The 60948-nt window shown below is 43.9% G+C and overlaps 2 protein-coding genes across 4 annotated transcripts in view; one reads left to right on the forward strand and one right to left on the reverse strand.

Annotated features, from left to right (window-relative positions):
• LOC135508146 (protein phosphatase 1L) overlaps window positions 1-4406 on the forward strand; it is a 32005-nt gene extending 27599 nt beyond the window's left edge. The window contains exon 4 of the mRNA XM_064928142.1: window positions 2723-4406. Coding sequence (XP_064784214.1) covers window positions 2723-3075 — 353 coding nt within the window. The 3' untranslated portion in view covers window positions 3076-4406. The remainder of the gene's footprint in view (window positions 1-2722) is intronic.
• A 34375-nt stretch (window positions 4407-38781) lies between these two features.
• On the reverse strand, window positions 38782-59704 carry LOC135515844 (schwannomin-interacting protein 1-like). 3 transcript variants are annotated; one of them, XM_064939644.1, is made up of 7 exons: window positions 59603-59704; window positions 56656-56768; window positions 54310-54394; window positions 53855-54058; window positions 43878-44001; window positions 43543-43636; window positions 38782-40059 (listed from the first exon to the last, which is right to left on the reverse strand). In XM_064939644.1, exons 1-7 carry the CDS (start codon window positions 59630-59632, stop codon window positions 40008-40010), a joined length of 702 nt encoding a protein of 233 aa, XP_064795716.1. In that variant the 5' UTR covers window positions 59633-59704; the 3' UTR covers window positions 38782-40007. The 3 variants fall into 3 exon arrangements, with proteins under 3 accessions (XP_064795716.1, XP_064795710.1, XP_064795701.1); XM_064939638.1 differs by having other exon boundaries at window positions 54325-54442; window positions 59603-59701; XM_064939629.1 differs by having other exon boundaries at window positions 54310-54442; window positions 59603-59700.
• Between the last annotated feature and the right edge of the window lie 1244 nt (window positions 59705-60948).

Below are 60948 nucleotides of genomic sequence, written 5' to 3' on the forward strand. Positions count from 1 at the left end.
CCCAGATAGGATTTGATATTGATAATAAAAATCTGCTGCATTTGGCCTTCAAACTGTCCAGGAAACAAACTGTCACAGAAACAAAACACACATACATTTCCTTGGCTGTGGCACGCAGTGTATAATTATCCTCATAAAATGTTTCCCACATTTCAGCAGATCACAATGGCACGCTAGGATGAATCACTGGAATGAATCAGTGTCAAATGGAGAGACTAAGAATTGTAGCCTTGAGTCGCCACCTGTTGACCCTCTTTGGAAATGCAATCAGTGATGTCTTATCAAATCAAATCAAATTGTGTTGGTCACATACACATATTTAGATGTTATTGTGGGTGTAGCAAAATGCTTGTGTTCCTAGCTCCAACAGTGCAGCAGTATCTAACAATTCACAACAATACACACAAATCTAAAAGTAAAATAATGGAATTAAGAAATACAGATATTAGATTGAGCATTGTCGCAGTGGCTTTGACTAAAATGCAGTAGAATAGAAAACAGTATATACATATGAGAAAACTAAAGCAGTATGTAAACATTATTAAAGTGACCAGTGATTCCATTTCTATGTACATAGGGCAGCAGCCTCTAAGCTGCAGTGTTGCGTAACCAGGTAGAAGCCGGCAAGTGATGGTTATTTAACTGTCTGATGGCCTTGAGATAGAAGCAGTTTTTCAGTCTCTCGGTCCCAGCTTTGATGCACAGGTACTAACCTTACCTTCTGGATGATAGTGGGGTGAACAGGCCATAGCTCGGGTTGTTGATGACCTTGATGATGGCCTCCCCATGACATCAGGTGTTGTAGGTGTCCTGGAGAGGTAGTTTACCCTCTGTGATGCGTTTGGCAGACCGCACCAACCTCTGGCGAGCCCTGTGGTTGCGGGCAGTGCAGTTGCTGTACCAAGTGGTGATACAGCCCGACAGGATGCTCTCAATTTTGCATCCGTAAAAGTTTGTGGGGTTTTAGAGGCCAAGCCTAAAATTTCTTCAGCCTCCTGAGGTTGAAGAGGCACTGTTGCACCTTCTTCACCACACTGTCTGTGTGGGTGGACCATTTCTGATCGTCAGTGATGTGTACACCGAGGAGCTTGAAGCTTTCCACCTTCACTGCGGTCCCGTCAATCTGGATAGTGGGGGTGCTCCCTCAGCTGTTTCCTGGAGTCCACGATCAGCTCCTTCGTTTCGTTATTTTCCTGGCACCACTCTCCCAGGGCTCTCACCTCCTCCCTGTACGCTGTCTCGTCATTGTTGGTAATCAGGTATACTACTGTTGTGTCTTCTGCAAACTTGATGATTGAGTTGGAGGCATACGTGGCCATGCAGTCATGGGTGAACAGGGAGTACAGGAGGGGGCTGAGCACGCACCCTTGTGGGGCCCCTATGTTGAGGATCGGCGAAGTGGAGGTGTTGTTTCTACCTTCAACACCTGGGGGCGGCCCGTCAGGAAGTCCAGCTTAATGATGAGCTTGGAGGATACTATGGTGTTGAACACTGAGCTATAGTCAATGAACAGCATTCTTACATAGGTATTCCTCTTGTCCAGATGGGATAGGGCATTGTGCAGTGCGATGGTCATTGCATCGTCTGTGGGTCTATTGGGGCGGTAAGCAAATCGAAGTGGGTCTAGGGTGTCAGGTAAGGTGGAGGTGATATGATCCTTGACTAGCCTCTCAAAGCACTTCATGATGACAGAAGTGAGTGCTACAGGGAGATAGCGATTTAGTTCAGTTATCTTTGCCTTCGTGGGTACAGGAACAATGGTGGACATCTTGAAGCAAGTGGGGACAGCAGACTGGGATAGGGATAGATTGAATATGTCCGTAAACACATCAGCCAGCTCTTCTGCGCATGCTGAGGACATGGCTAGAGATGCCGTCTGGGCCGGCAGCCTTGCGAGGATTATTAGCTCTGACAAATGATAGAAAGCACTAATATATCCTGTGCTGGATTTGGTCAGTGGTGTAAAAAGTACCCAATTGTCATACTTGAGTAAAAGTGTAATAGAAAATGACTTAAGTAAAAGTGAAAGTTACTCAGTAAAATACTGCTTGAGTAAAAGTCTAAAAGTATTTGGTTTTAAATATACGTAAGTTTCACAAGTGGATTGAATTCCTAAAATATACCTAAGTATCAAAGTAAAAGTATAAATAATTTCAAATTCCTTATATTAACCAAAGCAGGTGGCAGCATTTTCTTGTTTTTAAAATGTATGGATAGCCAGGGGCACACTCCAACACTCAGACATCATTTACAAACTGCATTAGTTTTTAGTGATTCCGCCAGAACATAGGCAGTAGGGATGACCATGTGTTCTCTTGATAAGTGTGGGAATTTCACAATTTTCCTTTTCTGCTTAGCATTCAAAATGTAACGAGTACTTTGGGTTGTCAGGGAAAATGTATGGAGTAAAAAATACATCATTTTAGGAATGTAGTGAAGTAAAAGTTTAAAAAAATCTGTAAAGTAAAGTACAGATACCCAGAAAAACTACTTAAGTAGTACTTTCAAGTATTTTTACTTAAGTACTTTACGCCACTGGATATGGTAAATATAATATTTATAGATATATAGATATTGTGTACTTTGACTAGGATACAGACATCTCTATGCTCAGTCTGCACTTTCTTCTGTGTTGTTTTCTGTGTACACAATGAATGACCAATGTATAAAGTTACAGGTAGTTTAATTCAATTGCATTGCACTTCCATTCCTTCACCACCAGGGGGCTTCATAAGCTTCAACGGTTCATGGCGAGTCCAGGGCATCCTGGCCATGTCTCGATCGCTGGGCGACTACCCCCTGAAGAACCTCAACGTGGTCATCCCCGATCCTGATGTGTTGACCTTTGACCTGGACAAGCTGCAGCCCGAGTTCATGATCCTGGCGTCGGACGGCCTGTGGGACGCCTTCAGCAACGAGGAGGCGGTGCGCTTTGTGCGCGAGCGCCTGGACGAGCCGCACTACGGTGCCAAGAGCATTGTGCTGCAGTCCTTTTACCGCGGCTGCCCAGACAACATCACTGTCATGGTGGTCAAGTTCAAGAGTGGTCCTGTGGGGAGCAGGGCTGGGGAGTAGAGGTGGTGATGAGGTCACAATGTCATGATAGGGTCATCATTATTGTTATGTTCTAGATGGTCTCTTCTCCCTTGTTAATAGTGTAGCAAGCAATCAACCTGGGGAGGATTGGGAACTGTCGCAACCTGGATACCTGGCATTCTCTTTGACACGCACGTACCCCTACACCCAAAACTATTTGTTTTCATTTCTGACCATAACTTTTGGAAAGATACACATTTTTGTTTGATATATGGATTTTACTCTGAAGCTGGAATGCTAGATCGTCCTGACACACACACCTCCGTCTCACACGTTGGCATTCAGCATGAACACTAATCTCATCCATTCAACCTTTACTGACACACAACTGGAGATCACCCCTTCTGCATCAATGAGAAGATGACTCTCTGACTCAACCAGCACTGCATACTGTGATCTACTGTTCTCTACCAACAAACAACAGCAGTGTGTTCTACTGTCAAAGGACTGACACTGTCCTGAAGAAAGAAAAAAAAGAAAAAATGTACCTTTCGGGACTTTTATTGTTGTGGAATGATAAGCCCTTATATCAGCCCATAAAAAATGCTGTAAGTTCCTTGGTCGTATACAGGATCAAACCCTGACTTAGCTCCAGCCATTGCCTTTTTTTTGTTAACACAGTCTTAACCAGGCTGATGTATAGTTACTCTATTATGGTACTGGACCTGTATAGGATATTTGTTTAGCCTATCCATGTTTGGGAAAGATCTGTGAATGTTAGCACACAGGTGTTGGTGCGTCCGTCGGAATCGACTGATTCAAAGGCTACACAGCTGAGACAGGAAGGCTAATTGCCAGTAATATGCAATATGATTGGAGTGAATACTGATGTGTTAATAAGGCCAGGATCATGTTAGAGACCAAGGATGGCCAACTTTGCTCCGGAAGTAGCAGCAGTGTGTGCAGGGTTTCATTCCAGCCCAGCACACCTGATTCAAAGAGTTTTAAGTAATAAAGACTGCACACACGGGTTATCCAGGAACAGTTGGCCACCCTTGTGTTAGTTTTACTACTGTAATACTGTATTGAATACTAAAATTACTACTGTATTTCATAGGTACATTTTATGCTTGAAACTGTGGCAAGCCTTTTATAATTTAACAATGTACCTTATTTGCCTTATTTGTTGTTTCCGTTTTAATATTATTGCCAAAATAAAACATATACAGCTGTTTATTGTTGACCTTTACACACGCATAAGACGATGATGTAACAACAAGCGTCGCTTGTGGACAGCTCACCAACAAGTCACTCGTATACTCTGCCAAATACAGTCTGTCAGTATTAAAATTCAATGCTACCTTGTGAAATGTTTTTGTTGTCCTTACTTTTGCCAATTTGAAAGAGAACGTGCAGAGAGTTAGCTGCAACTGCCCTCTCAGATATAACATGGTCAATTACTTATAAAATATGTATATTGGGTCCAATCAAAATGGAGGCCTATTTTAATTGTATAATAGAGCAAAAATAATAAGTAATTGAAATCTTGAGTCACAGATCTGGCTGACCTGTTGCCTATTCATATATATCAATGTGTATGTGTAGGGTCGGACTTAGTGATTTGGAGGCCACAGGCAGAGTCCAGTCTGAGATCCACAAGCGAGTGCACCAACATTTTCAATGGGTTTTTTATGTACCATGAACACAACCAAAAAAATCACTTCAAAATTTGGTTACCATCGCACATTCATCCAAAATATTTCCAGCATCCGAACAGTGAACTCACCAACTTTTCTTCAATTTGCAAGTGGCTGAAACAATCCCGCCAGAAAAAGCATCTTCAGCGAACGAAACAGCGCCCCTCTGTCTTAGCGGAGATTTTTTAAATTGTTTTATTATTATTACTAGTATAATTTGTTTTAATTATACCCCGCTTTAGTTATGATGATGTGAGGCCTGAGGCAATTGCCTGTTCTGCCTAATGGTAAAGTCCGCCACTGTGTCTGTGACCTTTCTGTAGCCTAATAACCAAGTATGGCCACCAAGAAATAGTGCATTACAATCTGGGGCCAGAGAGAAACCACAATGATGTATGCAAATATTGAGCCAAACAATTACACCACTGTATTCCTGTTTCTTCACCAGTGTGCTGGATTGTCACACATGAATGAATACATCTCCCGTCAGTCACGTCATGACACTAAACAATTGATTCGGTTTCATTTGGGGATCCTAAATGATGACATTACATTTATATTTAGGTAATTTAGCAGACGCTCTTGCCCAGAGCGACTTACAGTTAGTGCATTCATCTTAAGATCGCTAGGTGGGACAACCACATCACAGGCATAGAAATTACATTTTTCCTCAATAACGTAGCTGTCAGTAGAGTCAGAGCTGGGGGGGGGGGGCTAGCATTGGGGTGCAGGGTTTGAGTATAGCCTGAAGGTAGGGAGGGGCAGTTCCTCTTCCTGTTCCGTAGGTAAGCACCATGGTCTTGTAGTGGATGCGAGCTTCAACTGGAAGCCAGAGGAGCGGGATGACATGAGAGAACTTGGGAAGGTTGAAAACCAAGCAGGCTGCTGCGTTCTGGATAAATTGGAGGGGTTTAATGGCACAAGCGGGGAGCCCAGCCAACAGCGAGTTGCAGTCGTCCAGATGAGAGAGGACAAGTGCCTGTATTAGGACCTGCACAGCTTCCCTTGTGAGGTAGGGTAGTACTCTACGGATGTTGTAGAGCAGTGGTTCCCAAAATTGTTATAGTTCCGTACCGCTTCAAACATTCAACCTCCAGCTGCGTACCCCCTCTAACACCAGGGTCAGCACACTCTCAAAATGTTTTCCATCATTGTAAGCCTGCCACACACACACTATACAATACATTTATTAAACATAAGAATGAGTATCAGTTTTTGTCACAACCCGGCTCATGGGAAATGACAAAGAGCTCTCTTATAGGAATAGGGCACAAATAATAATATAATAATAATCATTTTGCTCTTTATTTAACCATCTTACATATAAAACCTTATTTGTTAATCGAAAATTGTGAATAACTCACCACAGGTTTATGACAAGGGTGTGCTTGAAAGGATGCACATACCTCTGCAATGTTGGGTTGTAATTGAACAGAGTCTCAGTCTTACATCATTTTCCACACACAGTCTGCCTGTATTTAGATTTCATGCTAGTGAGGGCCGAGAATCCACTCTCACATAGGTGCGTGGCTGCAAAGGGCATCAGTGTCTTAATAGCACGATTTGCCAAGGCAGGATACTCTGAGCGCAGCCCAATCCAGAAATCTGGCATTGGCTTCTGATTAAATTCAATTTTCACAGAACCACTTATTGCAATTTCAATGAGGCTCTCATGATTCAGATATCGGTAAGTGGACAGGAGGCAGGGCATGAAAAGGATAACGAATCCAGTTGTTTGTGTCGTCCGTTTTGGGACAAACCTGTGTGCCACAACAGAAAGTGGGAAACAGGGCTGCCTAAATATGATCCCCAATCAGAGACAACGATAAACAGCTGTCTCTGATTGGGAACCATATCAGGCCAACATAGAAATACAAAACTCCTAGACCTACAACAACCCTAGACATACAAAACCCTAGACATACAAAACACTAGACATACAACACTAGAGTACTCACCCTAGTCACACCCTGACCTAACCAAAATATATAGAAAACAGAGATATCTAAGGCAGCCTGTTTTCCCACTATGGGATATGGGTAGTTGTTTTCTGTTTTTTTATTCTGTATTCTGTACCAGAGAGAACTGTTTCGGTTTCGTTCATTCTCTTTTGTTGTTTTTTCATACAGTGTTCATTCAATTCATAAATAAAGATGAACACGTACCACACTGCACCTTGGTCCTCACCTTATTCCACCAACGGCCGTTACAGAACTACCCACACCAAAAAAAGACCAAGCAGCGTGGTAACAAGGAGCAGAGGGTTCTGGACTCCTGGACTTGGGAGGAGATACTAGACGGTAAGGGACCCTGGAGTCAGGCTGGGGAATATCGCCGCCCCAAAGAAGAACTTGAGGCAGCGAAAGCTGAGCGGAGGCGATATGAGGTAAGGCAGCGCAACGGGCACGAGAGGCAGCCCCCCCCGCCCCAAAAAATGGGGGGGCACACGGGGAGATTGGCGGAGTCAGGCGATAGACCTGAACCAACTCCCCGGGCTTACCGGGAGGGACGTAGTACTGGTCAGGCACCGTGTTATGTGGTGAAGCGCACGGTGTCGCCAGTGCGCGCTCATAGCCCGGAGCGCTATAGGCCAGCCCCCGCAAGTGCCATGCGAGAGTGGGCATCCAGCCAGGGCGTATTGTGCCAGCTCAGCGTGTTTGGACTCCGGTACGCCATTTCAGCCCAGGGTATCTTGCGCCGGCGCTGCGTGCTGTGTCTCCGGGGCGCTGGGAGGGTGCAGTTCGCCCTATGCCTGCCGGGCGAATGTGGGCATTGAGCCTAAGGGAGAGCTGTGAGTGGTATGCACCAGATCTCCAGTGCTCCCCCACAGCCCGGTCCATCTGGTGCATCCTCCACACACCAGGCCTCCTGTAGGTCTGACCAGCCTGGTGGGTCCTGTGGCAGCCCCACGCACCAGGCTGTCTCTCCGTCTCCTCCCTCCAGGTTCTCCTGCCTGTCTCGCTTCCAGAGTCTCTCTCCTGTCCGGAGCCGCCAGAGTCCCCCTACTGTCCGGCGCCGCCAGAGTCTCCCTCCTGTCCGGAGCCGCCAGAGTCTCCCTCCTGTCCGGAGCCGCCAGAGCCGCCCGTCAGTCAGGAGATGCTAGAGCCGCCCGTCAGTCAGGAGATGCCAGAGCCGCCCGTCAGTCAGGAGCTGCCAGAGCCGCCCGTGAGTCAGGAGCTGCCAGAGCCGCCCGTGAGTCAGGAGCTGCCAGAGCCGCCGGTCAGTCAGGAGCTGCCAGAGCCGCCCGTCAGTCAGGAACTGCCAGAGCCGCACGTGATTCAGGAGCTGCCAGAGCCGCCCGTGAGTCAAGAGCTGCCAGAGCCGCCCGTCAGTCAGGAGCTGCCAGAGCCGCCCGTCAGTCAGGAGCTGCCAGAGCCGCCCGCCAGTCAGGAGCTGCCAGAGCCGCACTTCACTCCGGAGCTGCCAGAATTGCAGCCCCTCAGTCCAGAGGCGCCCCTCAGTCCAGAGGTGCCCCTCAGTCCAGTGGCGCCCTCTATGAGGGTCTTCAGTCCGGGGCCCGCTGCGAGGGTCCCCGCTCCAGAGGCGCCACCTAAGTGGGCCAAGAATGAGGTGGAGCGGGGTCCACGTCCTGCACCCGACCCGCCACCGTAAGAAGGAGCACCTGGATCCTCCCCTTTAGAGTCAGTTTTTGCGGCCGGAGTCCGCACCTTTGGGGGGGGGGGGATACTGTCACGCCCTGGCCATAGAGAGGCTTTTTATTCTCTATTTTGGTTAGGCCAGGGTGAGACTAGGGTGGGCGTTCTATGTGGTTTTTCTGATGACTGCCTTGCCTGGTTCACCAACTACTTTGCAGACAGAGTTCAGTGTGTCAAATCGGAGGGCATGTTGTCCGGTCCTCTGGCAGTCTCTATGGGGGTGCCACAGGGTTCAATTCTCTGGCCGACTATTTTCTCTGTATATATTAATGATGTTGCTCTTGCTGCGGGCATTCTGTATACTTCTGGCCCTTCCTTGGACACTGTGCTATCTAACCTCCAAACGAGCTTCAATGCCATACAACACTACTTCCGTGGCCTCCAACTGCTCTTAAACACTAGTAAAACCAAATGCATGCTTTTCAACCGTTCGCTGCCTGCACCCGCACGCCCGACTAGCATCACCACCCTGGATGGTTCCGACCAAGAATATGTGGACATCTATAAGTACCTAGGTGTCTGGCTAGACTGTAGACTCTTCTTCCAGACTCATATCAAACATCTCCAATCTAAAATCAAATCTAGAGTCGGCTTACTATTCCGCAACAAAGCCTCCTTCACTCACGCCGCCAAACTTACCCTAGTAAAACTGACTATCCTACCGATCCTCGACTTTGGCGACGTCTTCTACAAAATAGCTTCCAATACTCTACTCAGCAAACTGGATGCAGTTTATCACAGTGCCATCCGTTTTGTTACAAAAGCACCCACCCACCACTGCGACCTGTATGCTCTAGTCGGCTGGTCCACGCTACATATTCATCGCCAGACCCACTGGCTTCAGATCATCTACAAGTCCATGCTAGGTTAAGCTCCGCCTCATCTCAGTTCACTGGTCACGATGGCAACACCCACCCGTAGCATGCGCTCCAGCAGGTGTATCTCACAGATCATCCCTAAAGCCAACACCTCATTTGGCCGCCTTTCCTTCCAGTTCTCTGCTGCCTGTGACTGGAACGAATTGCAAAAATCCCTGAAGTTGGAGACTTTTATCTCCCTCACCAACTTTAAACATCTGCTATCTGAGCAGCTAACCGATCGCTGCAGCTGTACATAGTCCATCGGTAAATAGCCCACCCAATTTACCTACCTCATCCCCATACTGTTTTTATTTATTTACTTTTCTGCTGTTTTGCACACCAGTATCTCTACCTGCAGATGACCATCTGATAATTTATCACTCCAGTGTTAATCTGCTAAATTGCAATTATTTGCCTACCTCCTCATGCCTTTTGCACACAGTGTATATAGACTCTTTTTTTTCTACTGTGTTATTGACTTGTTTATTGTTCACTCCATGTGTAACTCTGTGTTGTTGTCTGTTCACACTGCTATGCTTTATCTTGGCCAGGTCGCAGTTGTAAATGAGAACTTGTTCTCAACTAGCCTACCTGGTTAAATAAAGGTGAAATAAAAAATTTAAATAATTAAATAGGAAGCACTTTATTGCAGTTATTTTGACCAAAGGCTGTGTAACCAAATATTAAGTCTAGGGTGTCAATAATTTTGTCAATTACATTTCTGTTTATGTTCTGATTTAAATTGATATATTAAGTTCTGAATCAAAATCAAAGGTTCTGTAATATTAACAGTGAAATAAAGAATTGTGGAGACCAAATACTTTGTTCAATTTTAAGTTATTTTTAGGGAAAATGTTGAGTTACTTGAAAAAGTACAAGGGTGACAATATTTTGTGCCTAGGACTGTATAATATTTATTTGAAACAACTAGAAATATTTTTACAGTGCACCAGTACGCTCAGAGAAAAAGTGTACCAAAGGAAATGTAAAATGTATGTTCTGGACATGAATTGGTTACATCAGCCTATGAGATTTTATCTAACCAAATGTGATACCTTTGTATCAGATTATTTCCTCTGAGAAATATGGTCATAAATAATGTTAAGTAGCCTATAATAACCAATGTGAGCATTTTAAATGACTCTGTATGTAAATCCGAGACACTCCATTTAGTATGATATGTTACATTTTGTATGGTATGTAATTCATTTTTGGATATCTATCATCCATTTTGTATGATATATTACAAATTGCAATTCATACAGTATGTTACAAATTCCAATATGTTGTGGCTAATGTTAGCTAGCACTAGGGGTTAAGGTTAGGGTTAAGGTTAGGAGTTAGGTTAAATGTTTTTTTTAAGGTTAGGGGATGAGTTAGCTAACATGCTAAGTTGCCAAGTAGGTAAAAAGTTGTAAGTAGTTGCAAAGTTGCTAATTAGCTAAAATGCTAAAGTTGTCCATGTTGAGATTCGAACATGCAACCTTCTTTGGGTTGCTAAGCGCTTGCATTATATGCCCACCCATTCACCCCGACAAACCGCCCTCCTTTCGTTTTTACCTTAAGTAACCTTCTATCTTAATCATACCAAACATATCATACTAATTTGAGTGTCCTGGATTTGAGTTTACTATGTTAAATCGAGTCTATGAGACCAGTCTGCATCAATTGATCATGTCATTGTGGATTTTGGGAGCAATGCCTACAAACGCACTCCAAATGCTCAAATTCACTTTTCACCGTGTATGTAGCCTTATAGCCTAATATAAAAATTTTATCTAATAAAATGTCTTCTCAACTGTTACATTCTATATCCCCCTAAATATGTGAGGCCTCTTTCACACTCAGGCCTATTTAATTTGTGCTTAAGGCTATATGATGTCACTTCTTGAGCACTAAAACTCAAAAGTCAGCTATTTTGTTTATTTGTGTTAACATAATAGGATTTTCATAAACAATCGTTGTGAGAGTTATCAAACGCCCTTAGTTAACCTGGTTCACTCAGCGATGAATTACGGTTTGAGATGCGCAGGTGAACGTGGCCGGTCCCTGTTCTTGTCTCGCATGAGCCGTGATCTCCAACCGACCTCTGTCTCCCTCCCGCACAATGTCCTCATATGTTGGCAGATACCTCACTTCATCATAGGCGGGCAGAGAGACAGGGGGAGCTAGGTCAGTAGCAAGGCTATGCGATGTGTAGCTCTCCAGGAGAGAGTCCTGAGATACCGTTATGAGTCCGTTGACGAGCGGGTGTGGCACTTGGCTGTCAAGCAGTTGCCTGGGTCTCGGGCAGACAGTCCGCTGGATGAAGTAGCCAAGGACAAATAGAAGGAGCAAAATAAGGACCCCAGTGAGATTCCGCGTAACCATGGCGATGTTGTAGTAGGTGGTGTGAACCGTGTGCCTGCAACAGCCGCCGGCTACACTCGCGTTACCGTGCGCGCAACATATCTGATCATCTCTGCAAAGGGTCTCTCCACAGTTTCGAAGCGCTTGTCCAATAGTTACAACAGAAATGGAGAAAAAGGTCAAGCTCGGCGTCTGACATCTGAAGTAAAGACACATTCCTTAAAGAAAATGCTGGATGTCAGCTATTTTGATTGTCAACATTCCAAGTTGGTTGGTAATGACGTAAGCTAGCCCGGGGCTCTTGACGCGAGTTTGGCTGAGGTGAAATTAGGTCAGAGCCATGGATTGACGTCACTTGGTGAGCCATAGCATCTGAACATTATGCGGTGTTGAGAAATCTGTAGTGTGGTATTTTCCTCCATATTGGCTCTCTGGACGTGATTTCATAGCCAAATCAGCTCGGTGAGCCTGCTGTCACCCAATTGCATGTCTGTCTAATAAAAATGTATGACCTCCATCACTAAAGTAACTATTAGACAGGTGCTTCAAAACTGTACAGAGACCCTTTGCAGAGATGATCAGATATACGGGCATATACAGTGCCTTGCGAAAGTATTCGGCCCCCTTGAACTTTGGGACCTTTTGCCACATTTCAGGCTTCAAACATAAAGATATAAAACAGTATTTTTTTTGTGAAGAATCAACAACAAGTGGGACACAATTATGAAGTGGAACGACATTTATTGGATATTTCAAACTTTTTTAACAAATCAAAAACTGAAAAATTGGGCGTGCAAAATTATTCAACCCCCTTAAGTTAATACTTTGTAGCGCCACCTTTTGCTGCGATTACATGTGTAAGTCGCTTGGGGTATGTCTCTATCAGTTTTGCACATCAAGAGACTGAAATTTTTTCCCATTCCTCCTTGCAAAACAGCTCGAGCTCAGTGAGGTTGGATGGAGAGCATTTGTGAACAGCAGTTTTCAGTTCTTTCCACAGATTCTCGATTGGATTCAGGTCTGGACTTTGACTTGGCCATTCTAACACCTGGATATTTTTATTTTTTAACCATTCCATTGTAGATTTTGCTTTATGTTTTGGATCATTGTCTTGTTGGAAGACAAATCTCCGTCCCAGTCTCAGGTCTTTTGCAGACTCCATCAGGTTTTCTTCCAGAATGGTCCTGTATTTGGCTCCATACATCTTCCCATCAATTTTAACCATCTTCCCTGTCCCTGCTGAAGAAAAGCAGGCCCAAACCACGATGCTGCCACCACCATGTTTGACAGTGGGGATGGTGTGTTCAGCGTGATGAGCTGTGTTGCTTTTACGCCAAACATAACGTTTTGCATTGTTGCCAAAAAGTTCAATTTTGGTTTCATCTGACCAGAGCACCTTCTTCCACATGTTTGGTGTGTCTCCCAGGTGGCTTGTGGCAAACTTTAAACAACACTTTTTATGGATATCTTTAAGAAATGGCTTTCTTCTTGCCACTCTTCCATAAAGGCCAGATTTGTGCAATATACGACTGATTGTTGTCCTATGGACAGAGTCTCCCACCTCAGCTGTAGATCTCTGCAGTTCATCCAGAGTGATCATAGGCCTCTTGGCTGCATCTCTGATCAGTCTTCTCCTTGTATGAGCTGAAAGTTTAGAAGGACGGCCAGGTCTTGGTAGATTTGCAGTGGTCTGATACTCCTTCCATTTCAATATTATCGCTTGCACAGTGCTCCTTGGGATGTTTAAAGCTTGGGAAATCTTTTTGTATCCAAATCCGGCTTTAAACTTCTTCACAACAGTATCTCGGACCTGCCTGGTGTGTTCCTTGTTCTTTATGATGCTCTCTGCTCTTTTAACGGACCTCTGAGACTATCACAGTGCAGGTGCATTTATACGGAGACTTGATTACACACAGGTGGATTGTATTTATCATCATTAGTCATTTAGGTCAACATTGGATCATTCAGAGATCCTCACTGAACTTCTGGAGAGAGTTTGCTGCACTGAAAGTAAAGGGGCTGAATAATTTTGCACGCCCAATTTTTCAGTTTTTGATTTGTTAAAAAAGTTTGAAATATCCAATAAATGTCGTTCCACTTCATGATTGTGTCCCACTTGTTGTTGATTCTTCACAAAAAAATACAGTTTTATATCTTTATGTTTGAAGCCTGAAATGTGGCAAAAGGTCGCAAAGTTCAAGGGGGCCGAATACTTTCGCAAGGCACTGTATCTATTAGTTTACTACCCTTGATTCATGGCAAATCAGGTTTTTCAAGATAGATAGATATGCTACCAAGCTTGCTAGCTAACAGTCTATTTTGATTTGAAAACACCGGCCTATTTTTTTTCTTTTTCTATGGTCTCCTGACACAATGAGGACTACAATGCACAACCTGGTCTCAGAGCATTTCATATTACTCTGTACGTAAATACCAAATGTTATAAATTACAATTCGTATGATATGATACGAATTTGCAAACTTCCCATATGTTGTGAATTTGCAAAATGTATAATATTTTACGAATTCTAGCTAGGAGGCTAACGTTAGCTTGCTGGTAAACCTTAACTTGGGTTAGGGTTAAGTTTAGTAGTTGGGTTAAAGGGTTAAGGTTAGGAGAAGGGAGCTAAAAGGGTTAAGGTTAGGATTAGGACAAGGGTTAGCTAACATGTTAAGTAGTTGCAAAGTAGCTAAAAAGCATGGCGAGTTGGCATTATTAGTCTATCCTGAGTGAACGGAGAGCTCAAAAATGAACTTAACCAGAGAGTCAACGGCTATATAGAAGTCGCAGTCAGACTGCGGGGAGGGCGTGGCGCCAGTAAGACGCCTTCAACGGAGAGCGAACTATGCCGCCTTTTTTTTATTCCTGTTTGTTTAGCTTTTTCAAGCGCTTTGATATTTTTTCTTTATTGAAAAGTGCTAAAGTGGTATGGGTTATTATTATTGTTGTTATTAAATTAGCAATTATCTGCCTGCTATGAAATCATTAGAGAGCACACAATGGCCAATAGTTTGAGGGTTGTCATTTGATACATGTCGTCTAAACTCAACATCAGTCATGTTAAAGTAAACCCAGAAATCAATAGGCTACAGTTGGCACTGGGTCTTGTAACAAAGCAGAAACTTTCGACTTGAGTAATATCTCTGGTGCGAGGTTCTATCGGCCTATCCCAAGTACGACCTGGGAGCGTGAGGAGCTCTCCATGATCCTGAAACCCGATTTGGGCATACAGAGACCTTTCCATGGTCCTGAACCAGTCACACAGAAAAGTTGTGTTGTTTTTACTTTCTCATTCTTGACAATAACCTATACTTGTTTAGCGCAAACATTTCCAGGTTAATCACTGGCATCCAATGTTCCATGGTGAGTAGAAACAGAACACGAAATGGGAAGCAATGCTGCATCTCCATTTGCATGACAAAGGAATACATTGTTTAAAAATTTCTTATGGCTGGGAGGTATTATTGAGTAGCTTGGATGAATAAGTTGCTCAAAGTAAATGGCCTGCTCCTCAGTCTCAGTTGCTAATATATGCATATTATTATTATTATTTGATAGAAAACACTCTAAAGTTTCTAAAACTTTTTGAATGATGTCTGTGAGTATAACAGAACTCATATGGCAGGCAAAATCATGAGGAGAAATCAAAACAGGAAGTGAGAAATCTAAGCTTGGTATGTATTCACCACAGTTTCCAATGAAATCCCCTTGAGATATTAATGATGTTGCACTAGATGTCGACCATCTATAGAAATTTGAATGAGACTTCTACTGTAATGTGGGACTGAATGAGAGCAGAATCTATCAGGTGACTGGCAGTCAGCTGTTTTCTGATCACGCACATTCCTCATGGTATCCACTTGTGTTCCATTGCTCATCAAGACACAAAGGAATACTCCGGTTGGAACTTTATTGAAGCTATATGTAAAAAAACATCCTAACGATTGATTCTGTACTTAGTTTGAAATGTTTCTTTGACCTGTAATATAACTTTTAGAAGTTTGTGTCCGACGTAATGCTGACCAGAATGAGCGTTTGGATATGTATACCAAACGCGCTAACAAAAGAAGGTATTTGGACATAAATAACGGACATAATCGAACAAAACAAAGATTTATTGTGGACCTGGGATTCCTGGAGTGCTTTCTGATGTAGATCATCAAAGGTAAGGGAATATTTATCATGTAATTTCTTGTTTATGTTGACGCCAACATTTCGGCTATTGTGACTTATTCTTCTGAGCGCCGTCTCAGATTATCGCATGGTTTGCTTATTCCGTAAAGTTTTTTTGAAATCAGATACAGCGGTTGCATTAAGGAGAGGTATATCTATAATTCCATGTGTATAACTTGTATTATCATCTACATTTATGATGAGTATTTATTTTGAATGATGTGGCTATGCAAAATCACTGGATGTTTTTGGAACTAGTGAATGTAACACGCCAATGTAAACTCATATTTTGATAAATATGAACTTTATCAAAAAAACATACATGTATTGTGTAACATGAAGTCCTATGAGTGTCATCTGTTGAAGATCATCAAAGGTTAGTAATGAATTTTATCTCTTTGTGCTTTTTAAAACTCCTCTCTTTGGCTGGAAGAAAAATGGCTGTGTTTTTCTGTGGCTTGATGGTGACCTAACATAATTGTTTGTGGTGCTTTCGCTGTAAAGCCTATTTGAAATCGGACACTGTGGTGGGATTAACAACAAGATTACCATAAAAACGGTATAAAATACATGTTTGAGGAATTTTAATTATGAGATTTCTGTTGTTTTGAATTTGGCGCCCTGCACTTTCACTGGCTGATGTCATATCATCCCATTAACGGGTTAAAGGGAATTTTGTAGTTCAAAAAAGCGGCCACCCTACCACATTTTTAGGTAAACAGCTTAGGGATGGGGCTGGCGAAATGTAACCACTCTCAAAATCATAGATGTGGCTATTTTATGGAATGGTCTGCCTATCCATGTGAGAGATGCAGACTCGGTCTCAACCTTTAAGTCTTTATTGAAGACTCATCTCTTCAGTAGGTCCTATGGTTGAGTGTAGTCTGGCCTAGGAGTGTGAAGCTGAACGGAAAGGCACTGGATCAACGAACCGCCCTTGCTGTCTCTGCCTGGCCGGTTCCCCTCTCTCCACTGGGAATCTCTGCCTCTAACCCTATTACAGGTGCTGAGTCACTGTCTTACTGGTGCTCTTCCATTCTGTCCCTAGGAGGGGTGCGTCACTTGAGTGGGTTGAGTCACTGACGTGATCTTCCTGTCCGGGTTGGAGCCCCTCCTTGGGTTGTGCCGTGGTGGAGATCTTCGTGGGCTACACTCGGCCTTGTCTCAGGATGGTAAGTTGGTGGTTGAAGATATCCATCTGTTGGTGTGTGGGCTGTGCTTTGGCAAAGTGGGTGGGGTTATATCGTGCCTGTTTGGCCCTGTCCAGGGGTATTGTCGGACAGGGCCACGGTGTCTCCCGACCCCTCCTGTCTCAGCCTCCAGGATTTATGCTGCAGTATGTGTCGGCTGGCTAGGGTCAGTCTGTTATATCTGGAGTATTTCTCCTGTCTTATCCGGTGTCCTGTAAGTAGGCTCTTTCTAATTCTCTAATTCTCTAATTTTCTTTCTTTCTTTCTTTCTTAGGACCTGAGCCCTAGGTCCATGCCTCAGGACTACCTGGACTGATGACTCCTTGCTGTCCCCATTCCACCTGGTTGTGCTGCTGCACCAGTTTCAACTGTTCTGCCTGAGGCTATGGAACCCTGACCTGTTCAACGGACGTGCTAACTGTCCCAGACCTGCTGTTTTCAACCCTCTAGAGACAGCAGGAGCGGTAGAGTTACTCTGAATGATCGGCTATGAAAAGCCAACTGACATTTACTCTTGAGGTGCTGAACTGTTGCAACCTTGACAACCACTGTGATTATTATTATTTGACCCTGCTGGTCATCTATGAACATTTGAACATCTTGCCCATGTTCTGTTATAATCTCCACCCAGCACAGCCAGAAGAGGACTGGCCACCCCTCATAGCCTGGTTCCTCTCTAGGTTTCTTCCTAGGTTCTGGCCTTTCTATGGAGTTTTTCCTAGACACTGTGCTCCTACACCTGCATTGCTTGCTCCTTGGGGTTTTAGGCTGGGTTTCTGTACAGCACTTTGTGACATTAGCTGATGTAAGAAGGGCTTTATAAAAAAAATGGTTGATTTGTAGCACACGCTAGACATTCTGGCCCGAGGAGTAGGGTTGGTCCAAGCTTTCTGACCTCACAACGACAGTCAAGCACCCAAACTAACTGGCTAACGTTGGCTAGCTAGCTACATGTTGTTGAACATGTTGTGTTCTCATTTTGCGTGCACACCGGTCTGTTTCACACCTGTTTGTCTAGCTAATCAGCTTTGCAATAATGGGTACCATGCTGGCCAAGACGGGAAGTAGAGGAAACATGTGCACGCAAAGTCAAAACAAAACATTGGCATACATATTTGATTTGGGGAGGGAGGGGGGAAGCATCTAAAAGCTGGATTTAAAAGTGTGTTGTTCACTGCTTGGTGATGCAAACAGTAATTCTCCAATCGGAACAGTCTGCCGATTATGGATGTGGCTTCTGACGCGCCACACATGCTGCTACTACAGCCATTGGACCACAACTTAACTTGCACGCTGTCGCTATGGGATGCCATTAGACCTTGTCTCATTGATATTGGAATATGGGGAGGTGTGCCCCTTTCTGTCCATGTAGCCATGGACTCACAAAACTGTTTTTGCCATTGTGGAGTCCATGGAGATGTTTTCTGGACAATATTTCTTCTTTTTTGCATAGCACCCCTTGCAAAGGTTCCATACATACCCTTTGCTCTGAAGGTTAAATGCAAACCTAATTAGAGCTGCGTCATGATGAGATAATTAAGCTCAAGTGCTTTTGAAAATGTATCAAAAAACTTACTGAGAGTTTGGTTCCAAATGCGGTCAAACAGGCCAAGATGGTGAGCTCTGCCTCTTCCAGGGTGTTTAAACCGCAAGAATCTTCAGCGGCCTTGCTGCCCATTGAATTTGATCGCTGCCTTCCACGAGAATTCACATGTCAAAGAGCTCAGCTTTCAGCACCACTTTAAGCGTGCAATAATACGACTGTATTATTGACTGTATGTTTTGTTTATTCCATGTGTAACTCTGTGTTGTTGTATGTGTCGAATTGCTACGCTTTATCTTGGCCAGGTCGTAGTTGCAAATGAGAACTTGTTCTCAACTAGCCTACCTGGTTAAATAAAAGTGAAATAAAAATAAGCGAGTCTTTGTGGCACTTTGCGAGGACGGTTCTCGATCTAGGAAGCCTGGTCTGGTTTACCAAAAGCATCTTAAGGCTAAGTTCATTGTCACGAACCGGATCGAAGCCCGTAACAAAAAGGGAGACAACATGGAGATAATGAATAACAAAAATATATTTAACTGAAGTAACCTATATACAATAAACAATGGTGTATGTAGTCAGTAGTGTAAGCGAGTGGTTGTGTGTATAGATGTGATAATGCGGGGTGTTGAAAGGTTCCAAAACAAACAAAACGGCCACAAAAATGCCACAATCAAAATCAAACAGTGTAGCTACATGGAGAGAGTCTCCTCAATGAATGGGGAAGAGGGGCCCAGGTGTGTCCCATTTCGCGGACAACGTTCCCGGCTCCTCCCACCGAAGAGAAAGAATTCAGGCAAACAGAGTGGGAGGGTCGTCACATCATTGTTAGAACCTTCGAGCATAGTTATATCCCTGAGCTGTTTCCCAAAACCATCATTACTGAAGTTGCACTTGAAAACAACTACTGACCACTCATAGAACAGTTAAGTGCGTCGTCAGATGGGTTTTCCCTACCGCGTCACTTTATTTTTTAAGATCTCTGTTAAACATATAATCAAGATGCACTACATGTCCAACTGTATTTGGACACCTGCTCGTCGAACATCTTATTCCAAAATCATGGGAATTAATATGGAGTTGGTCCCCCTTAGCTGCTATAACAGCCTCCCCTCTTCTGGGAAGGCTTTCCACATGATGTTGGAACATTGCTGCGGGGACTTGCTTCCATTCAACCATAAGAGCATTAGTGAGGTCAGGGCTCTGTGCAAACCAGTCAAGTCCACACTGATCTTGACAAACCATTTCTGTATGGATCTCACTTTGTGCACGGGGGCATTGTCATGCTGAAACAGGAAAGAGCCTTCCCCAAACTGTGGCCACAATGTTGGAAGCACAGAATTGTCTAGAATGTCATTGTATGCTATAGAGTTAAGATTTCTCTTCACTGGAACTAAGAAGCCTAGCCCGAACCATGAAAAACAGTCCCAGACCATTATTCCTCCTCCACCAAACTCTATAGTTGGCACTATGCATTCGGAAAGGTAGCGTCCTCTTGGCATCCACCAAACCCAGTTTCGTCCGTCGGACTACCAGATGGTGAAGCGTGGTTTATCACTCATGAGAAGGCGTTTCCACTGCTCCAGAGTCCAATGACGGCGAGCTTTACACCACTCCAGCCGATACTTGGCATTGCGCATGGTGATCTTAGGCTTGTGTGCGTGCGGCTGCTTGGCCATGGAAGCCCATTTCATGATGCTCCTGACGAACAGTTCTTCTGCCGACTTTGCTTCCAGTGGCAGAAACTCGGTAGTGAGTGATGCAACCAATTTTTCCGTGTTATGCGCATCAGCACTCGGCTGAGCCGTTGTTGCGCCTAGATGTTTCCACTTCACAATAACAGCACTTACAGTTGATTAGAGCAGCTCTAGCAGGGCAGAAATTTTATAAACTGAATTTTATAAACTTGTTGGAAAGGTAGCATCCTATGACGGTGCCATGTTGAAAATCACTGAGCTATTCAGTAAGGCCATTCTACTGCCGATGTTTGTCTATGGAGATTACATGGATGTTTGCTCGATTTTATATACCTGTCAGCAACGGGTGTGGCTGAAATAGCCGAATCTTCTAAATTGAAGGGGTGTCCACATACTATTGTATATATAGTGTATTTATCTTTCTCTTGGTAACCACCAATAACTTCACAACGAAGTTGACAACAAATACAAAGTTCCCATGTCTTTGCAATTGACATCTTAAAAAAACAAAAACATGTATGCAGTCTGGACCGGCCTTGATTTCAACATTGTCATGGACATCTGTGATTGGTTGAGATTTGGTCCGGTCTGGACCAGCTTTGTTTTCAACGTCCACAGACGTCCAGTCTGAACTGGCCTCTATTTGGCCCAAACATAGACGTCTATGATTGGTTCAGATTTGGTCCAGTTTTCTCCCATTCTTCTCTGCAGATCCTCTCAATCTCTGTCAGGTTGGATGGGGAACATCACAGCACAGCTATTTTCAGGTCTCTCCAGAGATGTTTGACCGGGTTCAAATCCGGGCTCTGGCTGGGCCACTGAAAGGCATTCAGAAACGTATCCCAAAGCCACTCCAGCGTTGTCTTGGCTGTGTGCTTAGGGTTGTTGTCCTGTTGGTAGGTGAACCTTTGCCCCATTCTGAGGTCCTGCCCGTTCAAGGATCTCTCTGTACTTTGCTCCGTTCATCTTTCCCTCGATCCTGACCAGTCTCCCAGCCCCTGTCGCTGAAAAACATTCCCACAGCATGATGCTGCCACAAACATGCTTCACCGTAGGGATGTGTCAGGTTTCTTCCAGATGTGACACTTAGCCTTCAGGCCAAAGATTTCAACCTTGGTTTCATCAGACCAGAGAATCTTGTTCTCATGGTCTGAGAGTCCTTTAGATGCCTTTTGGTAAACTCCAAACGGGTTGTCATGTGCCTTTTACTGAGGAGTGGCTTCTGTCTGGCCACTCTACCATAAAGGCCTAATTGGAGGAGTGCTGCAGAGAAGGTAGTCCTTCTGGAAGGTTCTCCCATCTCCACAAAGGAACTCTGGAGCTCTGTCAGGGTGAACATAGGGTTTTTGGTCACCTCCCTGACGAAGACCCTTCTCCCCCGATTGCTCCGTTTGGCCGGGCGACCAGCTCTAGGAGGAGTCTTAGTGGCTACCATTTAAGAATGATTGAGGCCACTGTGTTCTTGGGGACCTTCAATGCTGCAGAATTGTTTTGGTATCCTTCCACTTTAAAACAGTTACAGTGTTTACTGGTTTTGATAGGATAAAACTGAGGATGGACTAGTAGTTACTCCACAATACTACCCTCATTGACAGAGTGAAAAGAAAGAAGCCTGTACAGAATACAAATATTCCAAAACATGCATTCAGTTTGCAACAAGACGCTAAAGTAATACTGGAAGAAAATGTGGCAAAGCAATTACATTTCTGTCCTGAATATGAAGTGTTATGTTCAGGCAAATCCAATACAACACATTATTGAGTACCACTCTTAAAGCATAGTGGTGGCTGCATTATGTTATGGGTATGTTTGTAATCGTGAAGGACTAGGGAGTTTTTCAGGATAAAAAATAAATGGAATTGAGCTAAGCATAGGCAAAATCCTAGAGGAAAACATGATTCAGTCTGCTTTCCACCAGACACTGGGAGATGAATTCCACTTTCAGCAAGACAATAACCAAGGCCAAATTTCCTCTAGAGTTACTTAACAAGAAGACAGTGAATGTTCCTGAGTGGCCGAGTTACAGTTTGGACTCCAGTCTGCTTGAAAATCTATGGCAAGACTTGAAAATAGTTGCCTAGCTGATCAACCACCAATTTAACAGAGCTTGAAAGAATTTTGAAAATAATAATGGGCAAATATTGTACCATCCAGGTGTGCAAAGCTTTTACAGACTTACCCAGTTGGACTCACAGCTGTTATCGCTGCCAAACGTGATTGTAACATGTACTTACTCAGAGGTGTGAATACTTATGTGGAATAAGTCAAGGGGTAAGAGTACTTTCTGAAGGCACTGTATGTTGTTGTTTATCTACCTTAGTTGAATGCACTGACTGCAAGTCACACAGGATAAGAGCGTCTGCTGAATGGCCAAAATGTTAATAATAAAAACACTTGCAAAGCATGCAGGGTATTACTCTAATGAGCTCCACCCCAAACAATTAAAAAATGTGGTCAGTGCAGACCAGATCCAAATCTGAACGAATCATAGATATGTAGGCTATGTTTCACAAGTTTGAACATCACAGTACCTTATAGCACAGTTTAGTACAGTAGAACACAGAAGAGTACAGTACAATACGGTACAGTATGCTATGGTACAGAACAATCAAGTTTTATTCAGTAGAGTATAGTAAATTACAGTACAGTAGAGTAAAGTGCAGTATAGTTTAATTCAGTAGAGTACAGTAGAGTACAGTATTGTTTAATTCAGTAGAGTACAGTACAGTACAGTACAGTTTAGTTCAGTAGTGTACATTAGAGTAAAGTAAGGTAGATTACAGTACATTATTCTTTATTTTGCTGTAGTCTAGTATGAACTACTGTATTGTACTGTATATTACTCTACTGTACTGTACTCTGCTCCACTGTACTGTGATGTACTGTGCTGTCTAAACGTGTGAAACATAGATGTATATTATTAGTTCAGATCGGGTCCGTACCAGACCAAAAATCTAAGTCTGTGCATGTTGAAATCAAGGCCGTTCTGGACACACCAACAAAAAAAATGAGGACCAAATAAAAGTTTTCAGAAAGACGTAAATCTAAATTCCAGCGCTTTCGGGAAACCGGGCGCTAGTTGGCTGTGCGCACCTTTTGACGGATTTGGCCTGACTGGCATCTTGCTAACTATAACCATAGGGATGAACAGACTGATAACAATCATAGAGTATAGTAATTGTCAGCAGGGTAGTAACCCACCACTGAGGTTTTTGCTGAAGCTCCATTTTTGACTTGAATGGGGCCGAGTTATCCAAGTTATCTATCTGGATTTAGCCTATCGTATAGGACTAAATGCATGGAAATTAAATGCATAGAAATAGAATGAATAGAACGGTAGTTCCCATTCAAGTCAATGATTCGTCCGTTGTAGTCATTCTATTTTTATGCATTTAATCCTATCCGATAGGTGAAATCCAGATAGAACACTTTGAAAAACCAGGACTTTAGCTTGCAATCTGAATATCAAGTTTGGTGGCTTCGCAGACCCACTGAAATAAGTAAACGGAATTACAAACATGAAATTAAAATACAAAATCCATGCATGGACCAATCGTTGAGCACAAGTGGGGTATCAGCTAATTAGAACTAGAAGAAACTCCTGTCTGTAGCCTACACTCTAGAAATTTGAGGTTCACCAAGGCTTATTCTAAGATCCTTAAAGTTTCTTGAAGAACCTTAAGGTTCTTGGCACTGGAAAATGCCCCCAAAAGGTTCTTCCAAGAACACCATAGGAGGTGGGGTTTACAGAGGACCCTCTTTAGTTCTTGCAGGAACTTAACTGCCCAATGAAAAATGTGGATTTGAGAGGACAGCAGGTGCAGGCAAGTAACTGAAAAATGTGCTAGAGCTCCTCAATTTAAGGTAAGGCCTCCCTACTACACCTCTAATAATTGCACTGCTAAATTATTCTGGCTATGGATATAGCCTACAGAGGACATCAACACGCCAGAGGATATACCCATTGGACTTGGAGCTCTGCTGGGAGTTTACCTCATATTTGCTTTTTAAAATTCTGCTTTGCCACTAAAATCATAATAAACACTGACAACTTAAAAATGTTGGTATCATGTTTATGCTGATTAATAATAGTGGGGTTAAAAAAATGCACCCAAAAGGTTATTCGAGGAACCATAACCGGGGATTCTTTAAAGAAACCTTATAAAGCGTTCCTCAAAGAACTTATGGGGCTTCCCCCACAGTTTCAATTTGAGGAACACTGCAGGGTTGTCAAACTCATTCCACAGAGGTCTGAGTGTCTGCTGGTTTTTGATTTTTTTCCCCTTTCAATTAAGACCTAGACAACCAGGTGTGGGGAGTTCCTTACTAATTAGTGCACTTAATTCATCAATCAAGTACAATGGAGGAGCGAAAACCCCTCCATGGAATGAGTTTGACACGTGACCTAAAGGATCCTCCTTTTTAGAGTAATAATTTAAAAAGCTACATTATTAATGTTTAGCGTGTCAAAGTAATATTGATAAAACATTAATTAGACAGCAACACACAAACAGTTCATAAGTAAAGCATGGAAAGAAAATGGAGCAAAAAAACCCACCCTCGATCCAACTAGAACAGGCTTCATCCTCGATCACTGAGGATGACGCCCAGGTAAAAAGATGTATCAAGCAGGGAAATGCAGTAGCTTGGAGAGGAGATGCAAAAAAATAATTGTTGGGCTAGTTTTGCTCTTTTTACAGTACTGTGCACCTGCCACTAGGTGTCAGTAGTAGGCCTACAATTCCATTGAATGACGAGGAGGACCTGTGTTTCTGAACTGTACATGGCCAGTCATTAGGAATTGTAATAAAACCTCCAAGAAATATACACTGCTTTGTACTTGCCAACACTCTCAAATCCACTCAATAGATTACCAACTGCACCCCTTCACTTATGATGCAGTCCAAAGTGCCAGCGTTGTCCTCGTACCCATCATCTGCCCCACCTGGACCCAGGTACTTATTTCTAAGACATCCAACAATGCCCTTAAATGGACATGTCATTCCTCGTCAACATAATCTTTATAAATTCACACCTTTTGAATTCGTTGACGTAAGACATTTATTAGGCTACCCTAAGAATAACTTATTGCCACATTATCACTTGTCCTCTGTGGCCCCTTGTAGCTAGTAGGCTATTCCAATAACGGGACCAACATAGGCCTAGGGCCTAACATTTGTGAACTCAAGCCGAATGCAAAAATCTACCATTGTTTACAGCAAACAGGTGTCAGCGTTGTTAGCTGCATGCATTCGCACGCTTCTCAAGATTTAACAGAGTCCAGTGTGAGGTGTGTGTGCAGCAACTTGGCTGTGCTCAGTCAAAACCTATACCACCCCCAAAATATGGCATAGCAGGCCTAGCAGTAGGGATGTCAAACGTTAAGCCTTCTGCACAGACCCTTTGGAGAGCATTTCATATCATTCTGTATGTAAATCTAAGACACTCCGTTAAGCATGACCATTTATGTTTCGTATGGTATGTATTCATTTGTGGATGTCCATCATCCATTTTGTATGATATGTTACAAATTACAATTTGTATGATATGTTACAAATTACAATTTGTATGATAATGTTACTGTCGTGGAAATTATTACACAGGGACACTCAAAGTCAACCTTAAATGAATCATTGTTATTGTCAGCACACTGGAGAGGTTCCAACAAACTTGATGCATCATAGTGAATGTCTGTCAGGAGCTCTAACGGGGCAGTCTCATTAGTTATCTTATATAATGCAGACAAGTCATATTTTCATGATTTAGCTTATTCATCATTAATTCATCATTAACATCTGCTTCATTCATGTGACCGACCAATACTGGGTCATGCATGTGACAGACCAATACCTCATGAGGCTTCCTTTCTCTAAACTGAGACCTTGAAACTGAGATATCTTTCATTCTCAAAACAAGGGTCTGGGCGTACTGCCAAATTGCAGATACTGATAGTGATGATTTGCTCAGTCAGTCACTTGCATGAACACAGAAGTTGGTGAATAGAAAAACCCATGTTAGCACCCAGCCCTAGTGTTCTGTGTATTCTTGTCGATTCCGGTGGATGCTCTTGTGGAATTCTGTTTTTGTTTTTGAGTATCTCTTAAGGCTTTTTGTGCTATTCCTACCACCTTTTGGATTTACCATTTTTGTATTGAAGGACTTCTCCTTTTTACTTTATTAAATACACCGTCTTAAGTACTGCTGAGTCTGCCTCATCTTCTGGGTTCTGCTGACTATTCGTGGCTCAGTTGGTTAAGTGACTGTTTCTCACTCCGGAGACCCAGGTTCGTAACCGGGTCCTGACAGAAACACAGAGCCATAAATGAACCCAGAGGCAGCCAGTTCCCAGGACCTTTTTGCCATGCTGTCCCACCACCAGGAGACTGTCCAACGCCACGAAGCCGCCCTGGTTCAGCAAGAGGCCTTAATGGCTAGACATTCTCATCTTCTGTCGGAGATGCTGACTTCCATTAAGCAAATATCTGATCGTCTTACCCCGGCAACAGTTCCCGTCCCAGTACCTCAGATTCACGTACCCATGGCAGTTAACCCCCTGGCTGAACCTCGTCTTCCACCTCCCCAACGGTTCTCAGGTGATCCAAGTGCTTGTAAAGGGTTTCTCACCCAATGTTCTCTCTCTTTGAGCTACAACCTCGTCCTTTCCCACCGACCGGTCTAAGATCGCTTATATCATCACCCTGCTGTCGGAAAAAGCCCTGGCCTGGGCTACTGCTGTGTGGGATGCCCATAGTTCCTGCTGTGCCAGCTACTCTGCCTTTGCTGAGGAATTCAAACGAGTGTTTCAAGGCCCAAGCAGTGGTTCTGACTCAGCCAAACAGCTCCTGACTCTCCACCAAGGTTGGCGCAGCGTGACGGACTATGCCATCCAGTTCCGCACGGTGGCAGCAGCAAGTGGCTGGAACAACGAGGCGCTCACGGTGTGCTTTCTGAAAGGCCTTTCCGACACTATCCAAGATGAACTGGCCACTCGGGAACCACCGGACAATCTCGAGTCCCTGATCAAGTTGGCCTCACGCATTGACCAGCGTCTGAGAGAGAGAGAACTCAACCGTAGACCTCTAGCCCCTATCAGTCCCAGCTCCGAGTCCCCACCTTTATCCTCGCTGGCTCCATCGGAACCCATGCAGATTGGACGCATCTCCCAGGCTGAGAGAGACCGCCGGATGAGGGAGCGACGCTGTCTATATTGCGTCAAACCGGGCCATTTCCATTCCACGTGTCCCGGGCTCCAGGGAAACGCTCTGTCCCGTACAGACCGGGGGAAACTGTAATGGGAAACATAACCTCCTCCCATCCGTCCAACTCCCGTCTGCTCATTCCAGTCACCCTCTCCTGGGACAACCACAAGCTTCACCTTCAAGCCTTGGTAGACTCTGGAGCCGCAGGTAACTTCATGGATGGTGTCTGGGCGAAGGAGAATGGCGTTCCTCTGAACCTCTAAGTGAACCCATGAGGGTCACTACATTGATGGAAGCCCTTTGGGATCTGGACTTGTCACTCATGTCACTACCTCCTTGCGACTTTCAGTTTCACAACACCAGGAATTGATGAACTTTCATTTGATCTCCTGTTCCGAGTTCCCTCTCGTCCCTGGATACCCCTGGCTTCACAGCCATAACCCTCACATCGACTGGTCTGTGGGCACTATCAAGCAGTGGGGTCCTACGTGCCAAGCTACTTGTATTTTCCAGAATTCCCCGAGTTCTACTCCCGAGTCTTTAGAATCCATCGACCTGACCCGAGTTCCAGAGTGTTACCATGACCTCAAACTGGTGTTTAGCAAACAGAGGGCCACCATGCTACCACCCCATAGACCTTACGATTGCCCCATCGACCTGTTTCCGGGCACTTGCCCCCAGGGGTCGGATCTTTTCCCTATCTCCACCCGAACGAGCTGCTATGGATACCTACATCAAGGACGCTCTGGAAGCAGGCCTCATGCGTCCATCCACCTCCCCCCGGCGGGAGCAGGGTTTTTCTTTGTGGCCAAGAAAGACGGTGGATTACGTCCTTGCATCGACTACCGGGGGACTCAATGCCATAACCGTCCGTAACCGTTACCCGCTACCCTTATGGCCACAGCCTTCGAGCTGCTCCAGGAAGCAGTTGTTTCACTAAGCTTGACCTACGGAACGCATACCATCTTGTGCGGATCAGACCTGGTGACGAGTGGAAGACCGCTTTCAACACGCCTACTGGTCACTATGAATACTTGGTGATGCCCTTCGGCCTGACCAACGCCCCAGCGGTGTTCCAAGCGCTCATAAACGATGTGCTTAGGGATATGCTTAACATATTTGTGTTCGTTTACTTGGATGACATCCTCATCTTTCGAGCTCCCTTCAAGAACACACTAAGCATGTCAGACAAGTACTCAAACGCCTCCTGGACAGCCATCTGTACGTTAAGCCGGAAAAATGTGAATTCCATTCATCCCGAGTACAATTCCTGGGATTTGTAGTGGAACCCGGTCGAGTCCAAATGGACCCCAGGAAGGTAGGGGCGGTAGCGGATTGGCCACCCCCAAATCCGTTAAGGAAGTTCAGCGTTTCCTGGGCTTCACAAACTTTTACCGCAAGTTCATCAAGAACTTCAGCTTGGTGGCAGCCCCTCTCTGTTTTAACCAAGGGTGGCAATGCAAGGTTTTTGTGGGGAAGAGAAGCTGAGACGGCCTTCTAAGGACTCAAGCAGCGCGTTCTTTCTGCTCCCATCCTGATACTACCGACTACGGATGAACCATTTGTGGTGGAGGTAGACGCATCAGAGGTTGGTGTTGGAGCTGTCCTGTCTCAGAGGGGTGAAGACAAGAAGCTTCATCCGTGCGCTTTCTTCTCACACCGGCTTACCCCGACTGAGAGGAACTACGATGTGGGGGATCGTGAACTCCTAGCGGTTAAGATGGCATTGAAGGAATGGAGACACTGGCTCGAGGGGGCTTCTCACCCGTTTCAAGTGCTTACGGACCACAAAAATCTGGAGTATATCCAGCAGGCGAAGCGTTTGAACTCTAGACAAGCTAGATGGTCTCTTTTCTTCAATCGATTCCAGTTTATCCTCACCTATCGGCCCGGGTCGAAGAATCTCAAACCGGATGCCCTGTCCCGAGTCTACGCTCCTGCCATTCGAGATGACACGGACATGCCTGTCCTTCCTGCTGCTAAGATTGTGGCTCCGATCTCGTGGCAAGTTGAGGATACCGTGAGACGTGCTCAAGCTAGCGAACCGGACCCGAAAGGAGGTCCTGCCAATCGGTTGTTTGTCCCCAAGGCAGTGAGGACTCAGGTCCTTCTGTGGGGGCACTCCTCTCGCCTCACCTGTCATCCGGGCGTAGGTCGCACCTTGGAGTTCATCCAGCGTAAGTTCTGGTGGCCTACCATAAGAGAAGACGTTGCCACTTTCGTCAATGCCTGTCCCGTGTGCTGCCAGGGCAAATCTTCTCACCTCCGCCCTCAAGGACTCCTTCACCCTTTACCTGTTCCCCACAGACCCTGGTCCCATATCTCATTGGACTTTATTACTGGACTTCCTCAATCCCATGGCAATACTACTATCCTAGTCATAATCGACAGGTTTTCAAAGGCGGCCAGGTTCGTCCCTCTGACTAAGTTACCTTCTGCCAAGGAAACGGCTGAGTTGGTAATTAATCATGTGTTCCGAGTCTTCGGCATTCCTCAAGATATGGTTTCTGACAGAGGTCCCCAGTTCGCCTCAAGGTTTTGGAAGGCCTTCTGCCAACTCATGGGGGCTTCTGCCAGTCTATCTTCAGGGTACCATCCGGAGTCCAACGGCCAAACAGAGAGGATGAATCAAGAGCTGGAAACCACCCTCCGATGTATGACTCGTGACAACCCGTCCACATGGTCATCCTTTATTGTTTGGGCCGAATACGCGCACAACACCTTGCGCTCCTCCACTGGTATGTCCCCGCACGAGTGTCAGTTTGGCTATGCTCCTCCATTGTTCCCGGACCAGGAGGCAGAAGTCAGAGTGCCTTCAGCCTTGAAGTTCGTCAGACGCTGTCGGCTTATGTGGAGGAAGACCCGTCTTAATCTTATGCGTTCCTCACAGAGGTAACAACAACAAACCAACAGACGTCGCCGTCCCGGGCCTACCCTGCGCCCCGGCCAGAGAGTCTGGCTCTCCACAAGAGACTTACCTCTACGGGTGGAGTCTCGCAAGCTGTCCCAAAAATACATCGGTCCCTTCAAGGTTGCCAGGAGAGTTAACCCAGTTTCTTATCGCCTACACTTACCCAGATCCCTTAAAATTAATCCCACATTTCACATTTCATTGTTAAAACCTGTTGTTTTTTCTCCCCTTGTCCCGGCAGACAGACCTCCCCTCCGCCTCGTGTCATTGGAGGCCAGCCGGCTTATACCGTCCATCGGATACTGGATTCCGCCGGGTGCAGCGGTCCTGGCAGTATCTGGTGGACTGGGAAGGCTACGGTCCCGAGGAGCGCTCCTGGGTTCCTGCCAAAGACATCCTGGACCCTGACCTCATTCGTCAGTTCAGGGCCCTCCACCCTGAGAGCTGGTAGGAACGTCAGGAGCCGTTCCTAGGGGGGATTCTGTCAGGATTTGGCCAGGGTTGTTCCGGGTTTTGGTCACTAGATGCCCCCATTGTGCTTTTTGACCTTATGTTTTTTCCCTTGTTCCCCATTATTATTTGCACCTGTGCCTCGTTTCCCCTGATTGTATTTAAACCCTTAGTTTCCCTCAGTTCTGTGCTCTGTGTTTGTATGTTAGCACCCAGCCCTAGTGTTCTGTGTATTCTTGTCGATTCCGGTGGATGCTCTTGTGGAATTCTGTTTTTGTTTTTGAGTATCTCTTAAGGCTTTTTTGTGCTATTCCTACCACCTTTTGGATTTACCATTTTTGTATTGAATGACTTCTCCTTTTACTTTATTAAATACACCGTCTTAAGTACTGCTGTGTCTGCCTCATCTTCTGGGTTCTGCTGACTATTCGTGGCTCAGTTGGTTAAGTGACTGTTTCTCACTCCGGAGACCCAGGTTCGTAACCGGGTCCTGACAACCCCAACATAAAATGTTCCATCACATTACGAATTGCAATTCGTACAATATGTTACGAGTTGAAAAAATTTACAATATGTTAGGAATTTGCAAAATGTATGATTTAGAGGTTTAGAATTCCAATTTGTTGTTGCTAATGTTAGCTAGGTGGCTAGTGCTAACGTGGGTTAGGGTTAAGGTTAGGAGTTAGGTTAAAGGGTTGTGTTTAGGGTTAGGGGAATGGTGCTAAAGGGTTAAGGTTAGGGGAATGGTTAGCTAACATGCAAAGTATTTGCAAAGTAGCTAAAACGTAGTAAGGAGATGCAAAGTTACCCGTGATGGGTTTCGAACATGCAACCTACTAGATGTTTGCGTTCTACGTCCACCCCAACAAACCACCCTCCTTTCATTTTTTCCTGAAGTAACCATCTGTCTTATGTAACCATACCAAATGTAACATATCATACTAATTTGAGTGTCCCAGGTTTACTTTTACTATGTTACATCTAGTCCATGAGATCAGGCCGCAAGAGTGCCTGATTAATTAAATTGTGCTTAGGAGCATTTTTTTACTCCCTCAATGGTTAAAGTAGGAAGAAATAGATGTCATTGTTGTAAAAATGTGTGAGTGTGCTACATTTACTATCATCAAATTAAAATATTGAATTACTTTGACATTTAATATATGGTGAGTAAGATGGCACTGACAGACAGGGCTGCCTCACTACTTAGGAAACTTTACAGTATTTCATTTTTATGTATTATTTCTTACATTCTTAGCCCAGAAAATGTTGTGTTACATACAGCCGACCAAAAACGCTGGTGATGGACAGGTACTCAGAGCATTCTTCTTGTCCGACTTAGGAGGCGCACACAACACCCACCGCTTCCGAGTATATTACTCGCTAATGTTCAGTCCCTGGATAATAAAGTTGACGAACTCAGGGCAAGGGTTTCTTTCCAGAGAGACATCAGGGATTGTAGCATTGTTACGATAACTAGGAGTGGTGGGTGGAATCAGGCGCAGAGAGCAGGGTTCAGTCGTTTTGTCAAATTTATTCCCCAGCGCAACAAAAACGGTTACGCCAACACACAGGGCGTATATAAGTTGCCAGTCCAAACAATAGGACAGAAATAGTCCGGCGAATAAGGATATGAACAAAATAACACCATCCAACACAGAGTAACAAAAAACAAGCCCGCACAAATACCCAGCGGGCCTAGTGCCCTTAAATAACCTACAAACAAACCCTAATACAAAACAGGTGTACCCAATTACCCAATAACCAAAACAAACGGAAAGGAAATCGATGGCAGCTAATAGGCCGGCGACGACGACCGCCGAGCCCCGCCCGAACAGGAAGAGGCACCATCCTCGGCGAGGTTCGTGACAGTACCCCCCTCCTGACGCGCGGCTCCTGCAGCGCGCCGACCCCGGCCTCGAGGACGACCCGGGGCGATCCGGGTGGAGGCGGTGGAAATCCCTCAAGAGGGAAGGATCTAAAATGTCCCTCCCGGTACCCAGCACCTCTCCTCCGGACCGTACCCCTCCCAGTCCACGAGGTACTGCAGGCCCCTCACCCGGCGTCTCGAGTCCAGAATCGCTCGTACTGTGTATGCCGGGGACCCCTCGATGTCCAGAGGGGTGGAGGGACCTCCGGTACCTCACTGCCTTGTAGGGGACCAGCTACCACCGGCCTGAGGAGAGACACATGAAACGAGGGGTTAATGCGATAATAAGAGGGAAGTTGCAATCTATAACACACCTCGTTTATCCTCCTCAGGACTTTAAATGGCCCCACACACTGCGGCCCCAGCTTCCGGCAGGGCAGGCGGAGGGGCAGGTTTCGGGTCGAGAGCCAGACCCTGTCCCCCGGTGCGAACACGGGGGCCTCACTGCGGTGGCGGTCAGCGTCTCTCTTCTGCCGTTCCCTGGCCTGCCTGAGAGAATCCTGGACTGCCCGCCAGGTCTCTCTAGAGCGCTTGTACCCACTCCTCCACCGCAGGCGCCTCGGTCTGACTCTGATGCCACGGAGCCAGGACCGGCTGGTAGCCCAGTATGCATTCGAATGGCGACATATTCGTGGACGAATGCCGAAGAGAGTTCTGGGCCAACTCTGCCCACGGGACGTACCTCGCCCATTTTCCTGGCCGGTCCTGGCAATACGACCTCAGAAACCTACCCACTTCCTGGTTTACTCTCTCCACCTGCCCATTACTTTCAGGGTGATAACCAGAGGTAAGGCTGACCGAGATCCCCAGACGCTCCATAAATGCCCTCCAAACCCGGGACGTGAACTGGGGACCCCGATCGGAGACGATATCCTCTGGAACCCCATAGTGCCGGAAGACGTGGGTAAGTAGAGCCTCTGCAGTCTGTAGGGCCGTAGGGAGACCAGGCAATGGGAGGAGACGGCAGGACTTAGAGAACCGATCCACAACGACTAGAACGGTAGTGTTCCCCTGGGATGGGGGAAGATCAGTAAGAAAATCTACCGAGAGATGGGACCATGGCCGTTGTGGAACCGGGAGGGGCTGTAACTTCCCTCTTGGAAGGTGCCTAGGAGCCTTACTCTGGGCACATACCGAACAGGAAGAGACATAGAGCCTCACATCCTTAGCTAAGGTGGGCCACCAGTATATCCCCCTAAGACCCCGCACTGTCCTATCAATCCCCGGATGACTCGCAGACGGTAGTGTGTGAGCCCACCGAATCAATTTATCACGGACACCAAGCGGTACGTAACTTCGACCAGTCGGACACTGTGTAGGCGCAGGTTCAACCCTCAACGCCCTCTCGATGTCCGCGTCCACCTCCCATACCACTGGGGCCACCAGCCGAGAGGCTGGAAGGATGGGAGTGGGTTCGATGGACCGGTCCTCGGTGTCATAGAGACGGGACAGCGCGTCGGCCTTAGTGTTGAGGGAACCTGGTCTGTAAGAGATCGTAAATCTAAAACGTGTAAAGAACATGGCCCACCTAGCCTGACGCGGATTCAGTCTCCTCGCTGCTCGAACATACTCCAGATTACGGTGGTCAGTCCAGATGAGGAAAGGGTATTTAGCCCCCTCGAGCCAGTTTCTCCACACCTTCAGGGCCTTTACCATAGCTAGTAACTCCCGGTCCCCCACATCATAGTTCCGCTCCGCCGGACCCAGCTTCTTAGAAAAGAAAGTGCAGAAGCTTGCGCACCAGGGAAACATGCTTGGCGTGTGTGGTAGAATAAATCAAGATGTCATCAATATAGACTACCACACCCTGCCCGTGCAAGTCCCTGAGAATCTCATCTACAAAGGATTGAAAGACGGCTGGAGCATTCTTCAACCCATACGGCATGACGAGGTACTCATAGTGGCCTGATGTGGTACTAAACGCTGTTTTCCACTCGAATACGCACCAGATTATACGCGCTCCTGAGGTCCAGTTTTGTGAAGAAACGCTCCCCGATAACTAGGAGTGGTGGGTGGAATCAGGCGCAGAGAGCAGGGTTCAGTCGTTTTGTCAAATTTTGTCAAAGAGGCATCATCCTCGGCGAGGTTCGTGACAAGCATACTCTGTTTCATGGAAACATGGCTCTCTCGCGATATACTGTCGGAGTCAGTGCAGCCATCTGGATTCTTAGTTCATCGCGCCGACAGGAATAAACTTTTCTCCGGGAAGAAGAAGGGCAGGGATGTATGTTTTATGATTAGCAACTCATGGTGTAATTGTGATAACATACAGGAAATCAAGTCCTTTTGTTCACATGACCTAGAATAGCTCACAATCAAATGCCGGCTGTATTATCTCCCAAGAGAATTTTCTTTAGTTATAGTCACGGCCATGTATATCCCCTCTCACGCCGATACCTCAGCGGCCCTTAAGGAACTTCACTGGACTTTATGCAGACAGGAAACCATATATCCTGCATTTATTGTTACTAGGGATTTTAGCAAAGCAAATTTGAGGAAAAGACTGCCTAAATTCTATCAGCATATCAACTGTAGTACACACGCTGTTAAAACACTTGACCACTGTTGACCAACTTCTGGGATGCATACAAGGTCCTCTTCCGCCCTCGTTTCGGAAAATCTGACCACGACTCCATTTTGCTCCTCCCTTCCTATAGGCAGAAACTCAAACAGGAAGTACCCGTGCTAAGGACTATTCAACGCTGGTCTGACCCATCAGAATCCACTCTTCAAGATGTTTTGATCATGCAGACTGGGATATGTTCCGGGTAGCTTCCGATAATAATATTTACGAATACAAAGAGACTGTGACTGAGTTTATCAGGAAGTGTATAGGAGATGTTGTACCCACTGTGACTACTTAAACCTACGCTAACCAGAAACCGTAGATAGATGGCAGCATTCGCAACGCTCGCACATACGACTTGAGCGGTGAGGTCTGCATGCTAGAACATAGCTGTCATTTTAAGACCACAAGTCTCTGGCCTCACGTGAATTAATGGATTTGAGGGTTAAGCTATCATTCAAATGAAAGCTAACCCCTGTCGAAAATGTTGAAACCTATGTGAGATGGTGATTCATTGACATTATCCAGTCAAAGAGTGTTTCCTTTTCCATATTTGCCGTCTAACAAAATAATTCTCCCTCAGAGATATACTTTGATAAATAGCTACTCCGGGTTGTCATCTATTGTGTCATCTATCGGCAGACACGTAGTATACCCAAGGTATACCCAAATTAATTGAGATTTGTCTATTAGAAGAGCGTAAACGGTACATGTAGCCACGGTTATTGTCCCAGGTCCATGGTACTAATTTAGCAAAATACAAATCATCTGAACACAAGTGTGACGTGTGTGACGTGTGACGTGTGTGTGTGTGTGTGTGTGTGTGTGTGTGTGTGTGTGTGTGTGTGTGTGTGTGTGTGTGTGTGTGTGTGTGTGTGTGTGTGTGTGTGTGTGTGTGTGTGTGTGTGTGTGTGTGTGTGTGTGTGTGTGTGTGTGTGTGTGTGTGTGTGTGTGTGTAGTGACAAAACTTTTATGTATTGGTCTTTAATATATCACAATTTAGGCCTATTTCAACATATTCATTATGAATTTGGACATCTTAAGCCAGTGTTTTCCCATTCGGCCATATATAAACAGGAAGCACCAACAGTAAACATTTAAATGTATGTTTTAGTAATATCCTATAAATGGTACTTAACATAATTATTTAACAAGATTTTACTTTATAGGGTAAAAACTACTGAATGAGCCCAAATACGTGCTATGATTTATTGATTAAGATTGAAATAGTGAAAATACACTGAACAAAAATATAAAGGCAACATGCAACAATTTCAAAGGTTTTACTGAGTTACAGTACTGGGAATACAGATAAGCATTTGTTGGTCACAGATACCTTCAAAAAAACTGTCAGTATCTGGTGTGACCACCATTTGCCTCAGGCAGCGTGACATATCTCCTTCGCATAGAGTTGATCAGGCTGTTGATTGTGACCTGTGGAATGTTGTCCCACTCCTCTTCAATGGCTGTGCAAAGATGCTGGATATTGGCGAGAACTGGAACATGCTGTCGTACACGTCAAACCAGAGTATTCGAAACATTCACAATGGGTTACATGTCTGGCGAGTATGCAGGCTATGGAAGAACTGGGACATGAGGAATTGTGTACAGATCCTTGTGACATCCTTGTGCATTATAATGCTGAAACATGAGGTGATGGCAGCGGATGAATGGCACAACACTGGACCTCAGGATCTCGTCATGGTATCTCTGTGCATGTTTGCTGCCTGTAGCTTATGCCTGCCCATACCATAACCCCACTGCCACTATGTGGCATTCTGTTCACAACGGTGGCATAAGCAAACTGCTCGCCCACACAACGCCATACACATGGTCTCCGGCTTTGTGTTTGGCCGGGTATGGTTCTCAATCAGGGACAGCTGTCTATTGTTGTCTCTGATTGGGAACCATACTTAGGTACCCTTTTTTCCACCTGTGTTTGTGGGAAGTTGACTTTGTTTAGAGCATTTTGCTTTTGAGCTTCACGGTTGGTGTTTGTAGTGTTTATGGGGGGGAAAATAACATAAGTAACATTAGTAACCCCCCCCCCAGTACATGTTGAGTTGTGTTGGGCAGCCTTTAAAAAACAAAGTAGAATGATTCAGCAAAGGCTTTCAAACATTTTAGGCCTATCCAACATAGACTTCGAAGGGAAAATTCACATTATTTTCTGAAATATTTGAAAACAGATTACAGAATGTCATCTGGTAATATGGTAATTTTAATTACCTTTGGCGCGCATACTGACACCGTGTGTGTGTGTGTGTGTGTTGTCTTGTTCAACTCCATACCCGGAGTAGGCCGCAGATATGAATTTAATATGGAGACGATAACGTAGCCTACAATCAAAAACAGTGTTGGAAAAATGTGTCTTAAGTGTCTCACCTGTGTGAGCGCCTCGGTGGTGTTCCAAAGAAGTGCCTTTGCAGAAGTGGCACAATTCTCGGTTATCGGGGCGTTACATGTCACAACTGGACTGGACATGTTTACGTGTCAGATAGAACGTGAGCGCGACCAAGAGCAGCCAATCGGCAAAATCTGACAGGTGCAAGAATAGGATAGAACAGTCTTAAAACTAACACTTTCTATACAAATACATTTGTCAATAATATGCGCACTATATTCTTTTCCAGAAGCTTTTGCAATATTCCCATGCAGGATTTTTTAGAAATCCGTTATCCTAACTAAGTCAAATAAATAAGCTATTTTATAACAATTTCACTAGAATAAAAATAAAGACTGTAGGTTATGCATAAGGCTTGGTGTTTGGCAGCATGGTATTAACAAGGTTGATCCTTGGTTTATCCAAATTATTTTGTGTGTCTTGCTTCACCTCTGTGTTTTTATACCTTCCTAGGCAGGCATTTCCCAGGCACTATAACAATGCTTGCCAATATATATAAAGTAATTCAGGTAACATAATCTCACTATCTGTAATTTTCCTAGATGCCAGAGATATAAAAAAAGGGTCTGTTTTGACAGAGTGGAACTTGAATTAACATTGGCTGGAGTTGAGTTGATTGTATCTGATGTCTTGGTTGTGGCCACTATTACGAACTACAGTAGGTAGTTTCTCACATCCATGATTCAGTTTGGGCTTTCACTATGGCCAAAACTTAATTACATACAGTAAGTGTTTTGAGCCTTGTGGTGCAAGGTGTGGAAGGAGGGGAGAAACAACCTGTTAAGCACAGAAATAACTTGCTGCTGTATTTTCAGGCCTATATTCAGCGAGGCTATGTCATAGCATTAATGCCTAATTTTATTTTGTGATTTTTGACATCCGTAGAAGAAAACAACTAGTAGGCTTCCGCTACCCTAAGTTTGACCTTATTTTGAGGTTTGTATTTGCATTTTTTCTGTGTTTTATTTATTAAGAGGTACATGTAGGCAAATGCAGCCTTCTTTGGTCCCTCAAGCAACCTTCTGTACAATTCATTCATTAATTTAAACTGTTCCTGTCTCATCTGCTGAGTTAGATCTGGTTCATATAGCTACCAAGACTGACCACGACCAGTGAACCAATAACAACACTTAAACGTTTATTTATCATTTTCATCTCTGTACACAAAACGTTGTATGATTTCTGAATGCTGCAGAATAAGTTTGAATGAGTTTTAGTATAATCTGATGGAGAAAAAAATGCAAAAGACCTGCTAGAAAATGACATTCTCCAAATGCTGAAGATTGACTAATCATAGTGAACACCGATGACCATCATCTACAACCAGGCAACGAGGCATCCAAGTCTTCTTCCGGCACAGAATTTGTATTTAGTCAGCCGAGACTGACCAGCTATCGCTTTACAAGTGTCAAGATCAGTCAGCTCAGACATCTTTAGTTCTTAATCATTGGGATCATTACTTTGTCAATCATATTTTACTGTGGACTAGCATTAGGGTCACAAAGCAGGGAATGAATGACATATTGACGTTTGAGGCATCCTAAAAATATTGGACTAAACCAATGTTAATATGTGGAACACGGATGTTAAGTAAGATTAGTTATTTGAACCCTGCCACAAAAAAACACTAAAAAGACTCTTAGCTTTCACTTCACCTATAGTGCAGACAGAAAATAAGGTCAATGCAATCTGTCTTTAAATTTGGCAAAATCAAGGGTCAACCAGTAAATCTTCAGAACATCAGCATGTTAAAGCAGGTGGAATTAAGCAACAACAGCTGTACTACATCCACGTGTGTCTAAATGATTCATACAAGAGCAGTGCAGTTGCCGCACAGTTTATATCCTGGGAAGCCTAGGAGCTCATTCCTTAGCAACGGCACAAACAACTACAGTATGTTGTCAATAGATATAGCTATGCAGTGTGTTGAGTATTCTACAAAGCACACAACTAGCTGAGCAGGGCAACAAACAGAACTCTAGTCATCTTCTGTGATCAAGCTGTCATTACGAGACGTGGTTTATGACTGGGGACTGGAATTTTGCCTGACCACTTAAAACTCAGGGCCCTATGTGACTCCCAGGAGGGTGGGGTCCTCTAGTAGTGGACGGTAGCCCTGACGAGCTAAAGCATGTCCAGGCTTGGTCCAGCCTAGTACTAACATACCTGAATCACCTAATCAACTAAGCATCAAAATATATTAATGAGTTGAATCAGCTGTGAAAGTGCTGGGCTGGAACAAAAGCCTGCATGCCTTATTGGTGTCCAGGACCAGGGTTGTTGACCACTGCTCTGTGGTGGTTGTGGTTGTCATGTGACGTGGTTGATGATGGGAACAGGTGGCCGGGGTTTTATTTGGAGAGGGTTTTCTCTGCCATGTGTCTCTGCTGGCTCTGAGCATGCCTGTGCCAAAAAAGAACAACAAATAACAGTTACGTTAAAGAATGCATGGGAAAAGTCCTCCTTAGATAAAACATTTTAGAAAGGATGCAATGGTGACCTGTTTTCAGAAGAATGCCTTTTTAAACTGAGACATTTCCAAATGTATTTTTAAACTGAGACATTCCATGGCATTTAAAAAATATATTTTTTTAAACTAGGCAAGTCAGTTACAGTTTTTTTTGGATTGCTAAACGACAGTGGACACAACTGGAGTCACATGTGCAAAACTCTAACTACAGTCTGCACAGCAGCAGTTCATGTGGACCAAACTCTAGTTTGTTTTTCATTGCTTGAACACAGTTTTCAAAACTCTACACACTTATCCCATGACTTTAACCACAACCTGCACAACACTGTGGATTTACAGCACTTTGTTCAAATGCTAACACACTGCTGTCAAAACACATTCAAAACGGAATAGATTTCAGCCTTGTGCCATTCGAACACTGCTGATCGCAATTTCAGCTGAAAGGCTAAGCAGGTGTCTTGTTTTAGACTTGTTAGTGAACACACACACATATTACAGTATATATAGGTAGAGCTCAGAAAGACTAATTTTGGAAATGGAACAAGGAAGATGGGTTCGTGGAGGGAGAAGGGTGGCAGGGAGAGGGCGGATGCGTGGAGGAAGACAAAGAAGACAAAGAGCTGTTATTTCAGATGAAATAAGGGCTACACTTATAGACCATGTCGTGAACCATGGTCTCTCATTGAGAGAGGCAGGGTTGAGGGTGCAACCCAATCTGCAAAGATCCACAGTGGCATCTGTAATGCGAATTTTCCATCATACAAACAGGTGAGAGTTACATCCTTACAGTAAATGAAAACATTACAGGAATCTATTTTGTATTGCAATTATATAATATTTACACAGACCCACTGGCTCCAGGTCATCTACAAGTCCATGCTAGGTAAAGCGCCGCCTTATCTCAGTTCACTGGTCACGATGGCAACACCCATCCGTAGCACACGCTCCAGCAGGTGTATCTCACTGATCATCCCTAAAGTCAACACCTCATTTGGCCGCCTTTCGTTCCAATACTCTGCTGCCTGTGACTGGAATGAATTGCAAAAATCCCTGAAGTTGGAGACTTTTATCTCCCTCACCAACTTCAAACATCTGCTATCTGAGCAGCTAACCGATCGCTGCAGCTGTACATAGTCTATTGGTAAATAGCCCACCCATTTTCACCTACCTCATCCCCATACTGTTTTTATTTATTTACTTTTCTGCTCTTTTGCACACCAATATCTCTACCTGTACATGACCATCTGATCATTTATCACCCCATTGTTAATCTGCAAAATTGTAATTATTCGCCTACCTCCTCATGCCTTTTGCGCACAGCTTGTATATAGACTCCCCTTTTTTTCTACTGTGTTATTGACTTGTTAATTGTTTACTCCATGTGTAACTCTGTGTTGTCTGTTCACACTGCTATGCTTTATCTTGGCCAGGTCGCAGTTGCAAATGAGAACTTGTTCTCAACTAGCCTACCTGGTTAAATAAAGGTGAAATAAAAAAAAAAAAAATAAAATAAATATATTACAGTAAGTTTGACTGTAAAATATATTTTTTACAACAGGATCCAAAGGCTGCCCCCAACAGGGGAAGAGGAAAAATATTTTCAGATGCGCAGGAAAATGCTATTGTTGACATGGTTGTTGTCAACAATGCAATAAAACTGCGGGAGATTCAAGATAGAGTGCTGGCTGATAATGATATATTTGAAAATGTTAATTCTGTCAGCACAACAACTATTGCTCAAGTCCTAAAGAAACACCAAGTTACAGTGAAACAGTTATACACTGTACCGTTCGAGAGAAACAGTGAACAGGTAAAAGAGCAAAGATACCAATATGTCCAGGTAAGACGTCTGAGGTTACGTACACAGCTATACAAAATATTTACAGTAAAAAAAAAACACTAGCATTTCTACAGTAAAACTGTGCACTTACTGTTTTTCAGAGAGTAAGGGAGGTGGAAGCACTGGAAAGACCACATTCATTTGTATTTATCGATGAAGCTGGATTTAACCTTGCTAAAACACGGCGCAGAGGAAGGAATGTTATAGGTCAAAGGGCCACTGTGGAGGTTCCAGGCCAAAGGGGGGGAAAAATCCCCATGTGTGCTGCAATGGCCAATGATGGTTTGCTTCTCAACACACCACTCTGGCCCATACAACACAGAAAGGCTTATAGCTTTCCTAGAACAGCTCTATGCTCAGCTAGTGCCAGCAGAACAGGGGGAGCCAGTAAGAAACCCCCAAGTTTTTGTCATAGTTTGTGATAACGTTGCTTTTCACCACTCTGCAGCTGTCACAGATTGGTTTGCAGCACATCACATATTTATGGTTTTGTACCTGCCTGCATATTCACCCTTCCTCAACCCAATAGAGGAGTTTTTCTCTGCCTGGAGGTGGAAAGTGTTTGGTCACCACCCACATGACCAAATGTCTCTTTTGGAAGCCACGCGTGCCGGATGTGAGGACACGAGTCCAGAGGACTGCCAGGGATGGATAAGGCACTCCAGAAGGTTCTTCCCCAGGTGCATGGCAAGAGAAAACATTAGATGTGATGTTGAAGAAAACCTGTGGCCTGATGCTAGAGAGAGGCAGGATTAGCCCCTCAATTATTTGTTCGAATTACAGTATGTACTTTTAGTTTCTACCTTTTTTTTCTCATTACTGTAATTCCGTAAATTACTACAGACTATTGAAGCAAACTGCTAATTTTCATTTACCTTAAAGAATTATTATGTTCTAAAAAAATATATAAATCATGTGAAAGAATGTCACTCTTTTCTTTGAAGAAAATATTACTTTGTATGAAGTCACTGAAATTGTTCAAACTGTAAAGATGAAAAGTTTGTATTTTCTGTATTGGTGTTTGATGCTAGTGTTTTTACTCTCAGTGTGTTCTGAGAGACAGTGTGTGTTATCTCAGTGAGGGTTGTGCATAGTGTTTGGCTGCACTGAGCGTGTTTTGAGCCATGTGTTAAGAGTTGTGTTGCTTGGAATGAGTTTTGCAGGTGATGTGAACTGTTTAGCTCAGGTGACTGTTGGTAGTGCAGACTGTAGTTAGAGTATTGCACATGTGACTCCAGTTGTGCCCACTGTCGTTTAGCAATCGAAAAAAACTGTAAGAACAAATTCTTATTTTCAATGACAGCCTAGGAACAGTGGGTTAACTGCCTGTTCAGGGGCAGAACACAACAGATTTTTACCTTGTCAGCTTGCAACCTTTCGGTTACTAGTCCAACGCTCTTACCACTAGGCTACCATGCCTCCCCATTTGACCTCCAGAACAAACAGAGGCCTAATTGTTATTTGCGTTAGTGGTGTCGGTGCTCAGGTGTGTATATATATATATATATATATTAATACATGTATGTGTGTGTGTGCTTCTGTGGTCATAGTACTGGGTATGAACGGGGCTCTCCACCTGGTCATGTCCTCTACGTCCACCAGCATGGCGTCCTGCTCCACATGAAGCTCATCTCTCATCAGCAACAGCTGCACCAGCTCCTCATTCAGGCCTGCAATGTCATCCCATTTTTATTGTTGTTTTATCTCAACATCCTCACAGCACCAGAACAGCAGAGTTATGACGGTGGTGATGAAGGCTGATTGTGTCTGTACGTAAGTGTGTTTAGTGTAGCGTTTGTGTGCATGTGTGTGCGTGTGTGTGTGTGTGTGTGTGTGTGTGTGTGTGTGTGTGTGTGTGTGTGTGTGTGTGTGTGTGTGTGTGTGTGTGTGTGTGTGTGTGTGTGTACTCACTCTGTATTTGTGAGTGCAGATCGTTGGTGATGACCTGGAGCTGGCCCAGGCTCATGTCCCTCATGTCGCCCCTCCTCAGACTCCTCTTCATCAGACCCTCACTGATGTGGGGCAGGTGGGGCAGCTGCACACAGAGAGACCCAGGGATAACGTTAGAACAATGTTAAATAGAAACCGGGGTCTCAGTCATTAGTCAGCAGAGTCATGTTGATCTAATGTTGAAGAGAGAAATAAGGACACTATAGATTGCGTATTTGGGGTTAGGGCTATTAGACGCAACCCACTGGGCACACACTGGTTGAATCAACTTTGTTTCAACGTAATTTGTCAATGTATTGTGACGTGGAATCAATGTGGGAAATACATTGGATTTGAAAAAAAGTAATCAACCAGCACTGTTTTCTTCTCATTTCAACCAGCGTTGTTAGGGTAAAACGGCAACTTGATTTAACCTGACTAAGAGGTTGTTACATCATTGTCATTTCCAAATAATCATCAGAACTATGTATGTGCTGAAATTGCATTGAAAATTCTATGTGTAAATGTAAAAAATATTTACCCTATATACTGTATATTGGGGTGGTTGAAATTATGTGAATTTCATATTTAATTAGACATGTTTTATTTGACCTTGATAGTAAAACAGTATGCTTGACTCAACGTCATTGTTTCAACTTTGTCCTATCAACCTAAATAAAGAGGTGCAATAAAATGAGACACCTCAGTTCAATGTTTCCCGCCTGAACAGTGACTCCTACTGGTACATGAGAGGTAATGCACTCCAAAGAGAACAAGTCCACCATCCAGACACCTAGCTCTAAGTACGCTGCTTAGCTTTGGAAACAAACTGTGTTGGGGTCAGCTGGGTTATCACTGCAACACATTCAGACATTGATCAGATTACATACTAATTTGCGTAGACTACCTAATAACATTTAGTAGTTGAAAAGTAATCCCTATAGCTTTTGTTACACAAATCAAATCAAATAAATTTTTTATTTGTCACATACACATGGTGAGCAGATGTTAATGCGAGTGTAGCGAAATGCTTGTGCTTCTAGTTCCGACAATGCAGTAATAACCAACAAGTAATCTAACTAACAATTCCAAAACTACTGTCTTATACACACAAGTGTAAGGGGATAAAGAATATGTACATAAAGATATATGAATGAGTGATGGTACAGAGCAGCATAGGCAAGATACAGTAGATGGTCTCAAGTACAGTATATACATATGAGATTAGTATGTAAACAGAATGGCATAGTTAAAGTGGCTAGTGATACATGTATTACATAAAGATGCGGTAGATGATATAGAGTACAGTATATACGTATACATATGAGATGAATAATGTAGGATATGTAAACATTATATTAGGTAGCATTGTTTAAAGTGGCTAGTGATATATTTTACATCATTTCCCATCAATTCCCATTATTAAAGTGGCTGGAGTTGAGTCAGTGTGTTGGCAGCAGCCACTCAATGTTAGTGGTGGCTGTTTAACAGTCTGATGGCCTTGAGATAGAAGCTGTTTTTCAGTCTCTCGGTCCCAGCTTTGATGCATCTCTACTGACCTCGCCTTCTGGGTGATAGCGGGGTGAACAGGCAGTGGCTCGGGTGGTTGTTGTCCTTGATGATCTTTATGGCCTTCCTGTAACATCGGGTGGTGTAGGTGTCCTGGAGGGCAGGTAGTTTGCCCCCTGTGATGCGTTGTGCAGACCTCACTACCCTCTGGAGAGCCTTACAGTTGTGGGCGGAGCAGTTGCCGTACCAGGCGGTGATACAGCCCGCCAGGATGCTCTTGATTGTGCATCTGTAGAAGTTTGTGAGTGCTTTTGGTGACAAGCTGAATTTCTTCAGCCTCCTGAGGTTGAAGAGGCGCTGCTGCGCCTTCTTCACGATGCTGTGTGTGTGGGTGGACCAATTCAGTTTGTCTGTGATGTGTATGCCGAGGAACTTAAATCTACTACCCTCTCCACTACTGTTCCATCGATGTGGATAGGGGGGTGTTCCCTCTGCTGTTTCCTGAAGTCCACAATCATCTCCTTAGTTTTGTTGACGTTGAGTGTGAGGTTATTTTCCTGACACCACACTCCGAGGGCCCTCACCTCCTCCCTGTAGGCCGTCTCGTCGTTGTTGGTAATCAAGCCTACCACTGTTGTGTCGTCCGCAAACTTGATGATTGAGCTGGAGGCGTGTGTGGCCACGCAGTCGTGGGTGAACAGGGAGTACAGGAGAGGGCTCAGAACGCACCCTTGTGGGGCCCCAGTGTTGAGGATCAGCGGGGTGGAGATGTTGTTGCCTACCCTCTGCACCTGGGGGTGGCCCGTCAGGAAGTCCAGTAACCCAGTTGCAGAGGGCGGGGTCGAGACCCAGGGTCTCGAGCTTGATGACGAGCTGTATGTGAAAATACATTCAGAGTGAGATTGGGTTTATGTAGGCTACATTGACATCTGATTTGCCCAAAGGACACAATTTAATGTGTGCTGTCATTTGTCAATGGTTGATTGGATCTTTGGAAGTTTAGACGTAGTTACCATTATCCCTATATCATTTGGATTCCAAATGATTCATAATAAACCTTACCTTTGGATATTGTGTTGTATATATGTTATTCATAATATAGCCTACAGTATATATATACTATCCAAGCAGAAGATAACTTCCCCTTTGATATGTTGGATTCACATCTGCATCTCAACCCTCAAGTAAAAAAATAGCACTACACCAAATCTAACTTTAAATTCACTTCAAATAAAGTTTGGTTTGATTGAGTCCTATTCTCCGACTTCCATTTTTGGTTGAGTTAGAGAACCAACAGATTAATAACTTGCAGATTAAAGACAATATCCAAAGGTAAAGTTTATTATTAATATCATGAATTTGGAATACTATTTATAGGGCTAATGGTAACTACTTCTAACTGTCCAAAGTTCCAATCAGCCATGGAAGAACGATAGTATACATCTCTACACATTGGAGTGATGGTGTCCTTTGTTGGGCAAACCAGATGTCAATGTAGCCAACATAAACCCAACCTCACTCTGAATTTACTTTCGCATACAGCCTGTGCAAGAAAAGTAGAAGCGTTATTTAGGTAGTCTACACACATGAGTATGGAAGCGGATCAATATTTTAATGTGTTGACATGATAGCTCAGCTGAAAAGAACAGGGTACATACTGTACAGGTAGCCATCTGGATGTCAAACTTGTTCTCACTGAAGTGAATTACCCCTCTTATACAAGTAGGAGTCACTGTTCAGGCAGGAATCATTGGACTGTGGCTTCACATTTTAGTTCAATATAACTCTTTATTTAGGTTGATTCCGTTGATTCAAACATACCATTTTACAATCAACATTGAAATAAGGTAAAATAAATAAAAACTGTGACATAATTTCAACCACCCAGTATACAACACATGACCAAAAGTATGTGGACACTCGTCGAACATCTCATTCCAAAATCATGGGTATTCATTTGGAGTTGGTCCCCCTTTGCTGCTATAACAGCCTCCTCTCTTCTGGGAAGGCTTTCCACTAGCTGCAGGGGCTTGCTTCCATTCAGCCACAAGAGCATTAGTGAGGTTGGGCACTGATGTTGGTCAATTAGGTCTGGCTCGCAGTCGGCGTTCCAATTCATCCCAAAGGTGTTCGATGCGGTTGAGGTCAGTGCTCAGTGCACGCCAGTCAAGTTCTTCCACACCAATCTCAACAATCCATTTCTCACTTTGTGCACGGGGGCATTGTCATGAAGAAACAGGAAAGGGCCTTCCCCAAACTGTTGCCACAAAGTTGGAAGCACAGAATCGTCTAGAATGTCATTGAATGCTGTAGTGTTAAGATTTCCCTTCACTGCAACTATAAGGGGCCAAGCCCAAACCATGAAAAACGGCCCCAGACCATTATTCCTCCTCCACCAAACTTTACCGTTGGCACTATGCTTTTAGGCAGGTAGTGTTCTCCTGGCATCCGCCAAACTCAGATTAGTCCGTCGGACTGCCAGATGGTGAAGCGTGATTCATCAATCCAGAGAACGCGTTTCCACTGCTCCAGAGTCCAATGGCGGCGAGCTTTACACCATTCCAGCCGACACTTGGCATTGCGTATGATAATCTTAGGCTTGTGTGTGGCTGCTCGGCCATGGGAAACCCATTTCATGAAGCTCCCAACGAAAAGTTATTGTGCCGACGTGGCTTCCAGAGGCCGTTTGGAACTCAGTAGTGAGTGTCACAACCGAGGACAGGACAGATTATTTCAGCACTCAGCGGTCCCGTTCTGTGAGCTTGTGTGGCCAACCACTTCGTGGCTGAGCCGTTGTTGCTCCTAGACGTTTCCACTTCACAATAACAGCACTTACAGTTGACCGTGGCAGCTCTAGCAGGGCAGGAATTTGACCAAACTGACTTGTTTGGACTGTGACATCCTATCCAATTCTGTGATCGGGAGTCCCATAGGGCGGCGCACAACTGGCCCAGCGTCGTCTGAGTTTGGCCGGGGTAGGCCGTCATTGTCAATAAGAATTAGGTCTTAACTGACGTGCCTCATTAAATAAAGGTTGTTTTTTTTAAATGTATTGAAAAAAATGAGGGTGCCACGTTAAAAGTCACTGAGCTCTTTAGTAGGGCCATTCTACTGCTATTTCACTGGGTGTGGGTGAAATAGCCTAATCCACTCATTTGAAGGGGTGTCTACATACTTTTGTATATATAGTGTATATTCATTGTAATGTATATTTCAACCACCCAATCCTATATTTTATATATATATATTGTATAGGATGAAAAATATGTTTTATTTTTTCTATGTTTAGTTGATATAACAAAATGTTAGTTAGGTTAATAAGTCAATGTATTTACGTTTAAGTTTTACCCTAATTTTAATGTTAACAATGCTGGTTGAAATTAGATGAAAACAATACTGGTTATTACTTTTTATATTTTGCACGTTGATTCCACGTCACAATACGTTGACAAATCACATTGAAACAAAGTCGATTCAACCCGTGTGTGCCAGGTGGGAAATTACTCCATCCTTTGATTCAGTTTCTTTAGACCTGGGTGAGTTAAATGCCCATATCCCCACCATTGCTTGTTTAGGTACTGACACACACATCTACAGTGCAGTAGTACTCCAGTCAGGGGGGAAATTGCTTGGTCTGATCACAATGACTATATAGTTATATTTACAACTCATTCATCTGGGGCGGGGAAAATATAAAAATTACATGTACAAAAGGTAGCTCCCAATTTCTCAGAAGTACTAAAGCACTTTTGTAGGTTCCAACAAAGCACGGTTTAATTCCAGTAAATAACTGTGTCTAATGGACGCATTGTCCTACCCTGGCTACCTGTCAGGCCTCTTGCACATACACACAGTCACGCACAATTTGCGGATGGAGCAGAACCCAAGCCGGATGCCATGTCCTACATATCTTTGCTTACAATCACAATATGAGTAACCTGCTTAATTGCCTACACATACAGTAAGTGAAAATGTTCTGAAGTACACTTTTTTTCCCATCACTCTGGGCCTCAGATTACACAGGTCACCAAGTCCTCAAATGCCACAGGAACTCGCGACAATCCAACCTTGAACTGGCAGAAGCGGCTGAATTTTACTCTCTGTACCAGGAAATATGACATAGTAGCAGAAGTCTCAGTGTTCTCCTTGTTCAACTGAAGTTGTATCAGCCCACATGAAAAAATACTGTAATATACTATGGTATAAATACTGTAGTATTACTATATTTATATACTATAGTATTTGCTGTAGTGTTTTGCACAATATTTTTGTGGACATGACTGTAGTATACTGTAGTATATACTGTAGTGTTTTTACAGACATTACTGGAGTATACTGTAATATCTACTCTAGTGTTTGTGTGTGGGGTACATGCAAATTCAAATTTCTGTATTATTACTATAGTTAAACTGTCGTGTTTTTGTGGACTTTTTTTGCGCATTAATACTGTAGTATTCCACAGTATACAAAAAAATGATATACTACAAATTATCGAAGGATACTACTGTGTGTAGTATAGTATTCTCCAGTATACTACAAAATGATATAGTCAGTACTACATGATCGAGGGATACTACAGTATGTAGTATAGTATTCTATAGTATACCTTACAATTCTATAGTAAGTACTACACATGATCAAGAGATACTACAGTGCAGAGTATTGTATTCTACAGTATACTACAGTTTACTACAGAATACACTTTTTACTCAAATACTCAAATCAAAATCAAATCAAATGTTATTTGTCTAATGTGCTGAATACAAGAGGTATTACAGTGAAAGGCTTACTTACAAGCCCTTAACCAACAATGCAGTTTTAAGAAAAGTAAGTGTTAAGTAAAAAATAGATAAGTGTGCGGGGGGGGGGGTACAGGTTAGTCAAGGTAATTGATGTAATATGTGCTTGTAGGTAGAGATAAAGTGACTATGCATAGATAATACACAGACAGTAGCAGCAGCATAAAAGAAGGGGGGCAAACTTAATAATGGTGTTGGAGTCGTGCCTGGCCATGCAGTCATGTGTGAACATGGAGTACAGGAAGGGACTGAGCACGCACCCCTGAGGGGCCCCCGTGTTGAGGATCAGCGTGACGGATGTGTTGTTACCTCTCCTCACCACCTGGGGGCGGCCCATCAGGAAGTCCAGGATCCAGTTGCAGAGGGAGGTGTTTAGTCCCAGGGTCCTTAGCTTAGTGATGAGCTTTGAGCTACTTCTAGTAAGTTGAACTCAAAGTCAATGAAAAGTCCTTATTACAGTGCCTTGCGAAAGTATTCGCCCCCCTTGAACTTTGCGACCTTTTACCACATTTCAGGCTTCAAACATAAAGATATAAAACTGTATTTTTTTGTGAAGAATCAACAACAAGTGGGACACAATCATGAAGTGGAACGACATTTATTGGATATTTCAAACTTTTTTAACAAATCAAAAACTGAAAAATTGGGCGTGCAAAATTATTCAGCCCCCTTAAATTAATACTTTGTAGCACCACCTTTTGCTGTGATTACAGCTGTAAGTCGCTTGGGGTATGTCTCTATCAGTTTTGCACATCGAGAGACTGAAATTTTTTCCCATTCCTCCTTGCAAAACAGCTCGAGCTCAGTGAGGTTGGATGGAGAGCATTTGTGAACAGCAGTTTTCAGTTCTTTCCACAGATTCTCGATTGGATTCAGGTCTGGACTTTGACTTGGCCATTCTAACACCTGGATATTTTTTTTTTTAACCATTCCATTGTAGATTTTGCTTTATGTTTTGGATCATTGTCTTGTTGGAAGACAAATCTCCGTCCCAGTGTCAGGTCTTTTGCAGACTCCATCAGGTTTTCTTCCAGAATGGTCCTGTATTTGGCTCCATCCATCTTCCCATCAATTTTAACCATCTTCCCTCTCCTTGCTGAAGAAAAGCAGGCCCAAACCACGATGCTGCCACCACCATGTTTGACAGTGGAGACGATGTGTTCAGGGTGATGAGCTGTGTTGCTTTTACGCCAAACATAACGTTTTGCATTGTTGCCAAAAAGTTCAATTTTGGTTGCATCTGACCAGAGCACCTTCTTCCACATGTTTGGTGTGTCTCCCAGGTGGCTTGTGGCAAACTTTAAACAACACTTTTTATGGATATCTTTAAGAAATGGCTTTCTTCTTGCCACTCTTCCATAAAGGCCAGATTTGTGCAATATACGACTGATTGTTGTCCTATGGACAGAGTCTCCCACCTCAGCTGTAGATCTCTGCAGTTCATCCAGAGTGATCATGGGCCTCTTGGCTGCATCTCTGATCAGTCTTCTCCTTGTATGAGCTGAAAGTTTAGAGGGATGGCCAGGTCTTGGTAGATTTGCAGTGGTATGATACTCCTTCCATTTCAATATTATCGCTTGCACAGTGCTCCTTGGGATGTTTAAAGCTTGGGAAATCTTTTTGTATCCAAATCCGGCTTTAAAAGTCTTCACAATAGTATCTCGGACCTGCCTGGTGTGTTCCTTGTTCTTCATGATGCTCTCTGTGCTTTTAACGGACCTCTGAGACTATCACAGTGCAGGTGCATTTATACGGAGACTTGATTACACACAGGTGGATTGTATTTATCATCATTAGTCATTTAGGTCAACATTGGATCATTCAGAGATCCTCACTGAACTTCTGGAGAGAGTTTGCTGCACTGAAAGTAAAGGGGCTGAATAATTTTGCACGCCCAATTTTTCAGTTTTTGATTTGTTAAAAAAGTTTGAAATATCCAATAAATGTCGTTCCACTTCATGATTATGTCCAACTTGTTGTTGATTCTTCACAAAAAAATACAGTTTTATATCTTTATGTTTGAAGCCTGAAATGTGGCAAAAGGTCGCAAAGTTCAAGGGGGCCGAATACTTTCGCAAGGCACTGTACTTATAATGTTTATGTGGTAATGACATATTTTTTTGATAAGTTACACCAACTGATAAGTCACACCAACTCTTTGAAAAATATGGTAACAAATTCACTTTTTTTCCCAGCATGCTCTACTGCAGGTTTATTTTTTGGAATTGTTTTTAATATTGGTGTTTTTGCATGTACATTGAGTGATTGATTAATCTTATGCTACACAAAGGGCCTCAGATCACACAGGTCATCAAGTTCTCAAAGGCCTCGGGAACTCCGACAATCCAACCTTGAACTGCCAGAAGAGGCTGAATTTTACTCTCTGTACCAGGAAACATGACATAGTAGCAGAAGTCTCAGTGTTCTCATTGTTCAGCTGAAAGTTGTATCAGCCCACATGAAAAAATACTGTAATATACTATGGTATAAATACTGTAGTATTACCATATTTTTATACTATATTATTAACCGTAGTGTTTAGCGCAATATTTTTGCGGTCATGACTGTAGTATACTGGTAGTATACTGGTAGTCTCCTCACACTGTTCCTAAATCTGGCAGTCATCATGAATATACAAGCCAGCATAATGTGACATGCACACAGAGTTGCAAAATTCAAGTATTACTTCCCAAGTTTTCCAGAAATCCCAGTTGGATGATTCCTCGAAATCTTTCAACTAGGATTTTTTAGAAAATCTGGGAATTTTTGGAAAGTTACTGGAATTTTGTAACCCTACTTGCAGGCCTGATGTGGCCTGTGAACCATGAGTTATAGGCACCTGTATCTTGTAACGCTAGGCCTCAAAATAAGGCCTCATGATATACATAATGTATTGTCATAAAGTGTTTCCTTAAATTGATGACATTCGCCTAGGAATTCACTTGGTGAAGGCAACAGTACTGAAAATGAACAAATCCAAAAACCATGTCTCTGTTACTAACAAATACAGCCATAGGTGGTAACTTTACAATTCACTCGAAAAGGCAAGGCACACTGGGAAATTATTTAGGAGGCGTGGCTTAGTGGGGGTGTAACTACATTCTTTCAAGCCGATACAACTCACATCTGGACCTCATACAGAGTGACTATTGGTTTGAGTAATGATGACTACAAAATCACTTTAACTGTACTCATATTAAGTGCAACAGTTTTCCTCAAAAGTTGTGAGTAATGACAGCACATTGGGTTTTATAGTGTACTATAATATTCTATAGAAAATTGTGGGATTACTTTCACGTGGGAGTTTCATATTAACCCACATCTGTTTTTGGTGCATGTATACGTAATTCAGAATGACTATGTAATCTTGAGACTCAAAAGAACAATTTTCTTCTTCGCCATTAGGGCTTTTCAGCCACTACTTTTGACATCAAACTGTAAACGGAAATGTAATGCTATTCATTTTGTACAATTCCCTTGCATCTAAGATGTAACTTGCTCTCGCATCTTGCAGCTGAAATGCATGTCCCCAGAATAATTCTGTGTAAAATGTGTTACTTCGATCACACCATGGCCTCAAAGTCTCCTCGCTCTCAAGGCAAGTCAACTTAGCAGAAATTATGGGTCTACAACACACACACACACACTGACCAGGTCGGCGACGGGAGAGCGACGGTGGAGCTGGATCTGTCTCTCCACCTCTACCTGCATGCGGGCCATGGGGCGAGCCAACGCCAGCGCCACCCTGGCCTCCTCCTGGAGCCGCCGCTGCACCCGCCAGAAGCCACAGTCCTCTAGGGGGTCCGAGTCCTCCTCGCCCGTGTCCCGGTCCGACAGGGACGAACTCTGCTTACTCTACACAAACACACATGCACACAAGAGTCATTATACAGAATCATAGATGGTAATGTATGATCACGCACGTCACCTATACATACATACTTCGAAGTCATCATCCACACAAACTCATCGGTGTGAGAGTATGCTCACAAACATACATTCCACGGTCAATATGCTTATTTTCTCCCAAAAAGTCAGGTTCAAATGTATCGCTTGTGTGAACGGATGTAGAGAACACACACAAACTCACACACACACACATTTACATCTATAGCGTGTACCACGGGTGACAGCGGCGTATCCAGGCTGGTCTCTGTCTTACTGTCCTCGGCATCGCTGTCCTTGTCACTGCTGCTGTCATTCACAAAACACACCTGCAGGTTCACACCACTTGGAGGACTGACGGTGAGCGAGAGGGAGGGAGGGGGGAGAGAGAGAGTATGATCAAATTACAACCTTAGAAAAGAGGGAGCGACAGACAGAGAGAGGGAGGAAAAGGGAGAGAGAATGGCTAAATTCCACACTGACACATATAACCCTATATCCTTAGGCATTTCCTGGAGATAGGAAAGAATTGAGTAGGTATATTCATATTCTCAAGGTAGACGACTGATATATACATTAGTCGAATGTTCACCATATTGCTTTCACCTTTCCAATCCTTTTAGATCTACACAAAGCCCCTAAGGGTAGTGGCTAGTGGTCAATTTGGAAATGAATTGAGCAAATGTGCAAGGGGGAGGGGGAAAAAATGCCTTCATTTCACTGACCTTCGCGGATCTTAGATCTGGGGCCCCAGACTGGGTCTTCATTTCATTCCAGAGAGTATTTCCAGTGGTTGGACCACAGAAAGACAAGCACTTCCCTGAAATGGACTGACAAGGGGTGGTCCCCTTTAATTTGAATGAAATCCGAGCTGTTTTATAGGAAAAGAGCGAGGTGTAGGCTCTCACGTTCACTCGTCAGAGAGACTTGCCGTTTCTGAAGGATTTGGTTCACCTTGTCTCTATACTCGTGCATTTCGGTAACTTACCATGTGTGGGTGTAATATGTTCTTGTACGGTTTTTGGGTGTGTGTGCTTAGTGGTTATGTGTGAATGCTCAGTATAATAGTCTGTGACATTTGTGTCATTTGAAGTGACAGTTCATTGTGTGTGTGTGTGTGTGTGTGTGTGTGTGTGTGTGTGTGTGTGTGTGTGTGTGTGTGTGTGTGTGTGTGTGTGTGTGTGTGTGTGTGTGTGTGTGTGTGTGTGTGTGTGTGTGTGTGTGTGTGTGTGTGTGTGCATTAGTGGTTTCACTATGCTATGAGCTGGTGAGTATTTCCAAGTCAGTGTGCAAGTACATAATCCGTGCATGTGACGTATATGTGTTGCGTCTGCATGCTTCCCCATTCAGCCATTTTAAGTAAATGACTCTTGTCTTGCGCTGAAGAATGAATGAAGCTCTTGTGTTACTGGCTGAAAGACTGAGAAAACAATGTAGCTAGCTTTCCCTCTATCTCTCTCTCTCTATACATTTCTCTCCCAGCACTTTCTTATCTCCCCCTGTGGGATTTCCTCTGCTTCAATACCTAAATGACTAATTTCACGGGGCTCCTAAACGTGAGAGCATCTACTGCTCCCAGACCCGATCCCAAATTTCCCCCTATCCTCTAGGCTCATGTGGAGATTGAAGTGGTTAAGACAGGTATAGATACACTGAACAAAAATATCAACACAACATGTAAAGTGCTGGTCCCATGAAATCCCAGAAATGTTCCATACACACAAAAAGCTTATTTATCTCAAATTTGGTGCACAATTTTTACATGCCTTTTTACATGCCAAGAAGCTGATTAAACAGCATGATCATTACACAGGTGTACCTTGTGCTGGGGGACATTAAAAGGCCACTCTAAAATATGCGGTTTTATCACACAACACCATGCCACAGATGCCTCAAGTTGCAGGATCGTCTGAGACTAGTCACCCGGACAGCTGATGAAACTCTGGGTTTGCACAAGCAAAGAATTTCTGCACAAACAGTCAGAAACCGTCTCAGGGAAGCTGATCTGCGTGCTCGTCATCCTCACCAGGGTCTTGACCTGACTGCAGTTTGGCATTATAACCAACTTCATTGGGCAAATTCTCACCTTTGATGGTCACTGGCACGCTAGAGTAGCGTGCTCTTCATGGATGAATCTCAGTTTCAACTGTACCGGGCAGATGGCAGACAGTGTGTATGGCATCATGTGGACAAGTGGTTTGCTGATGTCAACGTTGGGAACGGAGTTTTGCATACGGTAGTTTATATTTTTGCTTAGTGTAATTTGGTAGTAATTCCACCCAGCCTGTTGGACAGACGTACTATTCACCAATCCCACATGGTTTATATTTGAGTACTCTCTATTCAAGGATGAGTCGCCCCCTTGAAACGCTAATCTAAACCGGCCTGCGTTTGGCAGAGGGTAAGCTAATCCTGTGACCTGTGACCTGTGACCTGTGCCTAGCTCTCTTCAATTAGAAAGTATGTTAAATACTCACTACGCTGTACAGCACCACATCCTCTAGTGGTGGAAAGGGTGCTGTACTACTGACTCTCAAAATTTGTATAATGATGCTGTTATAACCCACCGGGTGGGAAGGCCGTTCTTGCTGCAGCTGTTGTAGATGACTGGCTCCTCGTCGTCATAGAAACTGCCAAGAGCCAGCTTCTGCCTGATGGACTCTCTGTCATTCCTCTGGGCCTGGTGGAGGTAGAGCCATGTGGAACAGATCAATACTCCAATATAATACCACAATAGTACAACAATAAACCTGAAGTAAAAACCCTGATGATAAAGATGGATTTTCCATGTATTGACTTCTTTAAGAGGCACAGCAAACTAAGAGTATCGGACGACATTCAAATATTCGGAGCAAGTGAAATAGAACGAGAGGAAAAGAAAATATACAACGCTGTCACGTTCTGACCTTTATTTCCTTTGTTTTGTATTTATTTAGTATGGTCAGGGCGTGAGTTGGGTAGGCAGTCTATGTTTGATTTTCTATGATTTGGGATTTCTATGTTTCGGCCTAGTATGGTTCTCAATCAGAGGCAGGTGTCATTAGTTGTCTCTGATTGAGAATCATACTTAGGTAGCCTGGGTTGCACTGTTTGTTTGTGGGTGCTTGTCTATGTTAGTGGCTTGTGTCAGCACAGGTCTCATTTGTAGCGTCACGGTCGTATTTGGTTGATTGTTTTTTGTTACTCTTTTGTATAGTGTTCAGTGTTCTCTTTATTAAAATTCACTATGAACACATACCACGCCGCATATTGGTCCTCTGATCCTTCTCGCCTCTCCTCTTCAGATGAAGAGGAGGAAGACCGTGACAAACGTACGCTCCTGCTTAAAGCAAAGCAATAGGGGGATGTGGAATTGGAGTATGGTCACACAGGCACACAAGGAGAAGAGGTGAGAGGAGAAATGGGAGACGAAGGGATGGATGGAGCGTGGCAATGGAATCTGAGTTCATGCTCGAGGAGGAATCACAGATGTCTCAATGAGCAGAGAAGAGAAGAGAAAGAGCTAAGCATGCCAGGAGGAACACACACACACACACACACACACACAGTGAATGCATCACACATACACTTATCACACAAATACCATATCATACACATACCGCATACACATCACATATTGCACAATATACCATACACAACCAATAGGATCACACTTGAACGTATAAAAATACTCCATCCATCCCAAACGTTCACCCCACATAGATCAAAGACCATTTCTAGATGGAAAGATGTGCACTCATATGTATTTGTATAAACACGCCACATAAATAGACACACGTCCCTCCTATTCACTATTGTATCCTAGTCGTCAACAGTGAGTGGCAGAGCGACAAAGAAACACTCATTGAGTTCGCCATCAATAGCCTTCAGTAGACAGGCTGCCTATTGTGAGGTCATCAATAATGGCCGTCAACACCAGAGAATCAGGAATTTGAGTCACTTGATAGGATCTCTGGGATCAACACACACTCACTGGACATGTCAAATGACGACAAATCCGTACGATTTTGACGGGCCTGTAAACGTCCAGTCGCCTCGCATTGATTTCATCTCATCTTTCCTCTCCTCTCTTCTATTTCCTGCTTCCCATCTTCCTTTCCTGACCATTCATTCTATTATCCACCCCTCTCTCTATTTCTCCATTTTTCCCCTGTCTACCCACTACATCCAAAGCGCATTTTGTCCTGGGCAGGTTGTTTATGTCATATAGCTTTTAGGCTGACATACATATCCTATCTTCTCAAAGACCTGCTCCTGCAACCATAGGGAAAGAGAACCAAAGAAAATGCATCGTGCTACAGTAAACGTGATTTTCCTTTCCAGTTTTTCCACACAAATGTCATATTTAGAGTCCATTACTGGGCCCACATCCCTCAGGCCTACTAGTCGTGTGTGCTGTATCCCCCCTCTCTCTCTCTCTGTCTCTCTCTCTCTCTCTCTCTCTCTCTCTCTCTCTCTCTCTCTCTCACACACACACACATTTAAACACAAACCAATTTAGACTCCATCCACACTTTCTCCTGCCCACTCGTAGACTGTGCCAACACATCCACTCCCACATAACCGCAACACACAAACACCAACACACATCACAACAAATACATATTCCTCTCAAATCTATTATACATTGCCCAACCCACACATAAGCACTCACAAACACAGAAATACAACAACACATGCACAAACACGCACATGAACACGCACATGCACCAACATAGAAACAAACAGAACACAGATGGGCTATGATGTAACGTCATAAATCACAGATGGACACTCGCATTGTAGAGGAAGCAACCAACATTACACCCACTCTAGTCTCTTCCCATTGGAGACCGTGCCAGGTACAGTCCTACTGGGTAGTTAGACCATCTATACTCACAGCCAGGTACAGTCCTACTGGGTAGTTAGACCATCTATACTCACAGCCAGGTACTGTCCTACTGGGTAGTTAGACCATCTATACTCACAGCCAGGTACTGTCCTACTGGGTAGTTAGACCATCTATACTCACAGCCAGGTACTGCCCTACTGGGTAGTTAGACGATCTATACTCACAGCCAGGTACTGTCCTACTGGGTAGTTAGACCACATAGCACATATGAAACATAAACAACACACCCTGTATGATGTTTTAGGGATATGCTATGTATTACTGAACTGTAAAAAGCATGGCATAAACCTACTCTTAAACAAACTCTCATGCGATGTGCAATGTGTTCACACCTACCTAGGAGAAACAACACCTATGCATAAATGCACACCAAAAAAAAACATATACAGACTAGAAATGTACACACACACACAGGATGGCACAGCAAAACCTACAGGCTAAAGTATGTAGTCTCAAATACACACACAATCAGGTCAAATATACACACGGACACGGACACGCCCTCACATGATAAATTCACACACGTACACATAACCCACACATTGACCTAACATACCTATATTAACCTAACACATATGGTATTTGAATACATGGTATACATTATACTAGAACCAAACACACACCTGGTAGACACGTTTCTCCTGATGCACCATCCTTCAGCGCATTGTACAGGCAGCAGCGCTACCCTTCCCTACACTGCAGTGAGCCAGACCCAGGAGAACCACTCATATACCACAGCTAAACGCAGAAGGGGGGAGGAGGGAGGAGAGGAGGAGGGAGGAGAGAAGGAGGGAGGGGGATGGATGAATGGATGGATGGAGGGAGGGAGGGAGGGAAGGAAGGAAGGAGTTAGAGTCTGCGCAGCTGATGGAAAGACAAGGGCGCTCTCCACTACTCTCCTCCTGGTGACTGTTAGCATGGCTGCAGCTTCCCAGACCTATCTGCTCCTCCATCTCTCTCTTTCCCTGTATCCTCCATTTTTTTCATATCTCTTTCTTCATATTTCTCTTCATATCTCCATCTCCCTGTCTCTCCGTTCCACTGTGGGAACAACATGATTGATGGAGCGTGAAAGGGAGAGAAGGGATGATGAAGAAATGTGAAGGAAGAAATCAAGGAAAGATTTTGAGATAGATAGAGAATTAGGATGTGAGTGAATGAGAGGTGGAGATACTAAATGTAACCTGCATTTACCAGGTTGGAATGATATTCAGGATATTATGCAAAGAGCAAGACAATTATATAATGTGGAGTATCATCTGTTCCACAGGCAAAACAGTGAAAGGAGAGCTGACCAGGATGTTGACAAGTCTAACATTCACCAGTGGAGACTCCTCAGAGGAGAAAGGGGAGGACCATCCTCTTCAGTGAAAAAAAAGTGAAACATTGAAAAATGTATCCTTTTTAGATAAAACTTTACTAAATATATTCATGTCACCAAATAATTGATTAAAACACACTGTTTTGCAATGAAGGTCTACACTAGCCTCAACAGCACACTGTAGGGTAGCACCATGGTGTAGCTGGAGGACAGCAAGCTTCCATCCTCCTCTTGGTTCATTGACTTTGATACAAAACATAGGAGGCTTTTGGTTCTCACCCCCTTCCATAGACTTACACAGTAATTATCACAACTTCCCAGAGGACATCCTCCAACCTATCAGAGCTCTTGCGTTATGAACTGACATATTGTCTACCCAATCAAAGGATCAGAGAATCATCTAGTACTGAAAGCATAAGCTAAAGTTAGCTAGCACTGCAGTGCTCCTTCATTTCTTCAAAAATGAATGAAAGCAAAAGAGTGTAAGAGAGAGAGTGAGATGTATCCTTTTTTATTCACTTTCAGTTTCACTTACTTAGCTAGCAAATACTGCTGGCTAGTTTAGTTACTCAAACACCCGGCTGAAACAGAGGGATGCTCTGTTAGCTAGCTGGCTATGACTATCCAACATAACACCGGAGCTCTTCC

Source organism: Oncorhynchus masou, chromosome 3, assembly GCF_036934945.1.
Source record: "Oncorhynchus masou masou isolate Uvic2021 chromosome 3, UVic_Omas_1.1, whole genome shotgun sequence".
Lineage (NCBI taxonomy): Eukaryota > Metazoa > Chordata > Actinopteri > Salmoniformes > Salmonidae > Oncorhynchus > Oncorhynchus masou.

Bases quoted from the DNA above. Each gene is read 5' to 3' on its own strand.
- LOC135515844 (XM_064939629.1), bottom strand. From the start codon at position 59,632: ATGGTGCATCAGGAGAAACGTGTCTACCAG. The intron at 54,443-56,655 runs GTGGGTTATAAC...GCTCACCGTCAG, and splicing joins AAGAACGGCCTTCCCACCCG to TCCTCCAAGTGGTGTGAACC. The intron at 43,637-43,877 runs GTGAGTACACAC...ATGACATTGCAG, and splicing joins TCTGCACTCACAAATACAGA to GCCTGAATGAGGAGCTGGTG.